Source organism: Notothenia rossii (genome assembly GCF_949606895.1).
Source record: "Notothenia rossii genome assembly, chromosome: 2".
In the NCBI taxonomy this organism is placed as follows: domain Eukaryota; kingdom Metazoa; phylum Chordata; class Actinopteri; order Perciformes; family Nototheniidae; genus Notothenia; species Notothenia rossii.
Genome location: NC_136904.1, coordinates 55,622,509 through 55,686,548, shown reverse-complemented (window position 1 = coordinate 55,686,548; position 64,040 = coordinate 55,622,509). Strand labels below are relative to the sequence as shown.

At 42.5% G+C, this 64,040-nt stretch overlaps 1 protein-coding gene across 2 annotated transcripts; it reads right to left on the bottom strand.

The window, feature by feature from the left end:
- Nucleotides 1-10,858: 10,858 nt before the first annotated feature.
- rrp1 (ribosomal RNA processing 1) lies at nt 10,859-56,760 on the bottom strand. Of its 2 annotated transcripts, none has more exons than XM_079663115.1 (16): nt 56,455-56,760; nt 55,266-55,348; nt 50,733-50,790; nt 50,561-50,646; nt 41,863-41,924; nt 41,201-41,330; nt 40,714-40,778; nt 38,975-39,186; nt 38,111-38,226; nt 36,082-36,179; nt 21,806-21,825; nt 21,547-21,690; nt 17,331-18,661; nt 17,034-17,252; nt 12,996-13,062; nt 10,859-11,228 (listed from the first exon to the last, which is right to left on the bottom strand). In XM_079663115.1, exons 1-16 carry the CDS (start codon nt 56,579-56,581, stop codon nt 11,017-11,019), a joined length of 3,030 nt encoding a protein of 1,009 aa, XP_079519241.1. In that variant the 5' UTR covers nt 56,582-56,760; the 3' UTR covers nt 10,859-11,016. The 2 variants fall into 2 exon arrangements, with proteins under 2 accessions (XP_079519241.1, XP_079519242.1); XM_079663116.1 differs by having other exon boundaries at nt 17,109-17,252; nt 56,455-56,752.
- Between the last annotated feature and the right edge of the window lie 7,280 nt (nt 56,761-64,040).

The window sequence follows — 64,040 nt, the reverse complement described above, 5'->3', positions numbered from 1 at the left end:
GGAGGACACCCCTGTTTGCACGGAGGACACCCCTGTTTGCACGGAGGACACCCCTGACTGCACGGAGGACACCCCTGACTGCACGGAGGACACCCATTCCAAGAACAGTGGTAACCACTCAAAGTCCTCAAGAGATAGAAAACGACAGCAGTGTGGGACCTTATTGCGGGAAATTACTGAGCACACATACCACCTACAGGATGAGACGTTCATGTGTACAGTGATATCAAGACTAAATGATCTTTTGGAGGACGTAAAGCAACACACCCCACATGACAGTAGTCTTCCTCTCACCTTCACGCCCCCCAAACACAAAAGGCAGAAGAGGACCATAACACCTCTCAGTACCAGCCATCGTAGACACCCTTTTTCTGGCCGGGTGGGTCATAAAGCTGAGGTCATGAGATCCAACTACAGAGTGGACAGCTTGAACAAGATTTTAAAAGCTAAGTGCCCAGAGTCTAATGCGGGAGGAGCAGGCAGGGGTACGAAGAGGAGGATAGATGCTTTAGGTAAGAACAAAGTATATTTACTTTTGCCATCTCCTCTATATTCACAAAACACAGCCAATCATCCATTCCAATCCTATGTGACATGGCACAGTTCATTTCACTCCAATAGAAATTGGTATAAAAGAGACCATTAGTTTTCTAATTGTGCTTATTGCTGTGGATAGGTGTTAAGTATTTTTGTTGTATTGTATCATATCAAAAGTTGTTTTCATCCAAGGCACCACCGCCAGGTGAATGTTGGAAGATTGGAGATGAATGGAGCTGTAAAGAGGTGCCAAGTAAAACAACGTTTTTAATCCATTGCATGTGATTGATGTAGTTATAAAAAGTATATAAGTATATATCATAAGCTATCATTACAGTCTAAATATCTAACAGCAAAAGGAGGAGAGTCTGAGGAGGAGAGGAGATGAGGAGAACAGAGGAGAGGAGACAGCAAAAGGAGGAGAGTATGAGGAGAGGAGAACAGGAGAGGAGAGGATACAGCAAAAGGAGGATAGTCTGAGGAGAAGATGAGGAGAGGAGAACAGAGGAAACAGGGAAAACAGAGTAAAGAGCAGAGTTGAAAGAGAAGTTGAAAGCAGAGCAAACAGTAGCAGGAGAAGTAGAGCAAATGTAAAAGTAACTTTGAGAAGTATCAGCAAGAAGATCAGAGTTGCATAATGTTATTTTGTTTTATTCGTTACTGTTATATTAATGTTGTATGTTAATTTTTGTACATAGGATAATAAAGATGATCTTAACCTTGAACTCGATTCATGACCTCATTTCATTATTAAAACCTTAATATCAAATTACAGACTGGATTCAAATTAGGATCTCCAAATGTGTTGATGTAATGTTTGTGATAAACTGAAGGATAAAGTGTTCCTTTATGTGTTGAGAAAATTCCCCTCCCTCTTAAGCCAAGTAAGGTGTTTAAAAAGCCTCTTGGATCAGCTGAAAAATGCATCATCACAAATGTTACGGCTGCTGCCTTCCTGGTCGTCTGAGTGTTTTCAGCTGTGTGTGTTCTATGTAAATGAGCTGTGCGGTTGCCCTCCCGGCATTGGCTGCCATCTCCTGGTCCGCCCCTGAAGATTGCGATTGGAGCACACCGGGCCCGACGCACTCCAATCGCAGCGCACAGCCGGCGCACACCTGCTGGAGATTACTACAAAGCTTGGGGACAATCATCATTCTGGAGGCTCTGTATGTGGACAGATGCCTCTCGCTACTTGCTCTTTGTTCTGTGGTTAAACTTGTGTGATTAGTAGTGTCTAGAGTAGCTTAGTTAGAGTGTAGAGTAGCTTAGTTAGTGTTTAGAGTAGCTTAGGATTCTGTGACGGTTGCCTGTAGTTTAGTTGTGTTTTTGTATAGATTCTTTGTGTTAGTTGTACCACTTTTAAAGTGAGGTTTTTTTTCGTTCTTTATTTAGTATATTAGTATTTATTTTCCCTGTATGTCTTTAGAGTCCTTTCTTAGAGTCCTCCTTTTGTTTGGTTATTGGTCAAGCTGTGCCCTTTTGTTTGTTCCAGGCTGCATGCCTGCCATTTTGTTTACCCAGCTATTTTAAATAAACCCTTTATAATTATTACCAATTACATACTGGTGTGTGTTACGTTCCCTATTGGGCTAGGAGAGCCAAAGGGAAACAACACGACCAGAGTGGTATTGGTAATAATTATAAGTGGTTTTATTATAACAAGAGAGAACTTCAAAAGGAAGTTTATAAAGAAACAAAACCCTCCCGTTACACGGGGTACAAAATATGAATCAAGAAAGCTGCACACACACAGCTGTAGCTGGTCTACAGGTGCTAATCACCTGGGTCTAAGCTAATACAGTTTGCACAGATAACAGCTGGTCAACAGGTGCTAATCACCTGGGTCTAAGCTAATACTCCTACACAACGTTACACAATAAGAAAGGTACAACACACTACTTGCACTCGGCTAAGTATCTGCGGATTACAGGGGGAGCTAACAGTATAAACACACACAGTAAGTATCGCGAGGCTAGAGGCGTCTGTCTCCCTACACAGAGCCTCCAGAATGATCTCCGTTCCCAGCCTTTGTACTCCTCCCCCCGGGAGATGTGCCGGAAAGGGCGGGGATTGGATGACGTCTCATCCAATCACCTCTTCGGATGCAGCGAGGGCGGGACGTCGGAGGAACTGTGCCGCTCAGGTGTACACACACACACACGCAGGTTTACCAGCCTTGACAGCCCCAGGAAGGCAGCGGCTGTAACACCCCCTCCCTTAAGACAAAACCCCACAGGGTTTTTGATGAACCATACCCCACAACATAACGAACACAGAACACATCACTACAGTCTGGACAGAGCATCTGCAAACACGTTCTCTGAACCCTTTTTGTGTCGGATCTGCAGGTTGTAGTCTTGGACGATCAGAGCCCACCGCATGAGACGCTGGTTGTGATTGTACATGCGGGACAAAAAGACAATGGGATTATGGTTGGTAAATACTGCAACTGGCAAAGAACTAGATCCGACATAAACTTCAAAGTGCTGGAGAGCTAACAACAAAGCAAGGGTCTCCTTTTCAATGGTAGAGTACCGGACCTGATGTTTGTTGAACTTACGGGAGAAGTAGCAGACAGGATGATCCACTCCATCCGTATCCTCCTGCAGTAAAACAGCACCGGCCCCCACTGCACTGGCATCCACCTCTAGTGTAAAGGGCTTAGCAAGATCGGGAGCAGCGAGCACAGGAGCGTGACTTAAGAGTGTTTTTACGCACTCAAATGCATATTGGCACTCAGGGGTCCAAACGTAGTCTGCCTTGGGACTTATCAAATTAGTTAGCGGTTGGGCTACAGTGGAAAAGTTGCGGCAGAAACTGCGGTAGTAGCCTGCCATGCCGAGGAAACGGCGGAGGTACCTCCTTGTGCCGGGCACCGCACATTCAGTCACCGCAGCAACCTTAGCTTCCACTGGTCGGACTTGGCCTTGCCCAACCTGCTTCCCTAAGTAGGTGACAGTAGCTTTCCCAAACTCACATTTGGCCAGATTCAATGTAAGAGATGCTTGTGCGAGGCGGGTGAATACCTGACCCAATATCTGCATGTGCATATCCCAGGTGGGAGTGTACACAATGAGATCATCTAAATACGCATTACAGTTACTTATTCCTGATAATACAGTATTCACCAGTCTCTGAAAGGTGGCAGGAGCGTTATACATACCGAAAGCCATGACGGTGTACTGTAGGAAACAGTCAGGCGTAGCGAAGGCGGAGATTTTCGAAGCACGGTCTGTTAAAGGTACCTGCCAATAACCTTTAAGCAAATCCAATTTACTGACGTATTTGGCGGAACCTAAATTGTCGATGCAGTCCTCCATTCTCGGCAATGGATAGCCATCGGACACCGTAACAGCGTTCACTTTACGGTAGTCCGTGATAAAGCGCGGAGAACCGTCAGATTTAGCCTCTACTAGGCACTGGGAGCACCATGGACTAGAGCTCTGTGTAGCTAAGCCATTAGATACCAGATATTCCGCCTCCTGTTTCATAAGGGCGCGCTTGGTCGGATTTGCACGGTACGGGTGCTGCTTAATCGGCCTCGCGCCTTTTACATCGATGTCATGCGTTATCACATTAGTTTGTGTCGGGACATCCTGAAAAAGGCACGAGAATTGAGCCACTAACTGGGTTATGTCATGCTGCTGCTCCGCCTGCAGATGACTTAACGTAGTGGGCAGCGTCTCTATCATCTCCGAGTTACATAACCGGGCACCCGGCTGGTGATGGGAACGCATCACCAAACCGTCATCAGATGGGCCGGAACTATCTGTAACAATTAATGCGGAAGCAACTACTCTTTGATTAACCAACCCCCCAGACTGGCTGTCAGCAGCGATGCGCGAATGATAACGCTTCAACATGTTAACATGGCAAACGCGCGTTTTACGTCGTCTCTCCGGAGTGCAAATAACATAATCGGTGTCACTAAGACAGTCACGGATTTCGTACGGTCCGAGGAATTTAGCGGAGAGCGCAGCGCCAGGGATAGGCAATAATGCAAGAACCTTTTCCCCTATCTCAAAATGCCTAGGAACAGCGGCACGGTCATAATTACGCTTCATGACAGCCTGTGAAGCGGAGAGCGACTCTTTAGCGAGTGAATTTGCCCGGTGCAGGCGCTCACGAAACTGACTAACGTAATCCAATACGTTCTTATCTGGAGGAGTATCAGCCGAGAGAAACTCATCATGTAAGATTTTAAGGGGGCCGCGGGGCCGAAAACGAGCTCCGCGGGGCTGAATCCTAACGATTTCTGAACAGCTTCACGAGCTGCGAACAAGACGAAGGGAATTCCCTCATCCCAGTTTTTTTCCGTTTCCATACAGTACTTCCGCAGCATGCTTTTTAGGGTCTGATGCCACCGTTCCAACGCACCCTGCGACTCTGGGTGATACGCGCTGGAAATAACATGTTTCACTTGTAGTGTTTGGAGGACCTGTTTGAACAACTTGGATTTAAAATGTGTCCATTGGTCACTCTGAATTACCCGCGGTATTCCAAATGTGGAAAATAATTTTGTCAACGCCTTAACTATAGCGGCGGAAGTAATACTACGCAGCGGAATAGCTTCAGGGAAACGAGTAGACGTACACATAATGGTGAGCAAATACTGTTGGCCCGTTTTTGTACGCGGTAAAGGGCCAACACAACCTATCAACACCCTGTCAAATGGCTCACCTATAGCCGGGTATGGGATGTAACGGAGCTTGCGGAATTTTTTGGTTAGGCTTACCGACAACCTGGCACACATGACAGCAGCGGCAAAAGCTAGAGACATCCTTCTTTAAACCTGGCCAAAAGAAATGTTTGAGAACGATCTGATAAGTTTTAGTCTCGCCCAAGTGTCCCGACCATTTACTCTCATGCGCTACAGATAGTACATGTTGACGGTATGGCGCCGGCACAACTACCTGATGCGCTACACTCCAGTCAGCCTCAGCCGTAGCAGTGAGGGACCATTGGCGCACTAATATCTCCTTATCCAGCACATAAGCTACCTTCTCACCCCTTGCTTTGCTATTACTCACCACCTGCTCGAAACACTTCGCAAGCGTCGGATCAGCCCTCTGCGCAGCGATTAAACGCTCTCGGGTTACCGGGAGTGTCGAACCGTCAACAACTGGGCGGGCAGGTTGCACTGGCGCAGTAGCCGCAGGGGAAAGGGAAACCACAACTTCTGATCTTTTCTCCGGCATCTTGTCATCTGTAAACAGTGTCCCAAACATAGTATCATTTAGAGACACATCTGAGTCACTCTTACGCGCCTGCGCACGGGTGACAGCACAAATGGGGAAAATGTGGGCATTTGTTACCTCAGGCAGTACAGCCTGCGGAGAATCCAATATTTCAAGCGCAGGAGTTACCTTACCTCCTGCAATGTCATTTCCCATTAAGAAAACTATACAACGTATGGGTAATGCTGGGCACACAGCAACAGGGAAAAATCCAATAATTAATTTAGATTGTACATGTACCTTGTGTACGGGCCGGGGCACATAACCCATTTCAATGCCACATAATATTGATCCATACCCACACGCTGATTGGTCGGAGAATGGCAGGGCAGATGCAACAATCACCGACTGGGAACCTCCAGTGTCTCGTAGGATGCGGATGGGTCTCTGATCATCCGACTCACCTGTTAACGATATCAATCTCTCAAACACAAAAGGCTTAAAGCAGGGATCTATTTCTTCATCATGGTCAGAGGGAGGAATATTGGGTGACTCCGCATTAATTAAACCAATGCCTTTTGGCCGGGTCAGACTTGGTGGTTGCTCCTTACGTTTACGAATCATGCAGTTAGCAATAACATGTCCAAACTGATGACAATAGTGGCACTCTCTTTCCTCTCTTGTTACCCTATACACATTCCCCGGCTCAGATGGTGCAGCAGACACACTGTGTGACCTCTCAATAGCGACAGGGGAAAACACAGTTTTATGCATCAACACATATTCGTCAGCCAGTACAGCAGCTGCAGAGAGACTGTACTCTCTGTTCGTTTATGTATCCCACAATGCGGTCAGGCAACCCCCTTTTACATTCTTCCATGAGAATTAATTCTTTCAGAACAGAGTACTCTGCAGCGTTACACGAGTCAATCCACTTTCTAAATAACATCCCTTTCTCCCTGGCAAACTCCACATGGGTTTGATTAGAACCCTTTCTATGGTTCCTGAACTTCTGCCGGTAGGCTTCGGGAACTAGTACACCCTAAGTATGGCCCTAAGTATGGCACGCTTCACCAGGTCGTAACTTAAGCTATCCTCTAACGAAAGAGCAGAAACTGCCTCTTGAGCTCTCCCACTGTACTAACAGCGCCCAGGCTTCAGCCGGCCACTGTAGTGCCGCTGCAATGTGTTCAAACGCACAAAAATACGCATCCACTTCAGTCTCGAGGAAAACCGGCACCAATGCTACATTTTTCCCTACATTGAAGGCAGGTGGACGAGAAGGAAATGAAAAGCTGTCTCTAGGATTGCAAATAACACCAAATGCGCGCAGTTCGGAGTCTAGCTCCATCTGCCGTATCCGGACTTCCTTATCTGCTTCGATTCTTTTTGCCTCCAACTGAAACTGCCTGTCTTGCTCCCTGTCTTTTGCCTCTAACTGAAGTTGCCTGTCTTGTTGCCTGTCTTGTGCTTCCAACTGAAGTCGGGCGAGGCGGACTTTAAGTTTATTCCCTTCCGGGAATCTGTACTACCAACCGGAGAGGGTGGACATTTAAGAGGCGGCCTGAGCAGTGCTTCACACGGCTCGCCCCCCTCGCTGCCATCACTCTTTTCTTGGCTAAATGTAAACTCCGCCGCCTGCCTCTGACTTAACGGGTCTTCAGTTAAGGCGTTAGACCCTGGGAGCTCAGCGGGCACAGCCAGTACTAGTAATTCCCTTCTCACCATCTCATCCCCCACCAATGCCTTCAACTCTTCCTTTAACATCTGCCGACTCACCACAAGACTGAAGTGCCGCGCTATTTCTATCAAATCGTCCTTTTTACACCGGTCCAGCTCCTCATAGGACGGCCAAACTAAGAACAACTCTAAGGCTGCCATTCTCGGGTGTACTGCCCACACGTATTACAAAATGTGTTTGTTGCTATAACAAAACCACCTATAACCCCAGGAATTCTATTAAAAGTATCCTGGACGAGCCCCCACGTGTTACGTTCCCTATTGGGCTAGGGGAGCCAAAGGGAAATAACACGACCAGAGTGATATTGGTAATAATTATAAGTGGTTTTATTATAACAAGAGAGAACTTCAAAAGGAAGTTTATAAAGAAACAAAACCCTCCCTTTACACGGGGTACAACATATGAATCAAGAAAGCTGCACACACACAGCTGTAGCTGGTCTACAGGTGCTAATCACCTGGGTCTAAGCTAATACGGTTTGCACAGATAACAGCTGGTCAACAGGTGCTAATCACCTGGGTCTAAGCTAACGAGTTTTAAACAGATAACAACAGCTGGTCAACAGGTGCTAATCACCTGGGTCTAAGCTAATACTCCTACACAACGTTACACAATAAGAAAGGTACAACACACTACTTGCACTCGGCTAAGTATCTGCAGATTACAGGGGGAGCTAACAGTATAAACACACACAGTAAGTATCGCGAGGCTAGAGGCGTCTGTCTCCCTACACAGAGCCTCCAGAATGATCTCCGTTCCCAGCCTTTGTACTCCTCCCCCCGGGAGATGTGCCGGAAAGGGCGGGGATTGGATGACGTCTCATCCAATCACCTCTTCGGATGCAGCGAGGGCGGGACGTCGGAGGAACTGCGCCGCTCAGGTGTACACACACACACACACACACACAAGCAGGTTTACCAGCCTTGACAGCCCCAGGAAGGCAGCGGCTGTAACAGATGGGACGTAACAACAAAGCTGAAAACAGCCGTTTCATTTTACTTTTGAAATATACGTGGTTCTCACAGGACAGAGACAAAGCTACACATATATGATATTATAGAATATGATGCATTAATGCAGATTAAACTACCCAACGGGATATAATAGAGGTAAACATATCTACAGCAGTAACATGCAACATACATTTTATTGCACCAGGAGCTGTCTTGGGACTTTTACTGCAACAACGTTGACTTGCCTGTGAATACAAAATAAACCATAGTGTTGCTGATCTACAGTGTTGTCATTCTTCTTTCAACAGCAAGACCGCTAACAAGTATTTACATACTTAATATAGTTTAGTTTCTCGCCATCCCAAACGTAAACATTCAGCCACGTGACTGCGCTTCCGAGCCGCTCCGATTACGAGTTAGAACGAGAACGTGACGTCATATTTACACTAGACGGATCCTTTCTAGCCATAATCCAGCAGCTTCTACTGAAGCCAGTCCCCAACAACCGGGGATTTTGGGCGGCAGTATACGCCGTGAAATTGTTCGCGGCCTGCCAGTAAACCCAAAGCAGAAGAAGAAGTGACGTCAGCGGCTTCATTGGCCTAATCCACCCCCAGGGATTTATTCCGGTGTGAACGCGATCTGTACTGTATGTGTCATGAACCTTTGTGGGAAAAGTACTGCGGTGTGAATGCGCCTAATGTTAGTCAATGGGAAAAAGTGTTTCCGGGCCCAGCAACCTAAAGGAAGTGTAGTAACGCCGTTTGGCCACAACGAATATTCTCATCAGAGTCCGGCGCACTTCCTGGGGGCATGGAGGGAACCCATGCGCAGTTTACTTCCGGGTCAGACTTGGTTTACAAGAATACGTCATCACTGCACCAGTGCACCACTCTGTTTAGATAGCTGTCAGATTATTGTTTGACTTCATGCCAATTATTCAGTAATCCTGTTATAATAAAGTAAAAAAAACTCAGATTTCTCTCACCAGTTTGTCATGCATGTATTTACTAAACACCACCTCTATTTGGTTTAAATAAAAAATAAAAAAGGCCTTGCACACAAGTACAGCAACCAAGTTCTAAAAGCAGCTACAAGCGGGAAACAACACTGAAGGAACAAGTAAGGAGTGATTTGCAAGCGTATAATTATACATATAAAATACACAATAACGTTTAGCGTATGGGGTTGGACACCAGCATTACTCCAAATGATAATATCGCTCCATGGGTGCTGTTTAGCCGTAATTAATCTGAAAGGTGAAGCTGTGTGTTGTGTTCCTGGGTTGGGGAAACATTTTGACTTCTCTGTAAACAGTTTAAATACAATTTTCAAATTATTAACTTTCCCGCCTTCAAGGAAAACACACTCAACCCCCTGAGAAGCCCCTCCCCACAGTGAAGCCTTGTGAAGGCAGCATCATGTGGGAGTTTTCAACTCCTGAACAACAAAGAGCCAGCGTTTTATCCAGTTTGTACACAACGATGGAGAAACTTAACAAGCAGCAGTGGTCGACTGAAGAGACCAGCTACCTACTGGGAATCTGGTCTTCCGAAGAGGTACAGAGGAAGCTGGAGCACAATCGGCCATTGTTGTTGTTGTCGGTGTCAGCTGTGAAGGGTTTCCGTGCTGTTTTGCTTTATGAAGCAGGCACGCAAACGGTTACGTCATGACGCAAACGATGACGCAATGATGCAGCACCAGTCGGACTCTGGGCAGTGTGAAAAGAGCCAGACCTAAACCGAAGAACCGGTTCTGAACCTGAAAAGCTCTAGCACAGAGCTTGAACCGGAGTTGCGTTGGTGTGAATGAGGTAATAGTAGCAGGATCTGTTCACCACAGCTCTACACCCCGAGTATCCCACAGAGGTGGCATGTGTCCGGCTCCTACTGCACCGACAGCTCCTCACCGACTGACCTGAACGGTGGTCATGTTCATTTACACTTCAAAAGCACTTAGTTCCACAGCATATTGAAGATCGTCACAAGGGAGGGAGTTTATAAGTGGTAATTTTTTAATGCACCCTTCATCTGTAAAATTTCATATTTGAAATAAATAAATAAATTTAAGTTTTCCGCACTCTCGCGGGAATATCTCCGCAATGGAGCGAGCTTAAGTTTCAGCAACACCTGCATCACACATGTTGCCACTTGTTTGTACCATTTTCATGTAATTTGTAATGTGTTCTAGAAAAACGATGTGATTTTGGATATTTGTGGAGTTAGGTGGCCCGCAAGTGTTTTTTTTATTGGTTATGTGGTCCTTGGTATGAAAAAGTTTGATAAACACTGCCCATAGAAAAAACAACAGTTCTTCTGATTTCCCTGCACATAGGACAAATATGTTCACCTGTCACCATCCCATGTTGTTATCAAAAGTTATCAAAGTAAATAGAAGTACACTTCAGATATTTGACTCAATAGAAGTCCTAAAATGAAATGGATGAAGGCGTGAGCTTAACATTTATTAAAACGTTCAATCCCTTAAAGAGGCAAAAGCAACACTGATAGAAACACAGAAATACTTCTAAATATATATCAAAAGGGAAGTCAGTCTGGTCAGTTCACAGAGAGCAGGGGGTCTGTGTCGACAGTCTGTAAGGCGGGGGTTAGAAGAAGTCTGCTGCTGAAGGCCGGCGTTTAGCAGTCTCCTTTGGAGTATTGTGGCCGCTCTTCCTGTTGGCCTTCGGGGTCTTTCTGGCTGAGAGTGCTGTGGGCGGAGACTTTAAGACCCCAAACTTGGGTTTCTGCTTTGGGTCAAAGGGCACTCTTGATGACCCGTCTGGACTCAGCAGCAAGCTGCGGTCCGTCTTCTTGAACTCTGCACCAGGACACAGGAAACAAGCAACACTGTTACTACAGTAAAAAGACACTTCCTGATTGAAACACATTATTATTTGTCTTTCAGAACCTCTTGACATATTTGAACATCTACAAAAGCAGGGCTCGACAGTAACGGTTGCCAGGTTGCCATTGGCAACCATTCAGAAAAAATGTCAACCACTTATTGGCCTTTGGTTGCCATCAGTGGCAGCCGGTTTCTAACATAAATAAATAAGAACAGCAAACAGCAAAATGTGCACCCCAAAAATAGATAAATGTTAATTATTTGTTGTATTAAGACTGATATTTAATTATTGTTGTGACCAGTCGGAACCTGATACTTAAGTTGCACATGCATTGGTGTGATTACGGAGCCAGAAAGCAATGCACGTTTACTCGCGTGCGCAGTGCGCCCATGGATGTATAGGGTGCGCCGTGTATTTGTTTTACAGAAAATGGCGAAGCAAATTAAGTTGTTTGACTGTGGGGTCAAATGTTCGGCCAAACCGTCAGCATCTCAAACGAATGTTCAAAGTGATTCAACTGATAAAGCGCAAGATGAACAACGCAAGACTTCAATGCTGAAGGGCCAGTAGATCTATGGTGGGGATCAACACAAAGGTCAAGAAAACCCACATTTGAAAGGGAGACGATGAATGACCAAGAAACTAGTGACTTGCTCAATTCCTTTGTGACTGATCTGTGAAGAACATGACAACAGCTGCACTACTGGTATTTAGTATACCAGCAATTGAGGCTGGACATGTTTCCTACCACTTAAGTTTCAAATAAGTGTGTTTATTACTTATTGTAAAGCATTTGAACATTCTTTTGTGTCACATGTTCATTATTAAGTTGATGTATAACTGTATAGTATCTTAATTAATTAAAATATAAGGTGACTAAAAATGGCGACCGTATTTTCAGTTTTGGCAACCAAAAGCTGATGCCTGGTTGCCAGCCAAGTTAGCGTTGAGCCCTTTTCCTGAGCAATGTTTGGTGTGCTTTTTGCAGAGGGGTGTACCACAAAGCCAGATTAGTGGGTTAGCGAGGTATTTGGAGTCGAAAGTCCAAATTTGCCATACCATGACTATGGCTCTCTAACCGGACTACATCATCATGGCAACTTATGCTGCAGACATAACCGGCACTGGACCAGGTTATATATATATATATATATATATATATATATATATATATCCTTTATTTAACCAGGTAAAAGTAAAAGATTAAAATCTCTTTTCCAAGAGCGACCTGGCCAAGAAAGCTCTGTTGGATGCTACACAATCGGATGCTGTTGGTACCTGTTCATGTGGATAGTTATTATAAATTGTAATCCCTGTAATGATGCTGTATGATGTCCTTTTTGCTGTTCTGTTGTTTTATGTTTCATGTGGAACCTACTTGAGCAGGTCTCCCTTGAAAAAGAGATCAATGATCTCAATGGATTCACCTGGATAAATAAAGGTTTGAAATGAAATGAAAGGCAAAGTTACAACAGATAAAACACAGACAATACATGTAGACGAATACAGCGATCGTAAAAAATAAATTAAATGGCACATTAACCAGCCAATATGCAAATAAAAGAAACTATTATAAAACATTAAAAACTGGCACAATTTAAGGACCCACATCATGTGTGTCTTCTAGGTGTGACTCCAGCCTGTGCGTAAACTTGCTGACATGTGTCTTGATGATGGTTGTGATCAAAACAAGTAAACGTTGATGACAGCCATGGCGCTGATCATTAATCATTTCTTACCAGCTGTCTTGTTGTTCTTGAGGCCGAAAGTCACCTTCTTTGATTCTGACAGGGGAGTTTGGATCTTCTGTAGAATAAAAACATAGAAGATAAGTCACATCAGTGTAGGGGTGGGCGATATGACGATATATATCGTTGTGACGATATTAGGTCTCCACGATATGCTTTTTCAGAGATATCGTATCTATCGTGATAAAAAAAATATATATATATATATATATATATATATATATAAAAAAAAATAAACTGATGTGAAAGACATGCTCTAAAGCTGTCTAGTCAGGATTCAAACAGTATTGCACTTTATTTATTGTCTTGTTTGATTCTGTTGGCTTATATTTTATTTTATCAATAAGGTATTTATATAGTTTTTCCGCTCAGTTATGCTAAAGTATTTTATTGCACTTCAAGTCTAAAGTTTACATTTTAATTGTTTGGCAGTGACTTTTCCTCATTGATGTTTTACTTAGTTATGTTTTACCCTCCTTTTCATGTTTATTGATGTTCACTGCTAGTGCTACCTCAGAAAGTTCATTTTTATACTGAGAAACTGTGCCTTGAAGCCATATCAAAATGTTGAATTGTTCATTCGGGGATTCATTTCAGAAATAAAAACCAGCTTGAAATGCTATTTTGGTCTGTTACTCCTTTTTGTTTTAGTTTCTGTTACCTTGTAGGTGGTTGTACTGTTAAGTAACTTGAAAAATAACCATAATAACCGACATGAAAAAATATCGTGATATATATTGTCTATCGTGATACTGCTTGAAAAATATCGTGATAATATATTTTTCAATATCACCCACCCCTAAATCAGTGCATAGACTTTTTATAGACTGTTGTATTATGTTTCCATAGTCTTAATACATTTTTCATGGAAACCTGAACAGCACTGTCTACTGAATTGAATGACCTCTTGGCATCTAGTCCCAGTAAAAGAGCTTCCATAGTCTTGTTTGATGTGGTTGATTACATGAAGAGTACGTCTGATATTATCACGTGTTCGCCTCCGTCTAAGAGTATCGACCTGCAACTTTGATAAGCCATTAGGAATTTAGACCAGGGGAACACACAGGATGGCCCAACAGAGCGACGTTGTTCTCCTGGAAGAAGTCCTTCCTCAGGCGGGCGTTGTCCTGCTGAAAGACCCAGTCATCAGCTCATAGACGAGGGCCCTCAGTAGAGAGGGTGCCCGCAGCAACATCTCCACAGAGCCATTGAAAGCACAGCCTGAATCTATGTGTGCCATTGAAGGAAGAAGCACCCCAGATCACTGGTGCTAAATTATCTTCCATATCTTATTTAAAATTGGGATCACTTTTAACCACAGCCTTCCCCCAAAGCTACTCCAACTCAATGGGAACAACAACAGGAAAAAACAACGAACGTTATTGGGATTGAGAACATCAACTTTCCGAAACAAACATTTTCATAGAGAGGTCATGTTTGTGACCTTGGGCGCTTTCACACCGCAGTACTTTTCCCACAAAGGTTCATGAGAACTCTTTAGTTCTCATGAACTAAGTACAGATCGTGGTCACACCGGAATAAGTCCCTGGGGGAGGATTAGGCAAATGAATCGCTGACGTCACTTCTTCTTCTGCTTTGTGTTTACTGGCAGGCCGCAAACAACTTCACGGCGTATACTGCCACCCGAAGTCCCCGGAGTTGGGGAAGGCTTCAGTAGAAGCTGCTGGGACTCCCAGCAGCTTCTACTGAAGCCTTCAGAGTAAATCGCCAGAACGCCGACACCTCCTCATCTCCACCGCTCCTATGTTTTATTTTGTGTTGCCATAAGTTAGTCTCTCTGCGTTTCTGCGCTGGGCTAATGCTAATGATGCTAATGCAAGGATAATAAAATGGCGGCTTCACAAAACGTTTTGTGAGTTTTACGGGGCGTGGTTTGCATTCCGCCCAGCCAATCAGACATAGGAACCTTTTTCTCCCACGAAAGTCCCTGCTCTCTAGCAGGGACGGAAAAGGGGATAAAAAAAAGGTTTTGTTCCGGATTTTTTGGGTGTGAACGCAACATTTCGGAACTACATCGGATCTAAAGTGGGAAAAGTGGGAAAGCGCCTCTTGTCTGAGCCAAGAGGTTGTAACCGGCAGTTTTTCTTTTCCCCTTAGTCATTACATTAGTGTTAATAATACATACCCTCGATTTTCAAAAGAATATAAAGAACTATACAGTACAGTGACATCTGGCGTCGTTTTTGTAAGAAATTTTCACTTCCACATTAAAAAAGCCTCGGCACGTGACCTCCCGCGTGTGACGTAACACGGGGGAAACAAGGGGGAGAGCGGCCGGTGTAACGTATTAATAAACATGGATTCCAATGCTAGTTTCGACACAGAAGAAGTTGAACATGAATATTCGAATGCATATGACGGACCACAACCTTATAATTATGAGCCTGCTAGGCGTCCAAGAGACCAGGAGCAGCCAAGGATTAGAAGAAATAACGGCCATCGGAGAGAAATTGAGCTGTGGTGTGAGGAGAACCAGTGGAGAACTGGGCAGCTATCTTGGTGAGTGACCGGCGTTAGCTACAGAATGTTAGCTAACGTCACATCACAACATTGTGAAGTTAGCTATCATATATCAGGCTATAACTAACGTAGCATTGATAATATAGTAACGTTACTGGCAGGACTGTTGATACTGATCCATAACAGAAACTAACGCGCAAGTATAGGCCGTATCTCGCGTTACCTAATGCAACTCCACACTACGGTGCTGTGTATCGGAGGAGAGACGCGAGATACGGCTGATACTTGACGATCTTGCGGAGAAAGGTTGTGGAGCCTCCGTTGATATGCCGTTGTAAATGGCTTGATGGAAAGCAGGTGTGTAGTCGGGGAGGGTGCACAGCTGATTGCAGCAGGTGAGTGGAGGTTGCAGTGATGCAAACACAGGTATGGTGAAAAAAGAGAGAACTATTCGAAGCAGAAAAAAAACTGCGTAATATACCATCTGACCATGACAGATTTTTCTTTTGGGATATTTTACAAATCACTCCCCTTTCAAACTCTATTCTTGTTATTTTTAACAACTTTTTTTTGTTACTGTCATATAGTATTTTATACCTGTTAATAATTGAGTCTCTAATGTCTCATTAATAACTATAATGATCATATCAAGGTGTGCCTTAACCTCACTGAGCTGAGGTTATTTGAGCCTCTCAGGAGAGAGCTCTCTACCACCTGGTTGTAGAAAAGCTCTTTAAATTCGTTAGCATAGCTAGCTAACCAGATGCTAATAACAACAGATCGCCACTGTGCTTACAACTAAAGACACAGCCTCACAAACACTGCGGCATGTGTACGGCTCCTTATGGGTACTGCAATATTTGAAGAGTTGGAGCGGCGTTCCGATGCACTCCGTTACTCCTTTCAGACGAGACATAACCACGTGAAGAGCTATGGTGAAGACACGTTACGCTCGTGTTGTGTTCAATGAACCTGTCCTTGGCCAGGAAAAACAGGCACTCGCTTGTTTAATTATTTTTGCAATCTAGATTTCTTCTTCTTTTTTGAAGTGAGAAGTTGTCCGTCCGTCCTACTGAATATATTTAATATATCATATACGAGCAACGATTAGTCCGAATTGACAACTACTAGTCGACAGAAAAATCTTTAGCGGAAGGCAGCCCTAATAACAATGTTTTTAATGTTAAGTCATTTAAATATCAGCTTTCAGAAGAATAAAACTAAAATGAGCAGCTAATATGAATTACTTGTGTAATATTGGCATCATGGTGCTCCTGCAGCTGTTGAAGAGCTTCTGTACTGCTGCCACACACTAGCTAGCGGTGAGCTACAGGGGTTAGCGCCTCAGGGAATGTACACCTAAAGATTCTCTTCAATCTGTCAGGTCATCAATGTGGACGTGCATTCCTAGCTTTGAAAAATATATAACCAGGACAAACTTTGGACTGGAGTTTACGGACCAGCGGTTAATACACAACAGCTGAAATAGCAAAATCAAAAGAGAATGGTTCACCCAAAAATGATTTTCTTTGACGTTGTCACTCTTACTCTGAGTATTTCTCTTTCTTGAAAGAGCGTCTTGTTGCGTTCTGTGAGATGTTCAGTTCTTCTGTTGTTCTTTACCTTCTTGCCGGACAGCGGCTTGCTGCAGAACAGAGCCGGGGGGGCTGCAGCGTTCATCTGGAAGGTGATTAGGTCAGACGCAGAGCCTGAGGGAGTCTTCGCCTTCTTTTGTGACTTTTTAGATATGGATGGCTTAGCAAAACCCTGAAACAGAAAACCAGTTCAGAAGTCACCTCTGTGTTATCTCAGTGTAATCACAGTCTCTTCTCACCAAATACTCACAGTGCCTGCTTTGGGCTTCTTGGCGACAGTTGGTTTCTCTGCCAGGCCATTGGTGGATGCAGCCTCCAGTTCATCGGCCTCGTACTCAAACGTCACTGGGATCTTTCTCTTCTTCTTCTTCACACCTTTCACAGAGGAAGACACAGCTCCAGTTGCTTCCGGTTGGAGCTCATCGACACAGCCATCCACCAGTAAATGGGTTTCATCCTGCTCATCCATCTTGGCTGCTGCCAACTTATTTTTCTTCTTTGCTGGTGTTGTCATGGTGATCTTAAACTCAGCATCTTTAGCCTGAGGGTTTCCCTCTGCTGCATCCTTTTCCTCTGAAGTCTGAGGTTCCTTTGGAGTCTTTTTCTTTTTCAGCGGTTTTACAGTGCTTTCATCTGCAGCAGGTGAAACTGTGTCCACTTGGTTGGCATTTTTATTTTTTTTAAGCTGCTGTGTGGAGGCATCTTGTGATACTTCCTCGCAGACTGATGAAACTTCAGAGTGTTTTTCCTCTACCTCCAAATGTGCCTCAGTCTCAACAGCTGGTACTTCATCAGCCTTGCGGGTCTTTTTCTTACTCTTCTTCTTGTTATTCTGGGATGTAGAATCAGTTGGCTTCTCGACTGAAGTAGTCGGGCCCTCTTGCCTTGAAGGCTGACAGTCTGATGGGAGATCTGCTCCTGTGCTCACAGCATTACCCTCAGTGTCAGATATCATTGTTTCATTTCTTTCAGCAGACTCCTCACTAGTTACTGGTGTGATCTCTGCCTCTGCGGTGTCCAGGGATTCATCAGCAATCTCATCAGTTGGTAACTTTGCTTTCAGACTCTTCTTCTTCTTCTTCTTCTTCTTCCCAGAGACTGTTGCAGGGCCTTCAGAGGAACTCTCTGTTACAACAGGAGTCTGCTGCTCCTTGGCCTCCGTCACATTGGCTCTGACATCACAAGCCTCCACCTCTTTCTTCTGTGCAAGCGTTTCAGAGCTGTCCTTGTTGTCAGAGGTGCAGGGAGCTGGAAGGCTGCTTTCTGCTGTGACTGTAGGCTGTTTGTTTTCTTCAGTGAGGAGCACAGTGTCTTGCGTCTGTGCTGCCTCTTCTAAGTGTGGCGTTGGTGCACACTGCGGCCCTCCTGCAGTCTCTTCTCCTTCAGCTGGAGCCACTGAGTGTTCAGGCATGTCTGCATCTCCCTCACCACCTGCACTTCCTCCCTGTCCCACTTTCTTTTTCTTCTTCCTCCTCTTCTTTTTGTTTTCATTACTTGCATTAAGGTCAGCTGGCTTCTTATCTTCTTTCCCTGACTCCTCCTTGCTTTGCTTGTCGAGTTTGGAGGCCGCCTTTTTCTTTCCTTAAGTAAGAGACACAGATCAGTTTAATATATTGAAATCATTAAAAAGAAAGATTTGAAAAGGGGAAAGGTTTCTATAAAAAACACTTACACCAGTTTGTCTTTAATGACCTGCCTCAACAACAAGAGTTTTCTGTAAGTTAAATATGAAGTTTGTCGAAAGGTTGGATCACTCATTGATAGGTTAGGACAAGTTTACCCTACACAAACAGCAATGTCAAACAGGTTAGTGAAATATCAAAAGAGAATTCAGTCTGATCAATTTTTACCTGTGCATTAACATCATTCTTTGTTAGGTTGCCTAGCTACAATGTTCTTTCACCACAGCGTTCCACACAGAGACACCTGACCAACCGCTGCCCTGGACGTCAACATGTCGATCTCATTAGAACATGTTAAGGGCTATTCAGAAATGTGGAGAGAAACACTTAAAAGTGGTGTGGGAATAAAATATGAAAAGAAACCACTTTTAGTTTATGGTTTCATCTGAAGGAAAATAAAGAAACTGCTTTTTTTCAAACCAACTAATTAGAAGGAATAGAGTATAACACATTACATTGCTCCCTTTTTACAAGGTAAGCTGTAATATTCATTGCTTTATTACCCTGAGCCTGTTTTTCAGGTCTCAGACTCGAAAAAGACATTCCCAGAACAAATGACCATAACTTCACTTCTTAAAAAGGGATAAATTAATAATCTTGTAGAATGGGATGTAGAATTGTCAGAATCAATATAGATGTTTTAAGTTTAAAGTAAATTCAGATTGAACATAGTAAAAAGATGTAAATTATAGTGTCCGTCCAAAAAAAAAGAGTTACTTGAAAACCACCCTTGAATGATGGGATAGTAGACTTAAAGCTTTAGGAATCCAAAGTACAACATATAATAAGTACCCTGTATCAAGATTAATGCAAAACAAGTGACATTTGACCTTTTTAGAGAGATTTAGCACAAAAAAAACACTTCTGGGGTCATTTGGGTGGATTTTCCATATCTCTTGGCCCCCCTTTTGACGAATCAAATCTCTTTATAACCGCTAGAGCAGTGGTTCTCAAATGGGGGTACGCGGCCCACTAGGGGTACGTGAAATTATTTTATGTTAATGAAAAAAAAGACATAAGTAATGCATTTAAACAAACTACTAATAGATTAACTACTTTCTTCAAAAGTTTACAGTAATTCTGGATAATAAAATGGGAAAAATAAAAGGGGGTTCTCTCTTTTCCTCTCCCTCTCCTGACACCCGTCAGTCTCGTGCAGCTCGCTGAACCTGTAATAAGTGACCCTACAGTAAAGAATACATATGTATAACTAGTTGAGCTAGTTCCAGAGTAGATCAACTAAGTTTGTTAGGTCTAACTCGGTGGTCCGTCACAGCGGCGGAGCTGTGATCCGGAAGAGCTGCGTGTTCTCCGTCAGCAGCAGCTGAACGGATCTCTGTCTCGCGTTTATGTCCAAATCTATCAGATCTAGCTAGTTTTAGTTGACTGCTTGCTTATCAAAGGACCTAAACAATAAGCGTTGCTCGGCAACGGCGTGTGGCCGCAAAGTATAGCGCAGCATTATGCATATGTTTATATGAGGGGTCAAAATCCCATGCTCATAAAATGCTGATATATTTTTTTCTTTTCATTTCCCACGCCCCAAAATAAATAAATATACACCTTTTTAGGAAAAGTAACTAAGTTTGAGCAGTGTGGGTTTTATATTAACAGTTACACATATTTCAAAAAGCGAAGTGTAATAATTGCAGTTTGCCTCCCTGTCAGCATGACAAAGATCCTCAGTGAAGCACAAGCCCATTATTCTCACTAAATTGTAAGTACAACTTATTAAAAAGATCAGTTCAATGCAACTAATGTCGTCTCAGTGTTATTGCATGATGTTAAAATTGGTTTGCCATGAATTTAGTGATGGATTGTAAACATTTGAAATGTAACATTTAAGTGTTTCTCAGTTACAATGTTGGTGCAGCGCTGTACTGTACCTCTTTATATAGGCATTTTTTCCCTAACAATGTTTTTGCACTGATCAGGGGGTACTTGGCTGAATATGTTTTTCAAAGGGGGTACATTATTGAAAAAAGTTTGAGAACCACTGCGCTAGAGCCAATGGAATCGATGGAAAGTTTTACACACACAAACACGTTACCAAATAAGGAGTGAGTGACGCGTAGCCAAATCCGGAAGCTGCATACACTCTGTTGGCTACCATCAACAGCTAAAAAAAATTATCCGATTTTTACATAAAAATTGAATTATGGATTATAAATAATTTTTTCAAAGCGACAGACACATTATCAACCTATGGATTAACCGATTCAGCCGCGTTTTTTCTCATTTTAATGCCATTGAACCGGTCTTTTGATCAGATTGACAGCTACGGTGAGACGATCTCCCGTAAAAGCTCCGTAAAGGTACGTGTTGTGATGTCTGTGTTTGCTTCCCCTGTCGCGAGTTTGGATCGCTCAGTGATACTATACCTATATAATCTGTGGAGTCTCAGCCTTAATCGGATATATTGTATTTGCAGTTACGATAAGTAATAAGGGTATCTTTATATTGAGTTCTGTGCCAAAGTCAGTTTGCATTTTTTTGCTCAGGGCTCATTTAGACGCTTCTTATGAGACTTGTGTTTTGTTTTGGTAAAAATGGTTTGTATCGTCAGTTAGCTGAGTTTCTTCCCATTAATCTAGTGCTACACATTAATAGGTTTTTAAATATTAAGAAGCCCTGAGACACAGTTTCGTGAAGAAAAAAAAAAACAGGTTAGGTAAGTATTATTCTGATAACCTTTAACTGCCCATGTCGGTTTTCTGGGTAAAAGTAATCCCACAGCAGGAAATAAAAATATTGCATTTGCGGAGGGTAAAGTGCAGAAGATACCTTTGATTTTCTTGGCTGCTGGCACTCCCTCGTCCTCATCCTCCACACGGCTTCGTCCTCTCTTCATTCTCTTCCTGGTACCGAACATGTCATCATCCTCATCTGTGGAGACCTCATCTGGATACTCATCCTGAGGGAAGATGCCTGAGAGGAAGGCCAATGAGACAGAGTGAGACTGGGCAGAGAGCAGGAACAAATATTTTTGCTTTCATAAATATCAAACTAAGAGAAGAAAGAACGTGTGATCATCAGCTCCTACCTTCATGCAGGTCACGCAGGCTGCCATTCAACAGAAAACCAGTTGAGAGAAGAATAAATCATTAGTTTGGGTTTAAGCAGAGATCATTCATGTTGCAGGACAAAGACTCCAGGACCATAACTCAACTAAGTACGCCCAAGAGTTTGTTAGGGTGTGCAGGTTCAGGAGTTAACAGCCGCTGTGCGGCTCCTGAGGAGCTGGGCTAAATAACCTCAGTCATTTTCTATGTCTTATGCAGCTGTAATCACCCAGATGTATAGGGATGCACTGATGCATTGGCAAGACATCATTTCCGGACGATTTTCGCCCCATTTCTCTTCATAGGCATCAGCTGTAAAGTAATGTGGCCTCCTCTTCTCTGTGTGAGGAGCAGCAGCTGCAGGATCTCCTCTCTGTGCAGTGTTTTCACAATTGGTAAATGAAATCCTACATTCAGACTGTCTTTTCGAGTTCTCCACTTGGACGAATGTTTCACAACTTGTAAACTTGTCTGACCTGTTGCTGGTGATTCAGTCTGCAGTCAATCGTTCTCCGCTGCTCTGTGTGTAATGTATTGATGACACCCACACACTGACAGCCAGCTGTTTAGTGATAGGCATGTTTACACAAGCACAATAATGGATAAGATGGACAGAGCAATGGAAACTGACCAGAGTACAGCCTGTAGACCACACAGCTCATCAAAATACAACAGCCTCCTGGTCAGAGGCGAGTGCTGTGGATGTCAGGACTAGGGATGGGTACCGAGCCCCGGGGCTGAATTATTAAAGACTGTGGTACGGTTAAGCTCCGACGTTATCGGTCTTTTTATTGGTACTGGAGACATCTAAAATATATGTCATATTTATTATGCTACACCAGTGGTTCTCAAACTTTTTCTTTCATTCCCCACTTTGAACAGGTGAGCCTTCTCAAGCCCGATATAGAGAAGGTTAAGCTGTCATTATTAGGCTGGCTTTGTTATATACTGTTGGAGTAGTAAGCAGGCCTATTGTTTTGGATATTTGTGGAGTTAGGTGGTCCGAGAGTGTTTTTTATGGGTTAACCTCTTAAGCCCGGCCCCCCCCCATATCGGGAGAAAAAACGCGTCACTGCAGGAGAAAGCGTCTGGGGGCTTCTTAATAATTAAAAACCTATGAATGTCTTATACTCCAATAACGGGAAAAAACTCAGCAACCTGACGATATGAGCAATTTTTACCGAAAGAAAAAAAAAAGTCTCACAAGAAGCGTTCGCATTAGCCCTTAGTGAAAACAGGCTGATGCTACTTCCGGTGCTAACTAGCAAAAACGATCTTTAAAACTTAATATGTTCTGCACAAACTACATTTCTTCTGAAAGCTGATACTCCACAGATTATTTTGATATAAGTATCATCACTGTAGGACACAAACTCACTGAGCTAGCGGCCAGAACAGAGCAATAAATCAACAACACTGTTCTAAACCATAACAATAATTATGTCTTACCGTTGCTGTTTTGTGATCAAAAGTCGTGTTCAAGGGAATAAAAATGCTGCTCAAGGTTAATCCAATGTCTCTTAGTCACTTTAGAATTGTTCCTGATAATCCATCATTACATTCATGGCCGCAGAGTTGGTATAAAGTTTCGCAGTCCGGGGCTCCGGCTGTCTCATGTGCTGTTTACGCAAACCTCTCTCTCCTTGACGCAAGTATTTAGCGGCATTTACTAACTCCCCCTCGATTCTATTGGCTCTAAAGTTTCAAAAAAAGGTGTCAACCCCCAAAATCGACCAATGGGTTCAAGAGATAGGATCCTGCGTAGTATGAATAATGCCAGCAGCGGCACCTTTACGCACAGACGTAGCACAGCAAGGCGCACAACCGCTCCAGCACAACACAGCAGCAACGAACACAGCGAAGCGACAGCACAGCGACGGACACAGTGAACACAGCCAGCGAACAGAGACAACAGCAGGCAACAGAAGATCATATTAGAAGGACAAGGATTTATTTGCTTTTAGGACTTATTTGAGCATATAATGGCACCCAGAAAGAGGCTGTATAAGCTTGAAGACACCGTGGAAATGTTGTTCGCTGACTCTCCGTCAGAAGATGAGGATGTACTTTGGCCACAATCAGACCCTGATTATGAACTTCAGGAAAGGTATGTACTCTCTCCGTTTGTATCTATTAGTTGTGTATTTGGTGTAATCTATAGTAATTCCACACTCGCAAAATACAAAATGGACGCCGCTTTGTTGTTGTAGCGTTATCGTTCCGTGAGAAACTAAAACAATGGGAACATCGTGTTTGTGAACACTATAAATAGATTAATTGTATTTCGTGACTATAACACGACTTTATATAAATAAAGCTGTATTGTGTATATATCAACCCTGTCTGTCTACACATATATATATATATATATATATATATATATATATATATATACACACACACACAGTGGGGCAAAAAAGTATTTAGTCAGCCACCAATTGTGCAAGTTCTCCCACTTAAAAAGATGAGCGAGGCCTGTAATTTTCATCCTAGGTATACCTCAACTATGAGACAAAATTAGAAGAAAAAAAAAAAATCCAGAAAATCACATCGTCTGATTTTTAAAGAATTTATTTGCAAATTATGGTGGAAATAAGTATTTGGTCACATACAAACAAACAAGATTTCTGGCTCTCACAGACCTGTAACTTATTCTTTAAGAGCCTCCTCTGTCCTCCACTTGTTAACTGTATTAATGGCACCTGTTTTAACTCGTTATCAGTATAAAAGACACCTGTCCACAACCTCAAACAATCACACTCCAAACTTCACTATGGCCAAGACCAAAGAGCTGGCAAAGGACACCAGAAACAAAATTGAAGACCTGCACCAGGCTGGGAAGACTGAATCTGCAATAGGTAAGCAGCTTGGTGTGAAGAAATCAACTGTGGGAGCAATTATTAGAAAATGGAAGACATACAAGACCACTGATAATCTCCCTCGATCTGGGGCTCCACGCAAGATCTCACCCCGTTGGGTCAAAATGATCACAAGAACGGTGAGCAAAAATCCCAGAACCACACGGGGGGACCTAGTCAATGACCTGCAGAGAGCTGGGACCAAAGTAACAAAGGCTACCATCAGTAACACACTACGCCGCCAGGGACTCAAATCCTGCAGTGCCAGACGTGTCCCCCTGCTTAAGCCAGTACATGTCCAGGCCCGTCTGAAGTTTGCTAGAGAGCATTTAGATGATCCAGAAGAGGATTGGGAGAATGTCATATGTGTCCCGCTCTATCGAAATCAGTCGGAAGTTGCAACGACTCATTTCAAAATAAACGTGGATTCGCGTAAAAAAATATTTTTTTCGGGGTTCGGGTGTTTTGTTTGATTTTAAACAAACAAAGTCTTGGCTTTCAGAATATGAAACTTTTATTTCCAAACTCACACGATAAATACATTCTTTAAGCTTGTAAAGGGAAGATGACAGGCAATCTGCTCTTCCGCAGCTTTCGCCCCCCTCCCTCCGGCTGACATTATGAATGTAAGCGTAGAGTAATCATAAATAACACGGCAGGGTCCGTTACAGTTTGTTTTCATCTGATTTCAAATAAACAAAGTCTTGGCTTTCAGAATATTAAACTTGTTTAGGCAAATTCAGATAAGAAATACAACTTTGAAGCTTGTAACGGCATAATTAGAAGTGGAGAACAGAGTAATGTAACGTCACAGCAGGCATAACAACAGCCAATGTTTCTCGTGACACACACACACACACACACACACACACACACACACACACACACACACACACACACACACACACACACACACACACACACACACACACACACACACACACACACACACACACACACACACACACACACACACACACACACACACACACACACACACACACACACACACACACACACACACACACACACACACACGAAAATATCTTCCCTCCGTAGTATTTTGCTCCGCTAATAATCAATCAGATCGATGGATTCCAGAGAAGAGAAAACCTTGAAGGCCTTTTTCTCAAAATGATGACTCGGTCAGTCATTATATAATGTGACATATTTCGCTTAATATTTGGAGTACAAAAACAATCCTGATATCATTAGAAAGCTAGGAATCTCCTCTTTCCAGCAGTGTATACAACTCAAAATGTGTCTTCGGGTCAATGCGACTGATTTCGATAGAGCAGGTCACATATGGTCAGATGAAACCAAAATAGAACTTTTTGGTAAAAACTCAACTAGACGTGTTTGGAGGAGAAAGAATGCTGAGTTGCATCCAAAGAACACCATACCTACTGTGAAACATGGGGGTGGAAACATCATGCTTTGGGGCTTTTTTTCTGCAAAGGGACCAGGACGACTGATCCGTGTAAAGGAAAGAATGAATGGGGCCATGTATCGTGAGATTTTGAGTGACAACCTCCTTCCATCAGCAAGGGCATTGAAGATGAAACGTGGCTAGGTCTTTCAGCATGACAATGATCCCAAACACACCGCCCGGGCAACGAAGGAGTGGCTTCGTAAGAAGCATTTCAAGGTCCTGGAGTGGCCTAGCCAGTCTCCAGATCTCAACCCCATAGAAAATCTTTGGAGGGAGTTGAAAGTCTGTGTTGCCCAGCGACAACCCCAAAACATCACTGCTCTAGAGGAGATCTGCATGGAGGAATGGGCCAAAATACCAGCAACAGTGTGTGAAAACCTTGTAAAGACTTACAGAAAAAGTTTGACCTCTGTCATTGCCAACAAAGGGTATATAACAAAGTATTGAGATGAACTTTTGTTATTGACCAAATACTTATTTTCCTCCATAATTTGCAAATAAATTCTTTAAAAATCAGACATGTGATTTTCTGGATTTTTTTCTTCTCATTTTGTCTCTCATAGTTGAGAGGTACACCTAGGATGAAAATTACAGGCCTCTCATCTTTTTAAGTGGGAGAACTTGCACAATTGTTGGCTGACTAAATACTGTTTTGCCCCACTGTGTATATGTGTATATATTGGACCCTCCAGAAAAACGTGATTCTGCGATCGCAGAATTTACCGCATAATCAGCAAAATGGCGCAGATTTCTAAAAGGCCGCATATTTATCCAAAGGCCGCATAATCCCCGCATTTTTCCACACAAAGTTGAGAAGAAAAAAAGTTAACTCGTCTTGACGTGACGTCATCAGCTCGCGCATCACAGAATGTAAACAACAATAGAGTGAACGTGTGGAGCTCACACGATAGAGAAAACACCAAAATGAAAATATCTAATCCATCTCATTTACCGACGAACATTTCTACTAAAGACCGGGCAAAAAGTGGGGGGAAACTATTCTGCACCCCGTGCAACTGTGTGTTGGAGCATAAGAGAAAATCGACGGTGACGACCCGCTTTGATTCATTCAAACATTCGAAAATGCTTTCTGCTGCTGCGGACAAGAAAGCCAAACAACTCACGTTCACGAGGCATCAACCTCCAAAACCCTTTCGAGGGCTACAAGAAACGAGGTGAGTAGCCTACAAGATTGAAGCTGCAGATAACGAACGAGTAAATGAAAACAGAATGAGGCGGAGAAGTGTGTGTGTGTGTATGTGTGTATGTGTGTGTGTGGGGGTGTGTGTGTGGTGTGTGTGTGTGTGTGTGTGTGTGTGTGTGTGTGTGTGTGTGTGTGTGTGTGTGTGATTAAAATAGCCCAATTGCTTTTACAATAAATAAACATTGAATGTGTTTAATTGAATAGTAAAGGGGTTTAACGTTAGTGCCAGGTTGTGTGTGAGAGAGAATAAATAAGACAGCCCAATATTTTTAAAAAAAATCGATAATTTTTCCCCGCATATTTAGCATATTTCGCAACTTTCCGCATATTTCGCAACTTCCCGCAGTTTCACCGCATAAAATCACATAAAACCCTGCATGTTTAATCGCATAATCAAGGATTTTAGCCCGCATAATCAAGGAATTTAGCCCGCATAATCAAGGATTTTTGCCCGCGTTTTTCTGGAGGGTCTAATATATATACAGGACTGTCTCAGAAAATTAGAATATTGTGATAAAGTTCTTTATTTTCTGTAATGCAATTAAAAAAACAAAAATGTCATACATTCTGGATTCATTACAAATCAACTGAAATATTGCAAGCCTTTTATTATTTTAATATTGCTGATTATGGCATACAGCTTAAGAAAACTCAAAAATCCTATCTCAAAAAATTAGAATAGTTCCTCAGACCAAGTAAAAAAAAAAAGATTTATAACAGCAAAACACAATCAAACATTTGAAAATGTCCATTAATGCACTCAGTACTTGGTTGGGAATCCTTTTGCACGGATTACTGCATTAATGCGGCGTGGCATGGAGGCAATCAGCCTGTGGCATTGCTGAGGTGTTATGGATGCCCAGGATGCTTCAATAGCGGCCTTTAGCTCATTAGCATTGTTGGGTCTGGTGTCTTTCAGCTTCTTCTTCACAATACCCCACATATTCTCTATGGGGTTCAGGTCAGGGGAATTTGCAGGCCAATCGAGGACAGTAATGCCATGGTCGGTACACCAGTTACTGGTGGTTTTGGCACTGTGGGCAGGTGCCAGATCATGCTGGAATATGAATTCCTCATCTCCATAGAGCTTTTCAGCAGACGGAAGCATGTAGTGCTCTAAAATCTCTTGGTACACAGCTGCATTTACTCTGGGCTTGATGAAACACAGTGGACCAACACCAGCAGCTGACATGGCTCCCCAAACCATCGCTGACTGTGGGAACTTCACACTGGATTTCAAGCAACTTGGATTTTGCTCCTCTCCAGCCTTTCTCCAGACTCTGGCGCCTTGACTTCCAAATGAAATACAAAACTTGCTTTCGTCTGAAAAGAGGACTTTGGACCACTGTGCAACTGTCCAGTGCTTCTTTTCCTTAGCCCAAGTCAGACGCCTCTTCCGTTGTCTTGAGTTCAGAAGTGGCTTGACCATGGGAATACGGCTATTGTAGCCCATTTCCCGGACACGTCTGTGAACAGTGACTTTTGATACCTGGACTCCAGCTTCAGTCCACTGTCTTTGAAGCTCCCCCAAATTCTGGAAGCGACTCTTCTTCACAATGCTGTTAAGGCTGCGGTCATCTCTCTTGGTTGTGCAGCGTTTCCTGCCACATTTCCCCCTTCCAACAGACTTTTTGTGGATGTGCTTTGAAACTGCACTCTGTGAACAGCTTGCTCTTTGAGAAATTTCTTTTTGTGTCTTACCCTCCTGATGGAGGGTGTCAATGACGGTCCTCTGGACAGCAGTCAGATCAGCAGTCTTCCCCATACTTGTGATTTAGTTTACTGAACCAAGCTGAATGTTTTTCAAGGCTCAGGAAACCCTTGCAGGTGTTTCGAGTTAATTAGACGATTCAAGTGATTCGTTGAACACCCTACTAGTATACTTTTTCATGATATTCTAATATTTAGAGATAGGATATTTGAGTTTTCTTAAGCTGTATGCCATAATCAGCAATATTAAAATAATAAAAGGCTTGCAATATTTCAGTTGATTTGTAATGAATCCAGAATGTATGACATTTTTTATTTTTTTTTATTTTTAATTGCATTACAGAAAATAAAGAACTTTATCACAATATTCAAATTTTCTGAGACAGTCCTGTATATATATATATATATATATATATATATATATATATATATATATATATATATATATATATATATATATATATATATATATATATATATATATAGTGTGTGTGTACTACTGTTATTTCACACACGGTAAATGGAGGAATTATTTCTGATTTGAGTTACATTTTTGAAAGAATAAGCAAGTGAAGTAATCAATTTATTTTTTCCACATTTGTTTTCACAGTGATGAAGACCAGTATCAAATGGCTTCTGGATCCCATTTTTGAAATAAATCGTCTACATCCAACTCACAGATGTAACCTTGCTTTGATAAAATAAATTATTCATATAACCCTTTTAGAAGTTAAGTTATAGTCATTTGTTTTGGGCATAGCATTTTCGAGCCTGAAACCTGAAAAACAGGCTCAGGGCTTAACAGGTTAAGTGGTCCTTGGTATGAAAAAGTTTTAAAGGTCCCATGTCAGGCTTTTCCGGCTATTACCCGTCCCCTCGTGTGTTATGAAGGCTTTTATGCATGTAAATGGTCTGCAGAGTCAAAAACCCTCAAAGTACACCCTGTAGCGAGTAAAACTAATACAGAAAAGACCTGTCTATGCTGCCCCAGAACGCCTCGTTGGACATTTCTTGGTTTCTTCCTGGGTACAGTGACATGCCCATATCCAAATGGACCCATTGGTCCCAATGGACCAATCTGTGGAGCCGTTAAGTTACGTCCGCAGGGCCGTTAGGTTAAGTCCGTGGATTGGTCCAAATTGACCAATCCGCGGACTTCGTCACACACACTCAATCTTTTCTCAGCTGCAGCTCCGCCGATTTATCTTCCCTGAGACGGCGGGACGCGGCGAGGCTGTGAGTTTCTGTGTGAGCACACACACAGACAGACTCACAGCCAGGCTGCAGGTGTGTGTGTGTGTTCGGGCTGGGTTTCGCTGTCTCGCAGACGGCCACTGGGCTCACAGGGAGGGGGGGGCAGGAGCTCCAACAAGCAGTGTAGGACAGAGTGAAAAAACATACTATGCAGAGATGCTGTATGAGAAACCAATGTGAGTTTGGAAAATTGCACAATGTAAATCTATTCTAGTACCTCAACAATGGAATTATGATCAGTAGAAATAGCCATGACATGGGACCTTTAAAACAACTTTTATTTTCAATTTTGTAATCATCTCCCGGGGGGTTGCGACCCCCACTTTGGGAACCCCTGCTATAGTACACATTGGAATGATTTCTTACTTACTTATTTTTTATAACTAGTCTATATTAAATAGTGTGCTCTCTCTGTCTTGCTCGCTCACAAAGGCTGTGTGCTCCTCCGTGGCGATAACGGCTTGCGTTTATTTTGTTAAAGTTTCAGCTATTCTGTCATTAGATTATTTAATACGATTTGTTTACTTGTATACATTGTTGTTTCTTTTGATGTGAAATATTATTTAGTTAATTTAAATAAAAAGCAGTGTTAATTTTCTTCACAATTAGTCGCGATAATCGATAAATTGACTTATCTTACGATAAATAAAAATGGACTCGATAACTTTTCTGAGCTCGATAAATTGCCGTTTACATGCGTGTTTGTTTACATAAGGATGTGACCAGCATTTTAGCTAGGAGCGCTGTGGCTGCCAGACAAGCTGTGGCTGCCATCCATGCGCGCCGTGAGGGGCGGGGCTGACACACAGCCAGGTCAGGACACTGTGTGCACGTACAGCAGCGTAGCAGCCAAATTAATAATATAGCGACAAGCGGGAGACAACGTGTGACTTACTCGCGGGGAATTTAATGTGAAATGGAATTGGCTACAAAACCTAAACATCTCGATTCTCCGGTGTGGCAGTATTTTGGATTCAAGCTAAATCAACGAGGCCAACCTACGGACTTGAATGAGCCGGGCGGTGTGTCGCATTTATTTAAAAAAAGGTAGCGACAAAAGCAGGCAATACCACGCATTTTAAACTACACCTAAAACACAAACAATGCAAACATGTTGGTGTTCCTTGCTCGAAAACTTCGAAAAACAGATTTGGATATGAACTGTTGAGGCATCTGGGTCTTTGTATGGACAGTGGACTGTACACATGACTGTTGTTTTAAGGAGATGTTTTTTGATTGTGAGACAATGTGTGCTCATATTGATTTATTTATATATATATTTATATAAATATATTTATCTATCTATATAGAGATGGATAGATAGATGGATTGAGAGCTCTGTTTTACAGCCTGAGTCTATTTAATTTATTGTTTTGGTTGTGTGTGATTTAATTAATTTATTATAATTTAATTAATTTGTTTTATTTATTATATATCATTTATATATTTTAATATTATTTCACATTTCATTTGCAATGTTGAATGTTCAATAAAAAGTTCTGTTTGAAAGGATGTACTAGAATTATGATGATATATTATCATTATGTCAGTGGTCTAAAATGGTCTTACAATGGTGCCGACAATATTATCGTTTATCGCAATAATTTCCAGGAACATTTTTCGTCCAACAAAATTATTTATCGTGACAGGCCTATTCACAATTTATTTCGTTAGTTTACATAATTTTTTTGTCCAAAAGAACCGATAAGAGTACCGTTAAAAGACCGGATCGATAAGCGGTATCGATAAAAGTAGTAGGACCGTATCTTATTAGTTATGGTCGCTTATTCCTCTTGCTTTTAAAATGGCAAGGGACATTGGTACGACATTCAACAAAGTATGTTTGCTAGGAATCAGTGATGAGCCGTCAGGGCCAGCAAGGCCTTCTCTGCTGGACTAAACCCTATCAGAATCCCTGACTAACCTTTTAATATAGATTTCTAATAGTCCATTTTCTTCATTGTATAACTTTCAGCTGTATTGCGCTGCATCCAGTAATGGTTGATAATGTTGGAGCTTTTTTTATCCAATCATATTTAAGTCAGAATGGGTTGCTGGGTCAAAGAAATCTGCCCTGAGGACTTCAGAATCAACCGCGGAATCAAAAATGGGATCACACCAGTAGCTAAAATTGGCAATGAAACTGTTACATTGACCAATCAGATTTCGAGTTGGCGACACCAGGGCCATCAAACGATGACGTCGGCATTTTTACGTCCTTTGAGAGGATTGCAGGGCTCGACATTAACGACTGCCCGATGGCCCGGGGCCATCTAGTATTTAGCTCTGGCAATGAAGCCTCACCTGCTGGTTGCCCGATCGGGCAATCTATTATGCTAGTATCATGCAGCTCGCGGATCCAGTAATGAGTGACCCGACAGTATAACTAAACATATCTATAACTAGTTTAGGTAGTTTGAGAGGTTATTAAAATAGCTACGTGTGATATTCTAACCTGAAGTGTGTGTTTTGTCCGCTCACCGCTGCATGTGATCATGCAGAGCTGCGTGTCGACTCGTCAGCAGCAGCTGATCTCTCTCTCCCGTCAGATTAGAACTACCTGCTTATTAAAAGACACCTAAACAATAAGTGTCGCTATGCAACTGGGTGAGGCCACAAAATATAGCACGGCATTATGCATTTGTTTACATGCCCACCGGAACCCCGAGGCATTACCAACAGATCAGCGCACAATCAACCCATACAGCAGTGACCACCAACTGGCGGCCCGCGGGCCACATCCGGCCCGCCAGACATTCTCATCCGGCGTTCGCCCCCCCACCCATTTTCTTTTTTACAACGTCTCGTGAGTAAGGTGCAGTACCGGAGTCCAACAGAGAGGCAGGAGCTGCGGCGGGACAGTAGCCTAGAAGCAGGGTTTGGTTTTAACGGAATACATGTAACCGCGTTATGTAAATCAGAATATAAAAATCAAGTAGGCTAACTGTATTCAGCTGGCGTTACATTTGAAAAACTAGTAATCTGATTACAGTTACTTTCGTAAACCTGAAGTGAATACATGTTGGAATACTTATTGAAATTTTTGGTGGAAAAGTGTCCTCACAAAATGTAAAATTCATTACCGGCAGAACTGTGTGCACACTGCACAGCGCTGCAGCATGTCTGAGCAAGAGAGAGATGCAGCGTGTCTATGAGGCCCCGCCCCCGCACGCAGATGAGAGAGAGAGAGATCTCTTTTAAAATATATTGAAAGTTAGAAACGGAGATGGTTGGATAAAATGTGCAAGATAACGTTTGCATTTATTTATTGTCGAAATGATGACATTTCATAACGGGATCAAATCAAAGTGAATGGCCTGCTGCTGCTGAATGCATGGGGCAAGTGACTGGAAAAAGTTTGAAAAGTTATTACATCGTTTGAGATAATAAATAATAATGATAATTCATTCTATTTAGGGGCGCCTTTCAAAGCACCCAAGGACACCTTACAATTCATAACATATTCCAAGGAAAGGTTTTAAGACAGTACAAAGAATGCAGTCCGGGTGATGTTTTTTTATGTGGGCTGCAGATGAGAGGGAGCTGACCATGAAACCAAGATGCTGTGTTTGAGTTCTTGATAAGCCATTAAACAGTAAAATAAGTGTCTCCTGTTCACCAAAACATACCCATCTGTTATGGAAAAATAAAGTATTCCAAAAGTATTCTAAACTGTATTCTGATTACTTTCAGAGCATGTATTCAGTAACTGATTACATTTACAAAGTAACCCTCCCCACCCTGCCTAGAAGTGATCCTTTTTTAGCGTGAAGAGCCTGCTAAGCTTTATGCGGTCCGCAGTACCTGAGCGTGCTCCACTAGCACCCCCCCGGTCAACCACTTCCAAATTCTGGGCTATATAAAAATCGCTGGCCCGCGGTAGTGTCTATTGGATACATTTTGGCCCTTGGACAAATGTAGTTGGTGATCCCTGCCATACAGGTTACCCATCTATTTCTCCACATTAAGTGTGAGACATTAGAATTGACTATTCTTGTCTGTCACATACTCTTCTTGTCTGTCACATAAGTGGCGCAACTGAAGCGGTATTGCGCTAAAGGGAAATGATTTTTTACCGGACATTTTGACCGAAGAAATTTAGATTTGCCGGCTAACGGGAACTCTGACGTCGCCATTTTGTGTGTTTCGCGGATGCGCTCGGCTCCTCTCGACTGCTGCTCGGGTCTGCTCGATCAGCTTCCGGATGAGGAGGCATTCGTTCGACCAACTTACAGTAGATAACATTACAAACATTTTTAACAGGGGCCATAATAGTGGAAATAATGTTTGTTTTGGCTGAATGTAATGTTTTCTACTTTTTTACATCTGGGAAGGTATTTGCCTTCATCAGATGGAAAGTGTCTTGACCAACAACGTAAGTATTTCTTATAGCTATGCAGGGCATGCAAGCGAGCAAACAAAAACAAGAACAAACAAACAAGTGAAATGAAGAATAAAATTGAAATTGTACAATGTAATATTGTGGTGGTTCATCTTATAATTCAGTCTAGAGAATGCACCAGACAGCATCTAAGACCTGCAAAATCTAAATTTTCTAGGGGGAGGAGGCCCCCCAAACCCTTCGTGCGTCATTTAGTCCGCGCGCATTTTTTTGGCTCAGGGACATCTGTAAATAAGCTTAGATGGCCCACAGGGCCATCTCCCAAAATCCTTAATGTCATGCACTGAGGATTGTCAGGACTAGCAAATACTAGCGTGTGTAGCGATAGTTACCGGTAGCGACCTGCTGGCACACAGCATCTGTAACGTCCTTAGCAACCTGCACAAGGTAACATATTTGTGTTTAGATGTTAAAGCTGTTTTTTCAGACAACAATGGCTGACAGCGGAGGATAAATGGATTTGGTGAAGCTAGCAAGCCTGTCGCAGCCGGGGGAAGGGTTTGTCCACCACTTCCAACTCACTAACTACAGTGGTACCTCACAGCCTCCGAGGAGCACTGCATTAATGGGAATGCCTGATATTCTCAACTGATCCACTTGGCACTTGGTGTTTGGAGCCATATAAGTTTGCAAACTTGAGTTGTCTAACCATGGCAGCGGCGAGACTTACAATAAGAATTAAATTACCACAGACCAATTCATCTCTTGAGGGAAGGGAGGATGGGTTTTGAGTACAAATAATCAAACGTATTGGTGAGTATAGGCTTGAATTACCTTTTTTGTTGTTGTTGAAATGTTCTTGTCATTTTAAGAAGTAAATATTGATGCTTCTGCTAGAGATGATGTATGTGGCGCAGCAGTAGCTGCAGTGAAAGGAGACTTGGTGAATTGTGTTATCTGGGTTTCCCGCTTTAGTAACTGCATTCATTCTCGCTACATTAGATACCTATCTGTGATGCAACGCCCTTTTATTCTGCGTTTCTGTATAATATTAATGCTTTCTATAGCCGTGGCGTCATAATGATGGTATCAAGAGGTGTATTTATTCAGGTAGGAAACTACTGAAGGCATAGGGGTGAAATGCACAGCTACTGCTAAGAAACATTTAAATACATTCAGGAATTTACTGAGGAATAACTTAAAGAGTAGTGACATTGATTGGTATGCAATCTCTGAAAATATTTGTTTTAGTCTTGTGGTATTGATCATGCTGTATTTAGCTGAAACAGTAAGTACAGTGCCAATGTAGCCAATAGAAATGCTGTAAAAATAAGAATGTGAAACAATCCTATTATTAATATGGCCTTTGAATTTAAATCACAGAAAGGATAACTGTAAACGTTGATCACAAAGGACACATGCATGCACACACACAGTATTGTTATGGTTTTACTCACACTCTGATGATTTTGTACAGCCTCTGTCTGTTCTGGCTGGGTGTGCTGCTGCGACTGGCCAACCCAAACAGCTTGTCTGCAAGGGCCGTGTAGGCAAACTGCAAAATACACAGAGAGCTCGTCAGAAAACAAACGAGGTCATCTCTATTACAAATGTCCACAGTCTGGGCCAAACTGATGAGTTCAACTAAACATATTGGCTATAAATGTTTCCTCACACAGAAACAAACTTTTCTGAGATGAGTTGACAGATTCATTTAAAACATTACTGATTTTCAGCTGCTATAGTTTCCTTTAGTTTAACAAGTTAGAATATTAAGCTTAAAATAAGGAGAGAATAATATAGAACAGTATAGTTTAAAACAAGTGGCATGCATTGGATTGAAATGTTTAACCATAGCAGATTTCATCTCAAAAGGAAAACACCATTAAAAGAGAGAAAGCAGGGTATATGCAGGAATCCTGAGGTCAAATTGAATACCTTTTAAGACCTTTTTTAAGACCCTTTCCATACATTTTAAGACCTCATCGCAACTTTGAGTTCTAACCGGTTACATTGGCAACACACTTTACCTCACATTTACTATATTGATTGTAAGATAGCACAACTAAACAGAGTGCAGACAGACTACTGAAGCCTCCTCTCCACATGAACTTCAACCTCTCTGTGAAGGTCAGGTTTAATGCAGTATGCTGCTTTTTTGCTTCTGTAGACTCTGTGCTCTTTCATTCCAGTAAAACTCCTCAGAAACCATTAGAACCAGTATTTGACCAATAAACAAAACAATTGACAAAACTTTGAACTATGAAATATGTTAAACTTTGGTGAGCTTCAGCGGGGTAATGCCATATAGGAGCTCCCTCTCAAATACCCAGGGGTTAAATTGGGCTGGGGCTGTCCGGGGCTAAGCCCTGGCACATAGCACGATGCTCTGACGTCATCACCCTCACACATTTTTTATATGTTTACAAAAAACGATATATATGTTAATACTTTTCTCGTTCTTAATATAGACTATATTTAGGGTCTATGTGTGTTGACTTTACTTTAAAATAGCAGATCTCTATGACCGGATATAGTTTGGCTTAGACCCCGGCCCCACGAGGACGCATACGGTAAAACGCAAACGCAAAAAAGTCTTCCGTTCACACGCATTCGATTCATTAACGTGTCCGTTCACACTAGACCGCTGGAAATGCTGGAAACGATGTAGTACATATATCAGGCCTGTAAGTGGCGCTGCTGCCGCCACAAAATACACCAAAAGCAGCGAAGAAGACCCCGGAGCATGGTTGCCATGGCTGCCCTTCTGTTTATTCTCCGCAGTGGACGGCGTGTTCTCCTGCTGTATCTCTCAGGTAGTCCACCAGCAGATGAAAAACACCCACCTCTCCGCCTCTTCCAAGGAACGAGGTGACCGTGCGGCGGAGTTTCCGTTAAAAAATATATTCCGCCGGTCAACATGTCCGTTAAAGTTTAAATCTTCCGTACAAAATTAGAAAAGTGCCGATCAGAGGTCTTCCTTGTTATTTATTGAGCTTTAAAACAAATTGATAACGACTCTGTTCTCTGTATAATAATATTTAATAAACGGTGCCTGCCTCTCTTTTCCTCCCCCTCTTCTGACAGCCCAGCAGCAGCAGGAGACGTGGGGAGAGGGAGGCGGGCTATTTCATCGTTATCAGAAAATGATCATATAGGGCTTGCACACGGAGCCGTTGGACCCCCAGAGCGTTGCGTATGCCGGTCTACCCACCTTGGGACCCCCCCCCACAGAGCGGAGCAAGGCAACGAAACTTAAAATAAGAAGCAGCATTTTACGGCGTGCTATGGGGGACGCCTTGAGGGGGTTTCCCGACATGTCGTTTCAGTAAATTAAAGGGTGTTTCATGTTGTCGTTGCTGTGAACCTTCTTAATACCTTGGAAAATGCCTTTTAATACTTTTTAAAAGCCTTAATTTTCGCTAAATTGATTTATCAACTTTTAATACTTTTTAAGACCCCGCGGACACCCTGGAAAGCCTTCACCTGTAGCACCGGGCCGACCACTTCATCACATGGCTCTTCTGTTTCAGACTCCTCCTCCAGGTGAAGAAGCTCGTCATCATCATCATCATCATCATCATCATCATTTGATTTATTGCCTGAAAAAAAAGAAAAACTAAAATACTCAAGTATCCATTACTTTACTTCTTGTTAGTCCTGCATTCTATTTTAGGCTTAGCAGCTGCCGAGTTGACCAGTTACATTTCAACTTTCAATATCTCAAAATGGTATTCAAGTATTATTTCAGAACACAGATAAGTTGTCCAGTAGCATAAATAGGTAATCCTTTGTATGCTATACACAAACATGAACTAGTCTTTTGAGAACAATGTGTTACTTAGAGAACACAAATCGGAAAATGACAGAAGATCTGGGCAGAATAATGAATCACTCGCAGTTTTCAACTGGCAGTTATAACTGAATGTAATGTTTTCTACTTTTTTACATCTGGGAAGGTATTTGCCTTCATCAGAGGGAAAGTGTCTTGACCAACAACTTAAGTATTTCTTATAGCTAAGCAGGGCATGCAAGCGAGCAAACAAGAACAAGAACAAACAAACAAGTGAAATTAAGAATAAAATTGAAATCGAACAATATAATATTGTGGTGGTTCATCTTATAATTCAGTCTAGAGAATGCACCAGACAGCATCCAAGACCTGCAAAAATCTACATTTTCTAGGGGGAGGAGGCCCCCCAAACCCTTCGTGCGTCATTTAGCCCGTGTGCATTTTTCAGGGCAATCTCTATTGGGCTCAGGGCCATCTGTAAATTAGCTTAGTCTTAGCCTAGTATCGGAAATAGGAAATATAATTAACCCGTCAGGAGTTGATCCAGTGAGCCATACCGTTGATCTGCTTCCTCCCTATCTCACAGACAGCTTTGCTCTTCCTCTCTTTCGGCTGCTCGTCACCGTCGTCTTCTTCTGAAGCCTGTCCTGAGTCTGAGTCTGAGGCCTCCGCTGCCTTCACCTCCTTCATCAAATCGTCGATAGCAAAGGGGGCCTGGTCGATGATAGTGCAGAGGATGCTGTTGCAGATGGCCCCGAACAGAGCCCGGCTTTAGAGACAGACACAAGCAAAGATGAGCGGAGGGAAGGGAGTTGGCACTAAACACAACAGCACCAAGTTGACTTTAAATACAGTTGTAGTGCCCTGGGGCCTCATTTATAACACCGTGCGTAGGATTCACGTGGGAAGGTTGCTTACGTAGTAGAAATAAAAATAAAAAATAGGTACAGACATTTTCCGATTCACAAAACATTGCGTACCGGCGAGGAAAGTGCGTACGGCACTTCCTACGCCGGTTTCTCTTTATAAATCACAACCGACTCGAAATGCGGTGCAGCTTTTGTGGGCTTCACGTAACGCCCATATTTGCCTATAAATAGTCAAAGAAACGCCCATTCATTCATTCATTTTGACTGACTGCATGAAGAAGATCGCAGGAAATGACGACAGAACAGCTAAAAAAGACATCTCACACCGTGTCAGATTTTGGTTATTTTGGGGAGGTCGAGATAAATCATATAGTTTGGTGGATGCAGTTTGAACCAGAGTAGCAGCATGGAGGTCGGATCGTCATCAAAATAAATAAATAAGTGGTCCGAAAAAAGTTAATGACAAAAAAAATACACATAGCCTAACCTTCCTCAGGCAGTGTGTTTTTACCGGGGACAGGAGACACTCCCTTGATGAGAAACTGTAAGAAATGATCGGGGAATCCCTCCAGAGTGGAGTCATGACGACTGGATCTGAATAATTTGTTTGCATTTGGTAGTTTGTGTTCCAGCTTTCAATCAGCAACTATATATCCATAATCCACCAGTTAAAGTAAATGCAACTAATGTGTTGTGTTATATTAGCTGTACAATTTACCACATATGGTGTTCTTAGTTTCCATACCTCCTGTGTTTTACGAGCGACTTGTCAAGTCTTAGCAAACGGCATAAAACACTATTAAACGTGATAGTATATAAAACCATGCTCGTATCTACAACCTATAGAAATGGAAAAACGGCGTCAGTTTAGACGTAATTCTGTCCTCCTGCTTACCGCATCATTTATGAGAAAACATTTCATAACATTAACACAACATATTCGAGGTGGTTTTAAATAACATATCCGTATTTATTTATTTCTCCAGGTTATGTTTTTGTGTGCACTGAGGAGTCGCAAACAAGCGTTTGTTAAATCATTTTAAGATTGGCTTTAATCAATGTTTGAAAATGAATTCTTCATGTATGATAAATGAGGTAACATTTTATTTATGGTATTATTTCCACATATTTCTCTCCATTCTTCCTTCTGCCAACGGTGTCGCAGTTTCTCGTCTCTCCAGTTTTTGTGCTTGGTGCGTACGCATGGGTTAGAGTTTGCGTGGAGGACCGCACTTTTTCCCGTCAAGTTAGTATTTTATAAATCGAAAACATTGCGGAGAAACTGGCGTATGCCATTTTTTTTGCGTATATCCCTTTATAAATTAGGCCCCTGGTCTTAATGACAGTAGCCTTTCTTATTCTGAAATCCTCTGATCACATGTTTCTATAGTAAGACAGGATCACAACTCATGCTGATGTGAACTCACTCTTTGGTTTTGGCCGATGTTTTGCAGAATGGCTCAATGAAAATCAAGTTCTGGTCTGCAGTGAGCTGTGAAAAGAAAAAAACCATGTGAGGACCATTATATACACCATACATCCATTAGTTCCTCAGAACAAAGTGCTGCAACTGGTTTAAGATCTACTTGTTGGAAAACAAAACAATAAAGAATTCAACAGTCTGGAAAAAATGAAAGAGGATGCCTTGGTCAATAACCACATCCCATTTCTCAACAATAGCAAAAATAAATAAAAATACCCAAAACAGCGGTTCAGTTCATAATCAGAACACGAAAAAGCTGAAAAACAAACTTAAGTACCAGACATTTTGCTACTTTAAGATAAGCATGGGGTTATCGGAGAGGGTAATTGAAGAAACCAACAATGGCAACAGTGGCCAACCAGCTTCAAATGAACTCTGTTCCATTTTAGCCCCATCCCAGTTATTCATCTCAAGCCAGGGACTAGCTGTACCTCTGCTGCGCCCACTGCTGCCAGCTCGCTCAGATACAGGTCCAGGATGTGGAACTGCAGGCCACTGGGGGCCCCGCTGCTGCTCTGCAGGAGCTGTGCTGTCAGCAACTCTAGAAACCTGCCGACCGCACTGAGGACACACACACACACACCGTTATTCACCTAAGAGGACACCATTTGACACAGCACAGTGACATGAGCAAGACTGTCTGTAGAGATCTTTTAACTGCAGCTGTCATCTTAAACACTTCAACGCTCACTATTAATCTGGACATCTTAAAAAAAAATGTATGCAAAATAATCCCATTACCAATTTTTACCCTAACTTCCTCCCCCATACAGAGTGGATGTTCACAGGGGATTGCATGGCATTGAAAGGGTAAATAAGCCCATTAAACCGAGGGGAATCACAGCAGCTCTCTGTGACAGCGGCTTTGATCAAGCTTTAGCTAAACGTCCGAAAATTGTCAGACTTAATCCCCATAATTCAGAAATCATCAAAAACGTGATTTCTCTCACCAGTTTGTCATGTATTTCTTTATTAAAACACCCCATGGTTATTTGTTTTATCCCTCCAAAATATATTTACTATTATTGTAAACCTAATTATCATGATTATTCACAATATATTCACAGTTTAATTGTTAGTTTTAACATATTACCTGCTCTGCCAGTTTTTCCTCTTCAGCATCTCAAAGGTTTGTCTGAACATGAAGCGAACCAGCTGTTAACAAGAGGAAAACAATCATTAATATTAGGAAGAAATTAACACATCCACAATCTTTAGAACACATGTCAGATATCAGTGTTGATGCAACCTTTGTTAATGAGCAATAACATCTAGTGGAGGAATTACGTTATATGAATACATCATGTCAGTTTGGAGATTATAATGTGAGAAAATGAAAACAGGTCACACATGCAGCTTTAGGGAAGCTCAGTGGGAAACTGATCTTTGCTGTTGACTTGCTTGTCTTATCAGCTGTTGTTTCCTGCAGCATATGAGCCAGATTGATTTTTGTTTTGTTTTTCTGGGTTTTCCGAGAAGGTGTTTCAGCTGGCTAGGGCTGTCCCGAATACCATTTTTCGGGCTCCGGATATTCGGTAGTAATCAGCAGCGAATATTTGCTGCGGAGAGATTTGTATTTTTTTTTTTTTTTTTTTTTTTTTTAAATTATTTATTTTAAAAAAAAAGTTTCATAACACGCTCTGAATCCGAGACACCTGACAACACGCTGTTAAGCAGGAGCGCAGAAAGAGCATACTATTACGATTTATATTTATTTATTTATTGTCTCAGTACTCGCAAACATTAAAACTAAATGTGTCCTCTGTAGGGTCTGCTGTATTGTTGAGGATGTTGATGGCTGGGATGCGTTGCACAAGTTATTATTAGACTGAGCTACTCAACTTTATGCCATTGCCTTAGCCCCAGATGTTCCCACATTACTCCTATTATTTTCACTATTCGGATAAAATTAAAAAAACTAATATAAAAAAACAATTCGGTAGCTTGCTTGCAACTATTTTCCAAGCAAAGTAAGTGAACGTTTTTATCATGTGTAACGTTACTGTTTAAACGGTGGATAAAGCAGCTTCATCATGGCAACTTGACAACAGCTAAGCTAAGCTAGGCTACTACTTACAGCATCCAGGTGACTTTTCTGAGTTGTTTTGCCACCGTGGTAGACCAGTTTCTTATAGCATATTTGGCACATTCTTCTTACCGTCATCCAATTTAAAATGGTCCCACACAGCTGAAGTCTTCGGCATTTTGTGGGTGAAACGAGGTGAAGCGAGGTGAAGCGTGCGGTTTGCGTTAGTGACAGTGAGTGACGCGATGTCAGGAGCAGAGGCTGAGATTGTATATATTTCCGCATTTTAACAGTGCAATTCAAAAGTATAAATATAGTATAAGAATATGTCAATTTGCCTTTATTAATAGCATACATTTAGAAGAAAAAATCATATTTAAAAAAGTATATACCGTAATTTTCGGAATATAAGCCGCAGCAGCTAAATTGAATGATGTGTACATATATAAGCCGCACTGGACTATAAGCCGCAGGTGTTTTAATGTTTAATTACCATATGTAAGGGTTCGTGCACAGAGGGGATGGTCGGGAAAGAGATGGCTGTTTGAGGAAGCTCCCGTTTATTAACATTTCAACAAACAAGTTGCATATTTGCATAACGTATTCAAGTGTTAGCATTTAGTGCAATAGTAGCTACAGAACATGTACTGTGCTGTGTAAACTGTACTGTATCACATAGCGTTTCAGACACACAAACTTTTCAACTTTCAAACTTAAACGGTGCGCTCCCAGCGCATGTACCGGCAGTGATCTACAGCAGTGGTTTTCAACCAGTGGTACGGGGACAAACTGTCTTGCTCTCGTAATGTATTTCTGTCTGTCTTGCTCTCGTTCTGTCTCTCGTACCACTCTCGGTTCCACTTTTACTTTTGCGCGCTGCCTGTCTCACTCTTTTCCGGCCTCCAGCTTTTCCTGCTGGAGCCCGCCGCTTAAAGGTGGGGGGCGCGGACCGGCCATAGAGCCCATAGAGTTAAAGGTGGTGGACTGTAACCTGTAAAATCCATAGATTTAGGAGGTCCCCTGGTGGCCGTTAGCTGTAAAAATCCATAGATTAGCCGCACCGTTATATAAACCGCAGCGTCGAAAAATGGGGGAAAAGGCGCGGCTTATAGTCCGAAAATTACGGTATATATATATATATTTTTTTAAATAAAAAAACGAATATCCGAATAAGGAAATTGAAACCCGAATAGTTGGCCAACGGACGAATATTCGAATATTCGGGTACAACCCTACTGGCTACCAGATGTGATTTCGCCTTATAGTACAGCGGTTAAGCCCTCAAATCAAGGGAAATTGTGCACTTTTTGAAAGAAACATGAAACTTCTACCATAGTTAGTTTATATCATGAGGTTTATTTTTAGATGTGGAGGGAAGTCAGATTTGACCTCTGAGGCCCGGGAGAGGTCAAATCGGGGATGGCCACCAATAATATTCAAAACTGACTCACTTTGGAACCGTACACTGTAGAAAAACACTTAAGGTGTCATTTCCCACAAATGTTAGGGTGCCCATTCTGTTGGTGATACATTTGAGACCAATATAATTCAAGAAAATGCATTTATGTTAAAGTCAAGGTAAAAATATATCAAAATATTTATTTTTTATGTACCCAAGAACATTCTTCAATTGATTTCTTTGTAGTCTCAGTATTATTTAGTTATAAGTTATTATTTCATGGGGTGTGTGGATATTTGTATGCATTCTCAGCACAGATTTATCAGCAGTTGACCCCCCTAGACCATTTCCACAGACTACCTGCAATACCACCGCGGACCACTGGTTGAAAACCCCCTGCTCTAAAGCTTCAGTAGCCTACTTATTCGAGGGGTTGTTGCTAGACAACATGGTGAGAAGTATTCAGAAATGCCACTTCTGACACTTCGGACATTTCTAACAGGTAAAAAGATTGACTATGAACAAACAATATTATTAAAAACAATATTAATATTAATATATGCCTTTGAATGTGAATGTATTGAATTTGACTGTAGCCAGGAAGGAGTTTTCCTTGCTAGCTAGCAAGGAAAACTCCTAGCTAGCTAGCTAGCTCGCTAGCGTGATCAAAATAATTATCCTAGCTTAAGTAGAAGACAGTCTGGAACATTTCTGTTTGAGCTGAGTAGTTTAATGATTGAACAGAGTATTTTCTAGAGATGTCAACTTGGTTATTATGTCAAATTTGGGTAACATTTTACCTGTCATAACAGTAACAAAACACAGTCACGGACATGTCACGAACATGTCATAAACATTATGTCAATGTCATATATATATGACACATATATGTCATATCATTGTCATTAAATGTCATTTGGTTTAACCTAACCCTACAAAAACCGAATGACAAAATGACAACAGTGTTTAATACAATGTTAAATTGTTATCTTTTCAGATTCCCACGTCTTGCTGGAATTTTAACCCTCACCATGTCAAAGCGTCACAGCTTGATGGTCCCTACCCAGCCCTCGTTATCCAAGCAATCCAAGCCACCCCCCAGCACTAACTGGGACATTTGTGTCCTCTGTCAAGTCAAAACAGATGAACCTTTACAGTGTCCTCTCAGAAACAAATATAAACAGTCTGTTGGTAGTGGCTATGTATCCCTCACAGAAGACCTTCTCCGGTTCCATACCCTTCAGCATATGCCAATGGACCTCAACCTGGAGCGATTAGATGATGGAGATGGCATAGAATCCACTTTGAAGAGACACAAGGCAGAGTGGCACAAGAGATGTCGGCTAAAATTCAACAAAAAAGCATATGATGAGCTAAGTCGGGGGAAATTAACTACAGCACAACAACAAAGTACCTCATCTGTACACACGCGATCTGCCCACAGCCATTCACAGTCCACAGAACCTACTTGCTTCTTTTGCAATGAGCCTGCTGCAGGTTCCTCAGGTTTGCATAATGCATCAACCTACAACATTGACAGAAATGTGAGGAAGTGTGCCCTTGAGCTTGAGGACACTGCTCTGTTGGCCAAGCTCGCAGAGGGTGACATGATTGCCATTGAGGCCAGGTACCATCATCGCTGTCTGTCTTCATTGTACAACAAAGCCAGGCAGGCTGCATCTAAACACAATGATGGAGATGATACTTGCCTACATGGCATAGCCTTTGCACAGTTAGTGGCATATCTGGAAGACAAGAACAGTGATGAGAACACTTCCCCTGTCTTGAAATTGACTGACATCGCTCAGTTGTACAAGACCAGGCTGGAACAACTTGGTCTGACTGTAGATAAACAGATTCACACCACCAGACTGAAAGAACGACTGCTTTCTGAGCTTCCACATCTGAGGGCACATTCACAAGGAAGAGACACACTTCTGAGTTTTGAGAATGACATTGGACCAGCTCTCATGATAGCCTGTCAAACTGACAGTGATGCCATGCACTTAATGCGAGCAGCACAAGTAGTGCGCAAAGAAATCTTTGGTTCGTCTTTCTCTTTTGACGGATCATTCCAAGAAAACTGCCAGCAGAGGGCTGTGCCACCATCTCTCTTGGCTCTCGTCAACATGGTACTTGATGGTACAAACATTAAGCATCAGACCACCACAAAACCTGCCCTAACAATCTCCCAATTGATGGTCTTTAACAGTAAGAAGCAGGCACGGAACATGGATTCACCAAGCTCAGCACGTACAAGGCACACCCGAGAAACTCCACTCCCTCTATATCTGTCCCTCAAGATCCATGCAGTTACACGAAGTAGGGGGTTAGTTGACACACTGTTCAACCTGGGATTGTGTGTTTCCTATGACAGGCTGCTGCAAGTCACATCAAACATTGCCAATGGTGTCTGCCAGCAATTTAGGATGGAAGATGTTGTGTGCCCACCAAAGTTGCGTAATGGACTGTTCACAACAGGAGCTGTGGACAATATAGACCATAACCCAAGTTCTGCAACAGCCAAAGATTCCTTCCAAGGCACTGGAATCTCACTAATGCAGCATCCATCACACACACAAAGCGGAACTGATCGTGGTGTACTAGTGATTAGTCAAGATGGCTCTTCCACCAAGTCAGTGAAACCTCTGCCAACATCATACACAGTCGTGCCACCAGCTTCCCTCCACAAAAAGGAATTTAGTGTGCCACCTGTACAAGGTCCTGTGAGACCCTCCACCCTCCTAGTTTCTACAGCCGCCACAGAGGATGAATATGCATGGCTCAGAAAAGTCAAGACAGCTGTTGAAACGTCAGCCATTGATGGCATGATATCGTGGTCTGCCTACCATGCCTGTGTTCACCATGCCGTCATCCCTCCTGCAGCAATCAATGCATTATTACCTCTCTTTCTTGACAATGCACATTCAGTAGCAATGATTCGGCACTCTATGGAAATCGTAAAAAGAGCAATTCAACATGTGAACCCTGGTCAGATTCCTGTCATTGCTGCTGACCAACCACTGTATGCTCTCGCAAAACAAGTACAGTGGACCTGGCCAGACACTTATGGAGAAGATCACTTTGTGATCATGTTTGGTGGTCTACACATCGAAATGGCTATGTTGAAGTTGCTGGGAGACTGGCTAGAAGACAGTGGCTGGACCAATGCTCTGGTCCAGGCTGATATTGCAAGTTCTGGAACAGCAAATTCCTTCATACATGCCAAACATGTCACCAAGACCCGCCATGCACACAAGGTCACAGCTGCAAGCCTCTATACACTACTGCAACGAGCATACAATGAAAATTGCATATCTGATGATACAGATGCCATGCCACCTGACAGTCTATCTTTTGAGGAGTGGTGCATACAACAAGCAAAGGCTAGTGTTCACTTTGACTACTGGCATAAGACCCTGTCATTGCAGCTTCTCGTTTTGCGGTACATGAGGTCCATTCGTGAAGGCAACTTCCAGCTGTACGTGGAATCCCTAACACAGATCATGCCCTGGATGTTCGCCCTGGATCACACACACTACAGCAGATGGCTTCCCGTACACATCCGTGATATGATGACTCTTGCGGACAGACACCCAGATGTCCTGGCAGAATTCAAGTCTGGACATTTCGTGGTGCACAAAACCAGCAACCAGTTCTCTGCCATGGCACTTGACCAGTGCCATGAACAGAACAATGCCATGGTCAAAGGTTCTGGTGGGGCTATCGGACTGACTGGCAATCCAGAAGCACTCAGACGCTGGATGGTAGCAGGACCAGAAATCGCCAGGATCACTAAAGAGTTTGAAGAACAGGCAACACACCAACAGCATGGACCCAGTGACTCTAGACACCATGACCAGCAGCCTGGAGTGCAAGCCACATTCCTGAAGGAGGTTAAGGCACTTGTCACGGTGCTGGAAGAGATGGGGAATCCATTTCTAGAACACAGCCAAGATCTTTTAGTCATTGACACAAGAGACATCGTTGATACCCAAGTTGCTGATACTGTAAGAAGGATTTATACCATTGGTGAGGAGCAGTACACCGAGTTTGTGACCCAAAGGCTGGAAAGGTGTACAACCCCTATCACACACCCTCTTCCAAAAAAAAAGTTGCCACTATTCAGCAGACCACCTGTGAAGGTCAAATCAAAAGAGAAAGCACAACTCGCTGCACTGAAGAGTGACTGTGGTCTTTTTTCAAGGCTGTACATCTCATGTCAAACACGAGATGGAGACATCAACCACTTCTTTTCCCACGAAAACCAGGCAGCCCCTCCAGCTCTGTCAAGTGGAGGAAAACTTTGGTTCGGGGTTAAAGCAGATCTGCTTCGCTGCCTGGAGTCAAATCTGCTTGAAATCAAGAGTGTTCCTAAGACTGATGCAGTAATTCTAGATGGTGCAGCTGTGGTTCAAATGCTGAATCCAAAGTTATCAAGAACATTTCAAGAGTATAGAGAAACAGTGTTCATACCATACATCTCTGCTCAACTAGAGGTAAGCATCCGTGTTGACCTTGTCTGGGATGTATACCTATCTGCCAGCCTGAAAGCTTCAACAAGACAGAAGAGGGGAAATGGCAAGAGGAAAAGGGTGGCTCCCCTTACTGTGATGCCCAAGAACTGGAAAGACTTCCTTCGATGTGATGAAAACAAAACAGAGTTATTTTCCTTCCTGGCCCGAGAAGCCGTAAGTCTGCCAGTAGCACAGGGCAAGGAACTGTATGCAACAGATGGAACTGGAGTCCTCTGCTCTCCTGCCGATTCATGTGTGACCTGCCTTGCCCCATGTTCACAAGAAGAGGCAGACACCCGGCTACTTCTGCATGTGGCAGACGCTGTGCATAAAGGTTGTAAGAAGGTGACCATACGTACCGTTGATACAGATGTGGTGGTAGTGGCTTGTTTTAGCAAAATAGCTCCCGATGAACTGTGGGTTTCCTTTGGTGTTGGGTCGAGTTTCCGGTTTATCGCTATTCATGAAATGGTTGCCACAATGACTCCTATCCAATGCCTGACTCTCCCTGTCTTTCACGCTTTCACTGGATGTGACACCGTGTCTGCATTTGCTGGCCGTGGAAAGAAGATTGCCTGGGAGAGATGGAAGTCTTTCCCAGAGGTCAGTGATGCTTTCCAGGAACTCCTGTGCATGCCAAGTGAGGTCAGTGAAGATTCCATGTTACTGCTGGAAAGATTCGTGGTGCTCATGTATGACCGAACGAGTGAGTGCATGGAAGTGAATGATGCCAGGAAACAGCTTTTCTCCCAGAAGTCCAGGAGTTTAGAAAACATCCCTCCAACCCAGGCTGCCCTCAAACAGCACATCAAGCGTACTTGCTTTCAGGCTAACGTTTGGAACCAGTCACTGGTCCTGGACCCAGAGATGCCAGAGCCATCTGATTGGGGCTGGACAAAAGAAACCACTGGGTGGCAGCCACTCTGGACAACTCTCCCTGAAGCAGCAAAGTCTTGCCATGAGCTGATCCGCTGTAACTGTCAGAAAGGGTGCACTGGACGGTGCTCATGTGTCAAAGCTGCACTTAAGTGTACAGATCTCTGCTTTTGTTCTGGGGACTGTTAAGATTTTTGATCACTACCAATATGTGATCCTGACATGAAAGGACTGTGGTGTTGTTAACCACTTCTCCGTCCCTTGATGATGATTAAAAAGTTAAATAATAAATCAGTTAAAAAATTACTTATTATTTCAATGACTGTTGTTATTGGCGTTGTTATTATTGTTATTGACCTCATTATTAACCTTATCATTACTGTTATTATTTTGAAAATAAACTACCTTTTTGCATCGTTCACCACCCTATGTTTGCATTATTTGACCTCCACATTGATCTAAATGCATTTTCTTGAATTCTATTGGTCTCAAATGTATCACCAACAGAATGGGCACCCTAAAATGTGTGGGAAATGACACCTTAAGTGTTTTTCTACAGTGTTTGGTTCCAAAGTGAGGCATTTTTGAGTATTATTGGTGGCCATCTTGGATTTGACCTCTCCCGGGCCTCAGAGGTCAAATCTGACTTCCTTCCACATCTGAAAATAAACCTCATGGTATAAACTAACTATGGTAGAAGTTTCATGTTTCTTTCAAAAAGTGCACAATTTCATGGTTATCCGCTCTACTATTAGTAGGACTTGACGTTGACACAAGCCTTATATGAGGAATAACTGACATGCCCATGTTTTTATCAACAGCCCAGCACACCCAACATCTCAACAGCTCTCATCACTGACTCAAATCTACGATTGAGGGACTGCCGACCCGCAGCTCTCAGCTGGCACAGGAGAAAGGGGCATGAACCCCCCCTACCACACGTGAAAGTCATCGAGTATCTCCTAACACCAACCTGGAAGAACTTGTCCATCCGCAGCCTGTCGATACCTGTCCACTCCCTCTTCAACGTCTGCAGAAAGCTCTCCAGGTACAACAGCTCTGCAGGGTACAGCATCATCATCATCATCATCATCATGCATCATATTACATCACATGGTATTATGAAACCTGACATGGAAACTTACGTCCATCGATGTGATGGAAGCTGTGGATCAGGGCGGAGATCTGGTTTGACAGCTCCTCCTTAAAGAGAAAAGTGTGACTGCATGAACAGAAACATCGACACAGGGAGGACGGGTGACAACTGGATCATAATCACATTTGAGGATGTATGACGGCCCGTCCACACAGCGACGTGCGTTGACGCTTCACCATTCACTTTGAATGGGGTGACGTCACTTTTCGCCGAACTGCATTCGCTGCAAAAGTTGAGCAATGTTCAACTTTTGACGCCTCGGCAGAAGCGTCAGCCAATCGAATCATATGCCAGGACAAGCTCTAGCCAATCAAACCGCTGCTTGTGTGTCAGGGGCGGGAGATTCATGTGATTGGTTGTTGGTCGAGTTTCAGACACGCCCGCCGGCAAGCGTCAACGCACGCCGCAGTGTGGACGGGCCGTGACATGAACACGTTCAAATATTTCTGTATTGGACTTTGAGTCACTCCATGAAGACACTGTACTGGAATGTTGTGACTGATATCAACACAATATTTTATCCAGGAACTAGCAATGGATACCGAAATAAAAGTGAATACACATTGGGTATAAAGATGTGGGACACTCTAGTGAAAGGCATGTCCACAGTCCGGCTAGATTTAATACGGCGCGCGGCTTCTATCTCATAATTTATTATTTATGGCCCGCTAGCTCTCTCAAACAGCATAAATCTTTAAAATGTAATTCATCCTTTTACCACATGGGGGCAGCACCACTTTAAAGGGCCGCAATTTAAGCCGATTGGTATTTGCCTTTTCTGTTAAAGACGGTGTATTGCAGTGTTTGTATTTCCTGGTTTCTATTATTTTTGGGTGGAACTCTTGTTGGCTGCAAGAGCTGAAATTGAACCCGCAACCTCCAGTTTGAAAGACTAACACACTAACGCAGCGCCACAGTTGAACCACTTGGTGTTGCTGGCTAGATTCAAGGGTACATGATTAGTGGGGGCTTGAACAGTGTTCGAAATGGGGGGGAGAAACGATATTGATCTCCTTGCCGTTCGCAGAAAAATCCACCGGATTGCACCTTTCACCAGAATGGAGAAACATCTTTGGTATATGCAAGTTGCTACATTCAGCAGACCATCGATGTGTTGACAGCTATGAAAATCAGTGGCGGAAAGTCCGCACAAAAAGTGGAAGAAGGTATTGCTACTGGCATGTTCAAGGATGTTGAGCTCTCAGAGAGCAGGCCCAAGATATAAACCGTCTGCAGTTTTATCAGACTATAATAGACAGTTTGAAGAAGCGACTGCTTGAACCGGACCTGGTCCGCATGCTAAAACCACTGGACAAGCGCTTTTGGCCCGAACAACGGAGCGCCCTGATCCTTTATGGGGAGAATGAAGTACGTGCACTGGCCAAAGTACTGGGGGAACCGGCCCGAGAGGCCATAGAGGAGTTTCGGGACTACAAATTAGAGAATAAATCTCCAGGGAAAGCCCTGCAAAAACTGCAAGACCTTTTTGCCTACATCAGCTGAGTGTGATAGGGGGTTTTCTGCCGTCAATTCGACCGACACCGACAAACGCAGCAAGTTGCGGGAGAAGAGCCTCTTCTCACTTCTCTTCGTAGACATCAATGGCCCCCCCCTGGAGCAATTCAACCCTCAGCCATTTGTACGGTCTTGGATCAAAGCTGGCCACAAACCCTCCACATCCTGGGTTCCGGGACCGAAAGCCAAGAAGAAGCAGGTCCCTGTGGTCGCTTTTACAGTAAGGCTAGAGAGTCAATTTTACTGTTTGAGCTTTGTGTTTGTTTGGACTGGCCCCAGTCCTACTGTTGATATATTTTTTGGTTGTGTGATTTATTAGGTTTTTATCAGACTGATTGACTTGCGTAGTCTAATCAATCTATAGGCTCTGCAACACACACACACACACACACACACACACACACACACACACACAGAGTATGGCCTATTCCAGGCTGGTCCTTCCCCTTCTGCTGAAAAAAAAGAGGCTATGACACACATGTCATGCACACATACAAAATAAAAAAAGTTTTGAATTACGTGGAAGTTCCAATTCCTTTTGGATTAGGCCTGTGTAGTGTAGTATTAACATTTCCATTCATTGTTGTTGCTCAATAATAACTCATTCGTTTTGGATAGCTAGTCTCATTATTTTCTTGCATTAATTTCAACTCATTTAAATTCTGAGGCCGCCGTGCCTATGTTATATAGCCTATACAAATCTGAAAAACGTTGCCATTTGTCCCCAACAGCAGCTGATGTTGTTGCTTTGTTTTGTTTGTTGCAATTAAATAAATGTTGGCTAATGGCTATCAATTGATTTTGAAACAGTAGCCTCATGTTGTTATTTATTCTCTCTGAAATGTTATTGTGCTTTGGCAGTAATACCGTCTGTAGTAGTAGCAGAGTGTTTTTATAGCAATTGATCGCATCCGCGCAGTCAACAGAGCGTGCGTGTGACATATTTAGTAGCAGTATGTGCACAAAAAAAAAATAGGGCTCCCCCGAAAGCAAATGGGTAATTGGAACACTGGGCTTGAATGTCTAGTAAAAAAAACTAAAACACATGGAAAAGCAGCACAGCATTTTAACTGCAACCTTTTGAACTAAAACCATGTCACCAAATGTATAAAAGAGGAAAAATGTTAAAGAGTTTATGGAGTTTCCATCAGATCGTATAGAACAGACTGAGTCTGTCAAACTCCAGTCTGTGCTGAGCACCTGATCATAACACCTGTGTCCTGAGATCAAAGGTTACCATGGAGATGTGCAGTGAAAGGAGAGCCTTTCCATTGATCTGAATCACAAAAAAACCTGTTGTAACTATTGTTGAAAAACAGTAGCTGCTATCGGTAAAATGTCTACGCTCTGAGCATGTCAGGGCCCTGAGGAGCGGTTTAGTGTGCTTTTTGTGTATGATAGGGTCAATAACGAGGCTCCTTTGGCAGTTTATATGAAGGTGTGCGTGCAGCTGGTGCTCTGAGGAAAGAGCAGGCTACATTTACAATGGGGCTGAATAGAGTGGTGTAGGAACGGGTCCTAAAACCCGGAAGTGAGTTAGCATTTTATCACCTCCGGTTCCCTCGTCTCAGAGTCAATGGGATTTCTCCATAGGATTTTGGAAAATAGCTAGAAATAAGGTCTGTGGTTGACAAAAATGTAAAAGACGGATAACGTTGTTCTACGACATTAAATACATCAGCAGTGACCCCACTGGTGATTTTTGAAGAGTTTACGTGCATGAAAAACGATGGTTGTTAACAAGTGGCAGAATAGGACTACAGAAGCAGTCGAGGACGTTGTACGTCATTACGCCGAACAGTAAACACTCCTCTAAGTTGGTTTGCCCTGTTCTGCTTGAAAGCAAGTACCTGCCTCCTTCAAACTGTTAAAACAAACGTTTCAACTCGTACAATTTTGAATCTGTACATTAAAATACAAGTTGAAACGATCTTAAGTTGGCGTGACGTTGAAGTCGTGCGACCCAAGCCATTTGCTTCTACGATTAGAAAATTATAAAAGTAGGGTAGACATGTGGAGATTATCCGGCGGAACAAAACGTGCATTTATAAAACAGGTTTGTTTTCCACAGATCTTATTTTTGACAATATTCCAAAATCCTATGGAGAAATCCCATTGCTATTTTGTCGAGGGAATCCATGCGCCGCTTACTTCCGGGACCGCCTACAAAAATACATCATTACATTTAAGGGTTTTGCTTCTAAAAAAAAAAATTTCAAGTCGTGATAAGTTCTCCAACGTTTTTCCTCCGGAATAATGTCCCAGGAGTGTATGAAAGGAGTGGGATTAAAGGCAGGTTTAAAATATATTTTTGTAGGCGAATTTCAAGCTCTCCTCCACTCTGTTTGAGCTCAAAGCACTCTAAGGCCCAAGCCTGTTTTTCAGGTCTCATGCTCGAAAATGACATTCCCAGAACAAATGACAATAACTTCTCTTCCAAAAGGGTTTAATTAATAATCTTTTTTCTCAAAGTAATTATAAACCTGTGAGTTGGATGTAGAAAAGTCAGAATCAATATAGATTTTTTTTATTTTAAAGTAAATTCAGATTGAACATAGTAAAAAAAAAAAAAAGTCAATTATAGAGCCCTTCCAAAAATAAACCATTACTTATAGTGAAAACCACCCTTGAATGATGGGATAATAGACTAAAAGCTTTAGGAATCCAAACTATAACATATAATAAGTACCCTGTATCAAGATTGATGCAAAAACAAGTGACATTTGACCTTTTTAGAGAGGTTTAGCACCAAAAAAAACACCTCTGGGGTAATTTGGGTGGAACTGGGTGTATTTGCCGTTTGATTGTAGATTGTTAATATTGTCTGATAGCTGAGTTTCTTCCTTTTGAGTGGGTATGACATTAATAGGTTTTTAATAGGGCTGTTCCCGAATATCCGAATATTCGTTCGTTGGAGTACTATTCAGGTTTCAATTTAGTTATTCGAAAGTACCAACAATGGTACTAGCGGCGACATAGTAAGACTCCCAATGTACATTGTACATACCTGCAGCAGTGGTTTGTCCTGCATCCACAGACAGTAGAACAAACCCTTCCACAGTTTGAGCAGCTCATCACCTGAGAATCCACCTGCCAAGGACACGAGACTGTGAGAAAACATGTCCCCTGTCTAGGATACAAGTAACTGCATAGAAAACTACTACTAACAATTTATAGCCAACTCGAGCACCTAGTTGGTGTATTATGAGAAACCTGGTGTACTGCTGTTTTACCATATGCTTATAACAAGTTGCAGCAGGTAAAGGGATATGGTTACTGTTCTGGTTATTGTTGCTATGGTACAGTGATGTGGCGGGCAGCTGTTATAACATAAACACCTTTCAGAGAGCATGAGAGATTCGATGTGGCTCATTACTCTGGACAGACTGGCGGTCAGAGCTGTAGTATCTTGGATCTACTTTGCAAAAACTAAAAATGTCATACCATCTACTGTGAGGAAGATGAGACTCTGCATTGTCTCAATGCATTTCCTAATTGATTGTTATAAAGATCAGGAGGAATGGTCGGTCCTGCAAGGCCTTGGATTACCATTTAATATAAATATAATTATGTAATGTAGCCTACTGCTTATTCAAAGAAAAATATGGACGCAAAAGAAAGAGAGTCCTTTCAATTAACCATTTTAATCGCATGTGTGGAAATCTGGAAAACTATATGCACTATGGTCATTAACCAAGCCATCATAAACTGTGACATGATTATAAAACATGTACTTGGAGACCTTAGAAGAAGGAGAAGCCTTGGTAGAAACCAGACTCTGCGTGGCACGTGATGAGTGTTATTGGACTGAATGCAGACCTACTTCAATGTTAAATGCACTTTCCGCCCTGCACTTAAAACAACTGTTCTTTTGCCATCTATGTATTTAGGTAGTGATTTGTGTATTAGGCGTTGTCTTTCTAATTTTTGTAATATGGTTCAAACTAACTTCAATACAAAGGTAACACTAGCTACACACACAGGAGCCTTCACACGTGTGCACGAACTACCGCACACGAGTCGCCGTTAGAACAGTTCCCTTTGTTCAGAAGCAACCCGTCGAGTTGAACCATTCGTGAGTAGTCACCATGTTTACCCGTTTTAAGCAAAGTTAAGGAAAGCTTAGTCGCAGTATGTTTCGGAGCTCTCGCTAGCTTATGTTAGAGCTAGCTGCAACCGCGGACATGCTAGCTTACCTGTGTCGCTGTGAGAGCGGATACTGATGTACTTTCGCAGTTTCTTCAAAGCCTTGGTCCGGATAGGCTTCTCATTTGAGGCTAGTCGTTGTGCGAGCTGGACCTCTGGCTCTTGAAGCGTTGCCATGTTCACACAGATTCTCGAGAGGGCTCTTCTTTTCTCCTCTCCTTTCTAAAAGTTCGCTCTCCTACCCACGTTTCCCTCGTGCGGCGCGGACTGATGACGTCTCCACACCTCGGTGCGTTGGAGTTCTGTACGGGGCCACAGCATGGATGTATGGGCCACAGGGGGGGGTCACTCTCCCCTTGCTGTTCTCTCTTCACATTCATGTTGTGTAACTTGGTACACAGTACAAGCAAGTTCTTTACAATTCACGATCCCTCAGGCCTCCACCCCGAATAAGAAAGCTCTCCTCCATCTGAACATCTAATGGCGCTTTGTTCTGACATCTTGCTGCGAGAAGAGTAAAGAGGAGATAGTCTGTGTGATTTACTTTAAATTGTGGGTAAGGGTAACTCATTGTTCTGTGACCTGTCAATCATCAAACCGGGGGTCATATTTCATTACGTGTTCATTTTTGTCTGAATTTGTACCCATGGATGTTTAAAGAAGAGTTCTACCGCAAAGTTATTCTCCGTGAGGATTTCCGGCAACAGTCTTGATTGTGATTGGCCAGGAGACTCGAAAAAACATCAGCAAAGATATTTTATTGAGAAGATGATCACTATGTGACAGAACTTTTCAAAACCATTTATGGTCTCCGGTACTTCCAGTCCAACGCCGACTGCATGCACAGCGTTGGAAAATCGGGCCTTCAAAATAAAAGTTTGACTTTCCCCCTACAAAAAAAAAAAATTCCTCTTTTTTTTTCCAATTTTTTTTTCTTCACTCACACATCTGCGACCCACTCGAAACGGGTCCGCGACCCACTTTTGGGTCGCGACCCACCAGTTGAGAACCACTGCTCTAGGCCCTCTCTGAGTGCGTAAGATATTCTAAAAAATAATATTTAAAAACATTTAAAAAAAACATTTTATTTAAAAAATATTTTTTTAGTAATATTTTTCACTAGTTTTATCAAAATAACTTGATTTATTTGTATTTAAAATAACATTTCCAAAGAAATAAATCCTTTGAATCTGCCTATTCAGTTTCTGTTGGAATGTGAAGGGTTAAATTAAAGCTGACCTATCATGCAAAATGCACTTTTGTACGTCTTTTATACATGAATATGTGTCCCCGGTGTTCCAGGGAACTCACCAAGTTTCAGAAAACACAACCCTCTCTATTTTCCTCCATACCCAAATCTCTTAAAAAGGGGATGCAACGGATCTGATACAGACTGATCCAGATTTGAACACTTCTATGACGTCACAGAAGTGGCGCTACGGCTATTGGGCCAACTCCACCAATCAGGAGGAGACCGCCACGGACATTGCCTTCGAAAGCGCTGGAGACGCTGTAGTACATATGCCAGGCCTGTAGATGATGCTGTTCTCACAGAATCAGCAAAAGACAGTGTTAAATTGAGCGAAATGAGGAATGGCTAAAAGGCATGATCTGTTTGGTATTTTGAAAAATAAAAAGTATAAATATGCCTTATATAGGTATGGTCCTACACTATATTATTCAAATATAGCATGATAGGTCCACTTTAAAGAAGCTCGTCTGGTCTCTGTGAGGTGAAGATAGGAGCTGATTGGTGGTCCAGCTATGAATTCACAGAGGGCCAGCTAGGGTAACTCAACGAGAGAGTATTGTCAAATGACAGTACAATTGACCAATCATATCTTCCCTCTAAATGGGTGGGCTTTATTGTCGCAGACTTTATGACAAGTTCCGCCCGCTGGGAAGTTTATGCATGTGTCATAACCATAACCATAGATATATTAATAAACACTAGATGACTCACCCGCGCTGCTGGCCAATGGAGACCGACGTTGCCACATGACGGCCATCTTGCCACAGGCAGCTCGCTCATTCATAACATTATGTCTGTTACCTCATTCACACCAACGGTGTTTCAGGGCCGGTTCGGAGCTGGAGCTTGAAAAGCACCGGGTTTTCCTGTTCACACCGCAGCGGAGCAGCCTCTTAGCTCCGGAATCCGGTTTGTTTCAAGCACCAAAAAATTGTCCGGCTAGAGCAAAAGCACCGCATACGTCACGCTTACGTCGAGGCGGGGGCAGGGGCAGATCAACTCCTGAACAACAACAAAAAGCCTGCGCTTTATCCAGTTTGTACACAACGATGGAGAAACTTAACAAGCAGCAGTGGTCCACTGAAGAGACCAGCTACCTAAGAGGTACACAGAGGAAGCTGGAGCACAAACAACCATTGTTGTTGTTGTTGTTGTGTGAGCTGTGAGGGGTTTCCGTGCGCTTTGGCTTTATGAAGCAGACACGCAAACGGTTACGTCATGACGCAAACGATGACGCAATGACGCAGCACCAGTCGGTAACTGGGCAGTGTGAAAAGAGCCGGAGCTAAACCGAAGAACCGGTTCTGAACCTGAAAAGCTCTAGCACGGAGCTTGAACCGGAGTTGCTTTGGTGTAAATGAGGTATATGGTGCACTATTGAAATAACCATAGCTTGCTCAATTTTCAACCAATTTTCAAACTGTTTGGTTTGTTATAAACATCAAATATGTAGTTATGATACGGCATACTTATATATACATACCCATGATATTATAATCATGTTTTTTTTTTTTTTTAAACATGTCTTGGTAGGGTCTCCTGTATCATAGCCATGCTAATAAAGTTTATAATAAACCAAACCGTTTGTAAATCAGTCAAGATTTCAGCGAGTTAAGAGTATTTTTGTGCAGATCACTCACCTTCCGCGTTCACACCAAAAAGAGCCGGAACGAAAATTTGTTCACATTAGCATTATTAGCATTAGCATTAGCCCAGCGCAGAAACGCAGAGAGACTAAGGCCCAATCCCAAACCACTCCCTCGACCCTACCCCTCCGTGACGGAGTGAACTCTGTCTGTAGCCACACTCGCAGCTCAACGAGGCTCCCTCCTGTCAGATGGAGGTAGTAAATACAGCAGCAAGCTTTGGGACGGCCTCCCCTCTCTCCAGCATAAACAGGACATGCCGTAACTGTATGTAACAACGATTTCAAATCAGCATCTCTTAGACAAAAAATGTAAATTAATAACTCAAATAAAACTCCAAACATTTTTAATTGTGTTTTTTGTAAAGCTCTTTTAGTTTTAAACCTGATGTTGATAAGCTTCTTAATTTTTGCAACAGTCTGTAAATATACACAACTTTATAATAAAATGAACACATTTACCTTTTTCTAGACTAAACACAGGTATGATCCTAAGTTAAAAACATATGAGGTTATCATGAGGTTGTTAACATCGCAGTTTATCAGTGGATGTTTGCTGGAACTGTTTGTAAACAGCGTGTTTCCTGACGGGCAAACACAGCGTTGAGATCGGTCAGGTAGAGACCGGTCTCAAGTCAGCACCGCTGCAGACTCGCTGTTTGAGGGCTTGATTGCCCACGGTTTGGGAATGGGCCTAATTTATGGCAACACAAACGAAAAAATGGGAGCGGTGGAGATGAGGAGGTGTCGGCGTTCTGGCGATTTACTCGGAAGGCTTCAGTAGAAGCCAGTCCCCAACTCCGGGGACTTCCGGCCATGAGAACTAAAGAGTTCTCATGAACTAAGTTCTCATGAACCTTTGTGGGAAAAGTACTGTGGTGTGAATGCGCCTATTGACTGTATATATAAATGGACGTAGTGTCCGTGACGTCACCCATAGGATTCTGCATAGTTGCCGAGAAGCCCTTAGTAGGCGGAGTCGGCCACTAACGGCTCGACAGTGACATCAGAGTCTAACTCCCGCCTACTCCAGCCTGATCCAAACAAGGGCCGAGAGGCGGAGCCGAGGCGGGACTTGCTGCCTCCGAGCTGGAAGTAACAGAGCTAGCTCAGGCTAAGAAGCTAAGCTAACATGAAATACATGCATACCAAGTTACTGCGTGGCACTTTGGTTTTGATAAAACAGTGTAGTTCCACTATATAAATGTTACATTCATAATGAAACGAAATAATCTGCAAGAGAATTAGAAGTACCGAAACATAGAAGAACAATTGTGGCAATGTTCAGCTTAATAAGCCTTGTTCAACATCATTCATTTAGCTAGTACTACAACGGGCTGCAGGCGAACCAAGTCCGCGTTTCGCTGCATTCCTTGATCTCCAGTTATAACGCCGGACTCCGCCACCCGGAGCTAACGGAGCCGCAGGGGGCTTGCTCCGGGACGCCGGCTGGAGCTAGCCCCCTAGCTCAGTTAGCTCCGGCTGCCACCACTGGGATAATTGGGTGCCCTTTTAACATTTGCTCCCGTTTAGCATTATGGGCGTCATAGCCATAGACTCTAAAAGTATTACCCAAGGCTGAATCATAAACTAAGCTGTATATGTATATATGTATAAAGGGTTACATCCTTAGCTGGCTAATAAGCTATATAATAACAAGCACACAAACACCTGCTAATGGGGTTAACATGTATTATCATTTTAGACTTCTTGGAAGTTCTGTTAGTACATTCAACCGTACAGCACGGCATTTTAATTGTCTGGTATTTGTAACAACATTCCTTAAAGGGCACAATCACCACGAACACGGCTAAAGGGTCAAGTACAGTAACTACAACTAGCTAACGTTGTAGCCTAGCAGAATGGACAAGTTGCTGTTAGCTGACAGTGAGGCACGTACCTGTCCATCAAAGTGACCATGCCCTAATTCATGCAAAAACGTTAAGACCGAATATAAATAAAAGGGTTGTGTTATAAAACAATTCACTCAAAAATTAATAATCATTAAGGTGGAATCTATCTATATCCCGAATAATTTGTATTGCATCGAGGGGTAGAAACATGATTATTTCTGCTGTAAAGTTGGGCATTTTAACATGGGGGTCTATGGAAATTCATCCTTTCTGCAGTCATCGCCTATCGGCCAATCGATGAACTGAAGTTTATAGCACTTCCTTATTGGCGTCCCGGCTCTGCCCCAGAGTTTGCCGCTTGGTTATAACAACGGGTCAAGATTTCCATAGCAACAACCACTTGCTGTCAACAGCGTAAACTCTCCTTCAAAATAAAAGCATGTCCATACAAAATAGGAAGCCAAGCTTACTTGATTGACAAAAAAAGCGACCTATCGCTTTCAAGTCTGTTAACCCAGAATGCAAAGCGATACAAAATCAGTCAAGTGCAGGGAAAACTCAAATTAACTTAAAGAGACAAACAAGAGACAAACAACAAAATGAGTGTGGGACCGAGCAAAAAGCTAAAAACATACCACTTCCACGCAGAATGGGAGGAAGAATATTTTGTTGTGATGTCACATTCAAAGGTTATTTGCCTTATTTGTAAAGCAAGCGTCGCTCTGCCAAAGAAAGGTAACTTGGAGAGGCATTATCGGAGTGTTCACAAGGCATATGACAGCGATTTCCCTCAGAGTAGCGAGTTGAGAAAGAGAAAGGTCATGTATTATTGCTACAAAAACATTATCTCGCAGTCTTCGCCAATTTGTTTCTAACATGCAAAAAGACAAACAAATGTGTCTATGATGTATTCTCGATCAGACGAGATCTCTCTCTCTCTCCCCCGTCTGTGTGCGAGGGGGCGGGGCAGTTTGCACACACTCGACTGCTACATGCAGCAACATACGGCGGGGATGGCGGAGAGAAGCGCTCCAAGGTGTGGTTAAATGTTACCCGTCTTGAGGTGGACAATGCTCCTTGCCAATAGTGTTTAGCATGTAAGGGCGGTAACACGAGCAATTTGTCCAAACATTTAGCAAAAGTGCACCACATTCAGACGGAGAAATGAACCGGGTTCGACTGTCTTTCTAGTCGCTCTGTAGCCCCATCCACGAGTACCTTTTCCACGTCAGGTATTATGTATGCTAGCAGCAACACACAGAGTTAACTACATTATACAAACATGGGTTCATGATTAGGTAACTGAGTTATTTATTTTGTTAAAGTTTCAGCTATTCTGTTTACAGTTCTGTCATCAGATTATTTAATACGATTTGTTAAAACATTGTGGTTTCTTTTGATGTGAAATATTATTTATTTAATTTAAATAAAAAGCAATGTTAATTTTGTTCACAATTTGTTAAGTTAATTTAATATATAAATAATATATGTATTTTGAATCAAGTATTCATCTTTATTGTCTTCATTGTTAGTTTCCACATGCCTAAAACAATCTCAAGCTAAATCTAAAAGTTGATGGCTAAATAAGAGCGTTTGAGAAATTGTGCAAAGCATACAGTAATAGTCCGAATAGTCGATTAATCGTTTCATTAATCCATAGATTAATTGATTATCAAATTACTCGTTTGTTGCAGCCCTATTGTAGTTATCCCATGTATAAATAAAACGTGTTATTCAGCAACCCCTGCAATTTGGGATTTTATTTTTGGTTGGTAGACCTCGGTGAGCTGGGGCCTCATTTATAACGCCGTGCGTAGGATTGACGTGGGAAGGTTGCTTACGTAGTAGAAATCCGAAAAATAGGTCCATACATTTTCCGCCACTTTCCGATTCACCAAACATTGCGTACCGGTGAGGAAAGTGCGTATGGCACTTCCTACGCCTGTTTCCCTTGATAAATCACAACCGACTCGAAATGTGGTGCAGCTTTTGCGGGCTTCACGTAATGCCCACATTTGCCTATAAATAGTCAAAGAAACGCCCTTTAATTCATTCATTTTTGACTGACTGCATGGAGAAGATTGCAGGAAATGATGACAGAACAGCTAGAAAAAACATCTCACACCGTGTCAGATTTTGGTTATTTTGGGGAGGTGGAAATACATCATATTGTTTGGTGGATGCAGTTTGAACCAGAGTAGCAGCATGGAGGTCGGATCGTCACCAAAGTAAACAAATAAGTGGTCCGAAAAAGGTTAATGACAAAAAAATACACATAGCCTTCCTCAGGCAGTGTGTTTGTACCGGGGACAGGAGACCCCCCCTTGATGAGAAACTGTAAGAAATGATCGGGGAACCCGGGAAATTATGTTTTTGTATTTGGTGGTTTGTGTCCCAGCTGTCGATCAGCTCCAGTCTCCACTGCAGCCTGTGCATCTCAACACCCCCCCCCTCCGCAGCGTGTTGTGTTTTATTAGCTTTACAGTTTACCACATATGGTGCTCTTAGTTTCCATATCTCCTGTGTTTTACGAGCGACTTATGAAGTCTTGGCAAACGGCATAAAACATGATTAAACATGCATTAAACATATATAAAACCATGCTCGTATCTACAACCTATAGAAATGGAAAAACTGCGTCTGTTTAGACGTAATTCTGTCCTCCTGCTTACCGCATCATTTATGAGAAAACATTTCATAACACTAACACAACATATTTGAGGTGGTTTTAAATAACATATCCAAATTTATTTATTTCTCCCAGTTATGTTTTTGTGTGCACTGAGGAGTCTCAAACAGGCGTTTGTTAAATCATTTTAAGATTTGCTTTAATCAATGTTTGAAAATGAATTCTTCATATATGATAAATGAGAGGTAACATTTTAT

What these genes read in the sequence shown, in the direction of transcription:
- rrp1 (XM_079663115.1), bottom strand. Translation starts at nt 56,581, where the DNA reads ATGGCAACGCTTCAAGAGCCAGAGGTCCAGCTCGCACAACGACTAGCC. An exon ending in AGCAGCCAAGAAAATCAAAG is followed by an intron (nt 18,662 to 21,546) that starts GTATCTTCTGCA and finishes CTCTTACTTAAG; the next exon opens with GAAAGAAAAAGGCGGCCTCC. An exon ending in CAAGAACAACAAGACAGCTG is followed by an intron (nt 11,229 to 12,995) that starts GTAAGAAATGAT and finishes GTCCTGGTGCAG; the next exon opens with AGTTCAAGAAGACGGACCGC.